The 63193-nt window shown below is 34.4% G+C and overlaps 3 protein-coding genes across 6 annotated transcripts; 1 reads left to right on the forward strand and 2 right to left on the reverse strand.

Moving 5' to 3' along the window:
* Positions 1 to 2515: 2515 nt before the first annotated feature.
* On the reverse strand, positions 2516 to 52995 carry LOC143064270 (uncharacterized). 4 transcript variants are annotated; one of them, XM_076236996.1, is made up of 4 exons: positions 52110 to 52995; positions 12058 to 12211; positions 5776 to 6271; positions 2516 to 3376 (listed from the first exon to the last, which is right to left on the reverse strand). In XM_076236996.1, the coding sequence occupies exons 3-4, from the start codon at positions 6259 to 6261 to the stop codon at positions 2777 to 2779; spliced, it is 1086 nt and encodes a 361-aa protein (XP_076093111.1). In that variant the 5' UTR covers positions 6262 to 6271; positions 12058 to 12211; positions 52110 to 52995; the 3' UTR covers positions 2516 to 2776. The 4 variants fall into 4 exon arrangements, with proteins under 4 accessions (XP_076093111.1, XP_076093112.1, XP_076093114.1 ...); XM_076236997.1 differs by lacking the exon at positions 52110 to 52995 and having other exon boundaries at positions 12058 to 12244; XM_076236999.1 differs by lacking the exons at positions 12058 to 12211; positions 52110 to 52995 and adding an exon at positions 11586 to 11664.
* Positions 17617 to 22717, reverse strand: LOC143064269 (uncharacterized). Its single transcript, XM_076236995.1, has 2 exons — positions 22608 to 22717; positions 17617 to 19111 (listed from the first exon to the last, which is right to left on the reverse strand). Exons 1-2 carry the CDS (start codon positions 22683 to 22685, stop codon positions 17690 to 17692), a joined length of 1500 nt encoding a protein of 499 aa, XP_076093110.1. The 5' UTR covers positions 22686 to 22717; the 3' UTR covers positions 17617 to 17689.
* Positions 52996 to 55903: 2908 nt separating the features above from the next.
* LOC143064271 (uncharacterized) lies at positions 55904 to 58431 on the forward strand. Its single transcript, XM_076237000.1, has 2 exons — positions 55904 to 55966; positions 56861 to 58431. The coding sequence occupies exon 2, from the start codon at positions 56863 to 56865 to the stop codon at positions 58249 to 58251; it is 1389 nt and encodes a 462-aa protein (XP_076093115.1). The 5' UTR covers positions 55904 to 55966; positions 56861 to 56862; the 3' UTR covers positions 58252 to 58431.
* The last annotated feature ends 4762 nt before the right edge of the window (positions 58432 to 63193 follow it).

Consider the following 63193-nt stretch of genomic DNA (forward strand, 5'->3'; position numbering starts at 1 on the left):
GTTCTATAGTTCAGTGCGGGCTCTTCCGCGCTAAACCTAAACTGAAATACAAACAAACCCAAAAACAACAGATACCAAACCAGAAACACATGAATTAACTACAATATAAAGCCTCGGTCACACCTTACCGGATAGCACGAACGGACGCCTAACGGATGAAAATATTGAAGTTGTCCGTTGACAAAATTGTTATCCGTTGGGAGTCCGTTGATGTACTGAACGAATAAAACGGACGTGTAACGGATGCATAACGGACACACACCGGATATGCAACGTACGAGAAACAGAAACGTACCGGACAGAACGGATGTTGAACGTACATCCTACGGACGAGTACCGCATAAAACGGACACCTAACGGAAGCGTACCGGATAAAACGGATGAACAAGATTTACGGAAAAATCAAAGGCGACAATAATAAAACATGTAAATCGCATAAATATTCAAAATGTTTCTGTGTAACTGGTTTTGGTTTGTTCTTCAAAATTCCGCCAAAGGGCAGTGTCTGGCCTGAATAAGAACTGCTTGATTGTGAAGACGTGCCTATACTCTAAGATCGATTATGAATAATAAGAATTCATGAACCTTAAGAAATCTGACATACCAATAATTGGTATTTTTGACGCGAAATTTTCAATTGGCATTTAACCGGTTCAGATCCGTTCATCATCCGTTTTATCCGTTATACGTCCGGTAGAAATCCGTTTCTCATCCGTTCAACATCCGTTTTATCCGTTAAACGTCCGGTAGAAGTCCGTTGGTGAATTTATCTCCCAGACCTCCAACGGATGTATAACGGACACGTAACGGATACAAAACGGAAATGAAACGGACGAGTACCGTACAAAACGGACGCCTAACGGACGTTCAACGGACATTTTATCCGTTGGACGTCCGTTCAAAGTTTTGAACATGCTCAAAAATTTTCCACCGGACAGAACGGACGTCGACGGATGTACCGTACGCTTAACGGACATGCAACGGATATGGACGGACGTCTAACGGATAAGAACGGACGTCTAACGGACATGAACGGATTGAAAAAAAGTTATCAGTTAGGCGTCCGTTCGAGATATCCGGTAAGGTGTGACCGAGGCTTAAGCAAGCTTCCCAATACATCATTGGAATCAACCTTACATTGGGACATCAAATAAAGAAAACAACAAAGACTACCATCCTGTAACATGGAAATTCGAGGGCGTATGCTGTGACGACTGCGACATATGGTATCGCAGATCATGCATTGAATTGTGCACAACAGTGTCTGACTATGAACTCATAGAAATAGCAAATGTTTAATGGCTATGCTGTAAAAGAGGGACGAAAGATACAAGAGGGACAGACATGTGTCAGCCTTCACAATCCATAACTACAAGCTAAACACCTCGAACTACAAGTACAAAATGTATTTTTTTCCATACAAGGTGGAAGCAATAAAGCTTTAAAATTGAGAACAAAAACGGGGAATGTTTTATTAAATCTGTATTTTTTTTTAATTGAGTGACAATGGTATGTGTTGAAACGCTGTGTGCGATATAGTCGACTGAATTAATATTACTCTGCATGCGTATATAAAAAATGTTTGTTTCAGAAACCGGTATTGCAAACAACAAGAATTCCTATACCTTCGAATATTTAAGGTTCATGCAGGTTACCGTAGATTTTCTAAAGTTCGTTCGAACTGAAATTCTCTGTACAGCTTTGTTTTTCTGGTAAGTTTATTACCGAATATGGTAAGTATACAAAAAGAAGATGTGGTATGATTACCAATGAGACACCAGTCAACAAGAGACCAAAATGAAACAGACATTAACAACTATAGGTCACCGTACGGCCTTCAACAATGAGCAAAGCCCATACCGCATAGTCGGCTATAAAAGGCCCCGATAAGACAATGTAAAACAATTCAAACGAGAAAACTAACGGCCTTATTTATATAAAAAAAAAATGAAAGATGTCCGGATTTTGTTCGAATGAACGAGATTTGAAGCCTTTCAAGTCGCTATCCAATCAGTATTAGGCATTTAAGACTTGTTTGGAGATGTAAATAGTTTTAATATTTAAACTTCCTAATATAAGTAAACAAATATAGATGGATCAATTACTTATTTTATCATTTAATAGATATATCAGAAAGATACGTTAACCCCCGTTCACAATGCATCGGTATTAAAATATGGTATTTGTCAATGTGTGATTGTCACTTAGACAAGTATCCGCCACAGCACATGCAACAAAGATATTAACATATAGAGGTCATCGTATTGTATGGCCATCCGACACAATGTTCAAAATGCCTAACGTATTTCAAGAAATAAGAGGCCCTCAGACAACAAAATTTGAAACTATTCAAGAGAAAAACATCTGAAGCTGAAAGCATCAAATTTTAAAACTGATGATTGAAAGCAACCGGCACCAACCACTGCATGGTCTACATGTTTCTACATGGCTTATGACGGGCACATGAAGAATACGACGAGATTCCGTTATTAACAGAAAAACTAAGAAAAATTAATTTAAAATTAGTACATTTAATTGAAAGACATTGGCTGAATAGATCAATATAAAAATTCTTCTTCGCTGAAATTCATACAAAACAATTTCATAATATTTACTCTTCAGTGGAAAACCACTGTGGAATAAAAGAGACTTGCAGTATATCAAGCATACATCAAATATATCAAAATATCATAAAAAATATGTTATTACAAATCTCCCAACTAAAAAATAAATTAACATTCATGTATTGATTAAAAAGATAACAGATCATTTGAAATCACTGGAACTCATTACAAAACTTCAGATAAGTTTTCAGACTGACGGGAATGTCTAAAGAATCTATGCTAGCGTTTGGTGTCTGAGTGTGTATACTGTCACGAGTCTTTAACCTGCATAGATGCTGTAATGTAAAAACACTTTTTGATGAGCTCATCAAGTTTGTGTAAACATCGTACACTTTATCCCTTCCTCGTTTATTTTTTGACGTACGCACTTTGCTTTGCGCCGTAACCTTAAATCCAAGCTTGACTAGATATTTGGCAAGTTTTTGTCTACTTTGCGAGTGAAAATCGTGATTGTCAGTTGCAAATTTGAGCAATTTATGTAAAGGTGTTTCTCCTTGGTGATTTAAAATGTTGAATTTAGCACCACATCTGATTAAAGCCTCTACTGTTTCTGTACAACACATCGAACATGCAACATGAAGAGGTGTATCCCCGTGGATTGGATCCTGAGTATTTACGTCACAGCCGACCTCAACTAGCTTCTCTATGATGGCAGCAGAATGAGCGGCAGCTACATGTATCGGCTGTCTACCATTGTTTCCGTAGAGTTTTGGGTCTGCTCCATGTACAAGCAACAATCCCACGACGTCTTCCTGTAAAAGAAGATTATAAGTTCAGTTCAAGTCATTCAACATGGAAAATAAAAAAGAATACAACAGATATTACAATTATGATGAAAAAAAGTGGGAAGCCAACAAATGCTCCTAATTTTCCATTGTTTGCCAACACAAATGTTTTAATGGAATACATATACTTTATTTTAATAAAAGAAAAACAAATAACTCGTTGAAAGAGTAAGTGTATTTATAATTTTCAAAATTTATAAAACAAATTTGAAGATTCTACTGAAAGCAAACTGATCCAAAGTTTTTTTTTTTGTTTTAGTGTGATGTCAGGTTGCATTCCCTTTCATTGGTGTATATGTCGTGTACAAGTTGCGATTTTGTACAGGTTATAACATGTACAAAAATGTTGTACATGTTATAACTTGTATAATGCAAAAATACAAGTTATAACATGTACAAAAGTACCTCATACATGTTATAACCTGTACAAAATATTGCTTAAAAATGATTTTAACTTGTACAAAATTTAAGATAAATTTAGATTTAAATTCACCAATGCATAAAGAACAACAATAAATAAGTCATAACGTGTCTCTTTCTGTAGAGGACAATGATCACAAATTTTCAGAAATATATGTTTCATGCTTATGCAGTGGCGGATCCAGAACTTTTCCTAAGGGGGGGGGGGGGCGCTGACTGACCAAAGGGGGGCCGCTCCAGTCATGCTTCAATGATTCCCTATATAATCAACCAAGTTTTTCCCACGAAAGGGTTGTGACACTATTTACTAAAAGCTTGCATTTCCTCAATGACAATTACGTTAGATACTAGTGACTAAATTCTTCCAAAAAAATTAAGAATAATGCCTAATAATTTTATGTAATACTCCTCCCTCTCGTTTTATAGCATGCATAGACTAAAATAATGTCCCATATGCTTACTCTGTAAAAACAAGAGAGAGCTGAAATAGTTTTTATTGGACCACGCTTCATTATCAATATCTTTGGATCTACTCTTCAACATTTTTGGCCTTCAGCATGACTTATGTAAATTTATAACTCAATTTCTTTTTTATAAACTATAAGATCATTGCATGAGGAGAATGTCATTTTGATGTTTTAAATATATATCCTCTACTTTGAACGCATGTATTTGTGGCCTTTGGATGTTGTCTGCTCCATGTGGGGGGGGGCGGGGGGGGGGGTCTTTTAGACGCATACCTTATTTCAATTCCCAACTTTATTTGTAGACACATCTATCCTGGGTATCCTCTAATGTCTTTTAGTGTCAACTAGAATGATAGTATTTTACTATTGCCTCCAAAGTGGACACTCACAATTATAATTCATCAAATAAAGATATGTCCATAGATAGTCATAAGAGGATCATAAGACATGTCCTAAGATATATCGTATGATAGGTCTTAGGAAGGCTTCGTAATACCGACCCCTGGACATTACTGTATCAAAAAAGAACAAAACACACTAACATGAAGTAATAATAAAAAAGTTATGAAAATAGTATTGAGGTTAATAACATCTGTTGCAATAATAGAAACATATCCTTATATTTCGATTTTGTACAAGTTAAAATCATTTTTAAGCAATATTTTGTACAGGTTATAACATGTACGAGGTACTTTTGTACATGTTATAACTTGTATTTTTGCATTATACAAGTTATAACATGTACAATATTTTTGTACATGTTATAACCTGTACAAAATCGCAACTTGTACACGACATATATATATATATCATGTCTTCTTTTATATCATATAAAGTAACAGCAATCAATCACAAATGGAAATTTCGATAAAAATTGTGTTGAAAACTACAATTGACTTTGATGACTTACTTGTTATAACAAATGTCAAGACTGTCATTTTCAATTCATTATTTCTCAATTAATAAACACAATTTTAACTGAAAATCATGAAGTTTGCAGAATTCCACAATTTCAAAATAAGAACTCTGGTTTAGGCCTGAGAGGAGAAAAGTTTTTTTTTTTTAAATCGAATACCATTAGCAGGAATTTTATCAAACTTAACATGAAGATGACTTTGCCAATAATGTAATGCGATAAAACCGTTTATTCAATCTCCTTTACTATGACTATTTTTCTCATTATTTTTAAAATGATCAAAATATAAAACAAAACTAACTTTTCATCATAGAAATAGAAAATTCATACAAATAACTTGCATTCTATCAGACTTTGCACATCATTTTCAGTAAAAAAAAATCTATCCAAACCATAAAGCTCCAATCTGACAGCTAAAATATTACTCAAAATCAGCTCAGTGAATTAAGTAGTAATTTTCTACAGAAAATTGTCATCCTTTTTCCAATGATTATCGATAGAAATAAATTTCATAAATTAGCTAAACAAATAATTGTCAAAAAACAACATAAAAGGATAAATACCTTGTTATCCATTGATGAGAAGATAGCGGGCATCAAAGCTGCATCGATGTTTGCTCCATTTTTAATGAGTACTTTTGCAACTTCTGTTCGACCAGCATGCATTGCGACATGCAGTAGTGGTTTTCCTTCGTAGAACACGTTCACATTGGCTCCTCTGTTTAGTAAAAGTTCTACCGTCGGCTTATTTCCTTTAGCTACAGCATGGCAAAGCATTTTTGAAAGGTAATTCTTTCCCATTTTGTTATCCTGGTTTGATAGAAAATGATCATCTACATATGGTAATAAAAGCTTCAGAAGGTCACATGACCCATTTGACACTGCTCTGATGAGTAAATCAGAGCATATCTCTGACATATCTGAGAGCTTGGAGCTTGAGAAATGGGTCATTAGTAAAGCTTTTAGTATGTCGTTGTGTCCCATATTCACACACCATTGTAAAGATTGAATTATACACTCCTTGGAAGCGTTTGGATTGACCAATTCCATTTTTCGTTACCTGCAACAAAACAGTAGCATGAGTATATAAAGATCACGTTGCATAGATGTCACTGATAGTATTGCTAATTAGTAAGCGCTGTCAGGATCCGATAACTAATTAGTATGCGCTTTCAAGACAAGATAACTACTTAGCGCTGTCAGGAAAATAATTGCGTTAATTTTATCACATCTTTATTGTGATTTGATTCTAATTACTGGTGTCATCATTTTTATCTTATTAATCCAGTATAAAAATGTCAATTTTCAAGTTTAACTGTTCATACGTACGTGTGCATGTTCGCGTTGATTCACCAAGATAAACAATATGGTAAGAAATTATAGACACATCCAGTATTGTAAATTTGCTTTAAAATCTTAGCTCTTGTCGCACCTTTTTAAATATTTGCAAATTGGTAACGGTTTTCTTTTCTTATTTGAACCAGTCATTTTTAAACTGGTTAGGATTGACGTAAATACTATACCATGTTAAATGGATGGGAAGTAATTAATCATACGTTATGACACAACATTCTCTGGATCTTATTTATTTATCAATTATATCAACTAGATCATTTAAATGAAATTTGGAAATAAATTATATCATTTAAAATTGATCAAAGTGAAATCATTCAATTCAAAATACCCATGTGATTCACTAGAGTCACTATAATTCTTTTAAAGAGAACGGAAATGATATCCGATATTATTAGTACATATATTCAATTGAAATCAGACCAGTAGAAAAAAAACCTGTTTTTACAATTTTTCCTTTAGAAAAGTTTATATGCATGAATTATCATTAAAAAGGAAGGTAAAATACAAATTTAAACATGAAAGCGACCAATTTAAAATAAGAAACTGTTCAGAGTAGATTTTAAAAGTCGGTCGACTGAAATAGGTCCAAATAGGCCAAGCTTAACTAACCTTAACTTAAGCATATGAGAAGGTTCATTTCTGAGAGCAGATGCTCGTAGATGCATTATTTACATTTACAAATTAAATCGTTTGGCTGTTTTGGGAGTTTTAAGTTTAAACATTGACTTTATATTGTTTTTATGACACCTGCCTTTTAAACATTTTCTATACATCCTTTTGAAAAATAAATGTACGTTGGTGTCGTTTGTGGCCCTTTCAGATAAAATATTTAAGAATCTGTCGTTTAAATAATTTTTGGAGGTAATACTCATTACTATAACTAGCAGGTATACTATTGACGAGATCTTCTCTGTAACTAGTGGCGGAATCATGGATGGGCACAGACAGTCAGAATACAATATAACAATGCTTTATTCTCTAAATACCAATACGCCTCCATTTTTATAGGGAAACAAAAATATGTTTCACCTCGCTCCGATTGTCTATATATCTTATATTTTCGGGAATTACTCTCCTCTTACAAAAGAAACGTAACCTATCCCTGTTTTAAGTGACATATCTTTAGCTTTCAAAAAGTTAAGTAAGGAATTTGGGTATATTAATAACTTAAATGTCCAACTGAAACCAAAACAATTAAGATTTAAATACAATCTGCATACCAATTAAAGCGGTATTCTTATGTCCAAAAAACAACAAAGTATGCATGTAGATTCGATAAAAAAAAAGTCTAAACACTTACTTTTCAAAATAACAGGCACCCAGAATTCTTTGTTTCCAGTTGTGACTGAGTTATGAAGAATTGTATCACTAGCACAAAGGAATGGAGATAAGCCGATTACGGAGACGATCTGGCCAATTAATCTTGGCCATAATTCTGACACATGATATCGATATTATATCACCTTTGGACAAAAATTGACTAAGACTAAAAATTACGATAAATGATAAGAAACAAAAATATACGAAATGATATCAAAGTGGTAATTAATCAATCTCAACTAATAATAACACAGATCCCTGAGAACGAAAATCTAGGGAAAATCATAAAAACAGGATCCAAACTTTTTAGCTCACCTGGCCCAAAGGGCCAAGTGAGCTATTCTCATCACTTGGCGTCCGTCGTCCGTCGTCGTTCACTTTTACAAAAATCTTCTCCTCTGAAACTACTGGGCCAAATTTAACCAAACTTGGCCACAATTATCATTGGGGTATCTAGTTTAAAAATTGTGTCCGGTGACCCGACAAAACAACTAAGATGGCCGCCATGGCTAAACATAAAACATAGGGGTAAAATGTATATTTTGGCTAATAACTCAGAAAAAGCATTTAGAGCAAGTCTGACAGGGGTTTTTAAATTGTTCATTAAGTCAAGATCTATCTGTCCTGAAATTTTCCGATGAATCGGACAATGGGTTGTTGGGTTGCTGCCCCTGAATTGGTAGTTTTAAGGAAATTTTGTCCGTTTTGGGTTATTATCTTGAAAATTATTATAGATAGAGATAAACTGTAAACAGCAATAATGTTCAGCAAAGATAGATCTACAAATAAGTCAACATGATCAAAATGGTCAGTTGACCCCTGAAGGAGTTATTGTCCTTAATAGTCATTTTTTACCAATTTTTCGTAAATTTTTGTAATCTTTTACAAAAATCTTCTCCTCTGAAACTACTAGACCAAATTTAACCAAACTTAGCCACAATCATTATTAGGGTATCTAGTTTTAAAAATGTGTGCGGTGACCCGGCCAACCAACCAAGATGGCGGCTATGGCTAAAAATAGAACATAGGGGTACTAAAATGTAGATTTTGGCATATAACTCTGAAACCAAAGCATTTAAAGCAAATCTTACAAGTGGTTAACTTGTTTATCTAGTAAATATCTATCTGCCCTCAAATTTTAAGATGAATTGGACAACTGGTTGTTGGGTTGCTGCCCCCAATTGGTAATTTTTAGAGAAATTTAGCCGTTTTTGGTTATTACCTTGAATACTATTATAGATAGAGATAAACTAAATAGCAATAATGTTCAGCAAATTAAGATCTACAAATAAGTCAACATGATCAAAATGGTTGACCCCTTAAGGAGTTATTGCCCTTTATAGTAAATTTGGGTAAGTTTTTACAAAATGTTTTCCTCTGTAACTAAAGGGCCAAGTTCATTACAGATAGAGAAAATTGTAAGTAGCAAGAATGATCAGTAAAGTATGATCTACAAACACATCATCATCACCAAAACATAATTTTTTCATGAACCCATCTGTTTCCTTTGTTTAATATGCACATAGACCAAGGTGAGCGACACAGGCTCTTAAGAGCCTCTAGTTTATTAGATGAGAATCAAGGGTTGGTACAGTATTAACTTATTGTCTTCAAAAGTAGTCGACAGAAAAATTTACCATTTGTTGATTAAAAAAAAAAAAAGAAAATGTTATTTTTATCAAAATCACCGATTCTTATAAATATATAGCCGTTGTGTTATTTGGTTATTAGAAAACATATTTTTCATAATGATGATACTAGGACTTTATGTGACCTTTTCCAAGTCAAGTTGACATGATGTATTGTATCCATCAATAAAACCTGACATATTTTGGGAGTTAAATCTGTTTTCAATCAATTCAATCATACTTTTACAAAGCCATAGACATGTCTTTATAAATCTATGATTCAATATTCAGTTCATTTTATACAACTTCAACGAAGAAGAAAATTGAAAACATCTTCATATTTGATTACATATGAGAAATATATATAAGAAAGATTTTTGGGTGGGCGTATGTAATTTTGTTGGAAGAACAACTTTGAACTTTTGTGTGAATAATACGTCTTTAAATTAAAAAATAAAAAATATTACTGTAAAATAAAAACATGTCTAGTATATTTGTAATTCGTTTTTATCGTCGTTTCCCGACCGTAGGTTCAAATTCCAAGAGTCAAAATTTCTTACGCAATGACTAGTTGTGTCGCAATCCGGAAAATGTCTCTTCATCCAACAGGACTTTATTAAATAATTGAACAATACTAGGAACACTGGTTTCCTGAATGCATATTAAACGTCTTTTGTATTTACTATCGCATAGGCATTTTTAAAATATTCATCATCTTATCATTTCCAACACGAAAGAAATTGTCCGTCAAAATGGTCTGTACGGTTAGTTACATATGCGCCCTCCCTACATACTATATTAGTTGTAGCCATAAAATGAGATACAGCACTATGATCAAAAACCGTGACTCAATTAATGGATCAATGGTGAGCAAAGCAGTCTACAGTTGGAATTTGTTTGTTTGGTCAATAGTATATAACATAATATACTTCAACTAGCGATCAATAGCTAGAAACTGTTCATGCTACGAACTATTCAAGTTACCAACTATTCTCACTATCAATTATTGAACTATATGTACCAACTATCCAATTGAATATACCAACTATTCAAGCTACCAACTAGTCTAGCTACATGGACCAACTATTCAAGGTATATGTACAAACTATCCGAGCTACCAACTATTCAAGCTACATGTACCCATTATCTAAGCTTTTAACTACTCAAGCTACATGCACCTACCAACTTTCCAAGCTTACAACTATCAGTCATACTACACACTATTCAAGCTACATGCATCTACCAAATTTCCAAGCTTCCAACTATCAGTCAAGCTACAAAATATTCAAGCTATCAACTATTCAACCTATATGTACCTATAATGATCAAGTTACATGCATCTACCAACTTTACAACTTTCCAACTATCATTCAAGCTACAAACTATTCAAGCTATCAAATATTCAAGCTACATGCACGTTCCAAGTTTTTAAGCTACATATACAAACTATCCGGCAAGATACAAACTATTCAAATAAACAACCATGCAATATCCGAACTTCAGCAACTAGTAACTATCAGAATACCGTGTATAAGAATCATATTGCAATTTAAAGTTTATAAATTTGTAGCTTACGTTGATGTTTAAGTTTTTTGCGAACAATACAAGACGGACTCCGAATCTCCCCATTTTCGTATTGAACTAAAATCCGATAGTATATAATATTTTGAAAGAAAACAGTTAACGTATGGTTGTCAATCTTAACTATTTGCAACAACAAAGTTAGATTGTATAGGTATAAAAGACAATACTCTAAATACCAATGCAAAACGCAATACTCTTAATATCAATGCAAGCGATATATATGCTGCCAAACTAAAGGAAGGAAAGTAAAAATTACAGGAACAATGGTATATGAGAAATGACAAATATTCAGGCTAACAGAGCAGACAATTTTGCTGATATACATTACTGCATCCATTGTTGCAAATGTGTCATATTAAAAGTAAGTAATATTGTTTCACCAAAAAGATATACAAGTGCCACTAAGGTATTTTTTTATTAAAACAATTGTGTTTCCCTATATTCTTTTTTATTTCAACAGACCTGAAATATTGCATTGACACTTACCTTTTCAATTCCCGCGTCTGTCCCGATCTAAATTACTCAGTTTTATGTACACATATCTCGACATGTACTCGGGGTAGATGTCAGAAAACGGTGGGAAATGAAGGAGTTTGCGGTTTTTATTCATTATCGACTGACACATCTCAATAGCGCCTACACCGAATAGCTTTCTAACTTAAGGCATGATCAGTGCAGAATAAACATTTAGTTAAGTCTTTAAAATAGTATTGCATGACCTTTGTTCTAAACATAAGGTGAAAGGTGGAAAGATAAACTTATAACTATTATGGTTCCTTTAATTTATTTAAAAGATACCAGTTTATTTTGATTCCAGATAAGTAATTCATTGAAATAAAATGTTATTTAATGATATTTCACCTTCAAGTATGTGTGTCTAGAATGGTAAATTGTCGTCCTACACAAAGAGCTTTTTTATTTATCTAAATTTACCTATATATATCTACAATGTGCTTACCTGTGTCTAGAATTTGCAATCACCATTTTTTCAATAATCTCCCGACTTATCAACTCTAGATTAGGAAGTGAAACCATTTACAAATTCTTTACATATGCTGTGAAACGCCGCCAAAATGGTTTCGTTTAGTCATTTCTTGCTGAAGGACAGACCTCTAAAGAGAAATTCAATACTGATTACAGTTTTACACAGAGCAATTTAACACTTCTAAAGCCGATTTACACGCATTACTATATAAATAACCATTCTTTTAAATAATTTAGCAATTTGTACCTGTCGTATATCGTTTGAAGCTTGAGAAAAATATTATAATGTTTATATTTTGTATTTTAAGTATAACCAATTAAGCTAATCAATACATCTCAAAACATCAAATTAACAACATAGGAACAAAGCATATTGCTCATAATAGATATAAATAATGTAAAAGAAATATCCTAAACCAAATGTGTATTTTATTTGTTAATCAATACAGTGATAAATCAATACAGTGATATATATAGACTGATAAAACATAAATAAAACAATGCAATCATTGTGCAACATAACGCTTATAAATTTTAATCACACATTTCACCGAAATATAAGAAATACAATTTAGGCATGGTCCACATTTTGTCGAAAGGTCCGAAGGGCCAATGTGAGTTTGTCCACCACTTGTTTCTCGTCTGTAGTTAAGCGTCCGTCATAATATTCTTCCCGTCTGTACCAACTGGATTAATTAGAACTAAACTTAGACTGCGTGATGTGTATGGGCTATTCTCCGGTGACCTAGTCGATAATTTAAACATAAGAAGATGTGGCATGGTTGCCACGGAGACACTGAGACAACTATCTACAACAGACCAAAGGACGTGAATGTAAGCAACTTAAATTTAGGGCACCCTAAGAACATAGTAATACCTTCTCCAGCTACGAGAAAAACTCATACCATATAAATTATATAGTAAGCTATGAAAGGCACAGACATGATTAATGGGAAACAATTCGAAAGTGAAAACCAACCACCTGCCTGATCTATGCTTAAACAACAAATCAAAACAAATAAGTCGGCTATCAACCTGATTATATCATAATTAATAAAAAAAAATGTTATGTTACAACAGACTTAAAAAAAACAATACATCAGACTTAATTCAAAAGTGCATGTTTGACTACAAGTATTCCATCGTTATTTTATGCCAGGTTAAAACAGCATGCCATTATGGTGACTACATCATTCTGGAATAGTAAACCAGTATGAACTACGACAGAGATAAATACATGTACATGTAGATCTGCTTCCAATGCTCATCTGATCTGATTACAACAACAGTACTTCAGACGACTGACAACAACAAAAAAATTACACCAATATTTCTAAAACCGAGAACAGAATATCACACCTGTATGATTATAACAAACCATGAGACAGTACTACAAAAATACACAAAATATTACTTCCATAACGATATTTTAGACAATATAATATTACAACAGAGCACTATTCCTGCATATCAAAACAGTTGAAATGTATGACTTCTACATTGGGCATACTAAAGAGTCAATCTGACTACTACATTCAACATGCAAAACAGCCAACATGACTACTACACAAAGCATACGAAACAACCGACCTGACTACTGCATTAAACACAAAACAACCGACCTGACTACTACATTGAACATACAAAACAACCGACTTGACTACTGCACTGAACATACAAAACAACCGACCTGACTAGAGCACTGAACATACAAAACAACAGACCTGACTAGAGCACTGAACATACAAAACAACCGGCCTGACTACTGCACTGAACATACAAAACAACAGACCTGACTACTGCACTGAATATACAAAACAACAGACCTGACTAGTGCACTGAACATACAAAACAACCGACCTGACTACTGCACTGAACATACAAAACAATCGGCCTGACTACTGCACTGAACATACAAAACAACAGACCTGACTACTGCACTGAACATACAAAATAACAGACCTGACTACTATACTGAACATACAAAACAACAGACCTGACTACTATACTGAACATACAAAACAACAGACCTGACTACTGCACTGAACATACAAATCAACAGACTTGACTAATGCACTAAACATACAAAACAACCGACCTGACTACTGCACTGAACATACAAAACAACTGACCTGACTACTACACTGAACATACATAACAACCGACCTGACTACTGCACTGAACATACAAAACAACAGACCTGACTACTATACTGAACATACAAAACAACAGACCTGACTACTATACTAAACATACAAAACAACAGACCTGACTACTGCACTGAACATACAAAACAACAGACCTAACTACTGCACTGAATATACAAAACAACCGACCTGACTACTGCACTGAACATACAAAACAACTGACCTGACTACTACACTGAACATACAAAACAACCCACCTGATTACTGCACTGAACATACAAAACAACAGACCTGACTACTGCACTGAACATACAAAACAACAGACCTGACTACTGCACTGAACATACAAAACAACAGACCTGACTACTGCACTGAACATACAAAACAACAGACCTGACTACTGCACTGAACATACAAAACAACAGACCTGACTACTGCACTGAACATACAAAACAACAGACCTGACTACTACACTGAACATACAAAACAACAGACTTGACTACTACACTGAACATACAAAACAACAGACCTGACTACTATACTGAACATACAAAACAACAGACCTGACTACTACACTGAACATACAAAACAACATACCTGACTACTACACTGAACATACAAAACAACAGACCTGACTACTACACTGAACATACAAAACAACAGACCTGACTAGAGCACTGAACATACAAAACAACCGGCCTGACTACTGCACTGAACATACAAAACAACAAACCTGACTACTACACTGAACATACAAAGCAATAGGCCTGACTACTACACTGAACATACAAATCAACAGACTTGACTACTGCACTGAACATACAAATCAACCGACCTGACTACTGCACTGAACATACAAAACAACCGACCTGACTACTGCACTGAACATACAAAACAACCAACCTGACTAATGCAATGAACATACAAAACAACAGACCTGACTACTACACTGAACATACAAAACAACAGACCTGACTACTGCACTGAACATACAAAAGAACCGACCTGACTTCTGGACTGAACATACAAAACAACTGACCTGACTACTGCACTGAACATACAAAGCAATCGGCCTGACTACTGCACTGAACATACAAACAACCGACCTGACTACTGCACTGAACATACAAAAAAACCGGCCTGACTACTACACTGAACATACAAAACAACAGTCCTGACTACTGCACTGAACATACAAAACAACAGACCTGACTACTGCACTGAATATACAAAACAACTGACCTGACTACTGCACTGTCTGAACTTACAAAACAACAGACCTGACTGCTTCACTGAACATGCAAAACAACAGACCCGACTTCTGCACTGAACATACAAAACAACAGACCTGACTACTACACTGAACATACAAACCAACTGAACTGACTACTGCACTGAACTTACAAAACAACAGACCAGACTGCTTCACTGAACATACATAAATGGTGACGACCTAAATACAATATTGAACATACAAAACAACCGACCTGACTACTACACTGTACATGCAAAACAACCGACCGGACTGCTACATTGAACATACGAAACTACCGACCTGACTGCTACATTGGACATACAAAACAACCGACCTGATTTCTACACTGAATATACAAAACAACCGACCTGACTGCTACATTAAACATACGAAACAGCCGACCTGGCTACTTGACTCAGCATATAAAACACGGTCCACCTGACTTCTACACTGTCCATACAAAACAGTCGACCTGACTACTACACTGAACATATAACGTATAATAGCCAACCTGACCACTACACTAAACAAACATAATTGACGACTTGACTACACTGAACATCCATATACTAGTAACAGCCGACCTGATAACTACATTGAACATATATATAAGTCGAGGTGACTAATACACTGGACATACACGAAATTAAGCCGACACGACTACTACAGTGCGCGAAAAAAAACCGACATGACTACTACAGTGTATACTAGTACACAAAACATCCGACCTAACTACTGCACTGAACACAGATAACGGCCGACCTGACTACCACACTGAACATATCGTACGGAACAGCCGACCTAACTACTGCACTGAACACAGATAACGGCCGACCTGACTACCACACTGAACATATCGCACGGAACAGCCGACCTAACTACTGCACTGAACACAGATAACGGCCGACCTGACTACCACACTGAACATATCGCACGGAACAGCCGACCTAACTACTGCACGGAATATAAACAACAGCCAACCTGACAAATTCACTGAATATTTACAACAGCCGATCTAACTACTGAACTGAACACATACAACAGCTGATCTAACTACTGCACTGAACACACACAACAGCCGACCTAACTACTGCACTGAATATAAACAACAGCCGACCTGACAAATTCATTGAACATTTACAACAGCCGACCTAGCAGGTGCACTGAACATACACAACAGCCAACCTAACTACTGCACTGAATATAAACAACTGCCGAACTGACTACTGCAATGAACACACACAACAGCCTAACTGACTACCACACTAAACACACACAACAGCTGACATAACTACTGCACTGTTAGTCTAAACAACAGCCAACCTGACTACTTCACTGAACATATACAACAAACGACCGAACAACTGAACTGAACACATACAACAGCTAATCTAACTTCTGCACTGAACATACACAACAGCCGACCTAACTACTGCACTGAATATAAACAACAGCCAACCTGACTATTTCACTGAACATATACAACAGCCGATCTAACAACTGAAATGAACACAGACAACAGTTAACCTAACTACTACACTGAATATAAACAACAGCCGAACTTACTACTGCACTGAACAAACACAACAGCCGAACTAACTGCTGCACTGAATATAAACAACAGCCGACCTGACAAATTCATTGAACATTTACAACAGCCGACCTTACAACTGCACTGAACATACACAACAGCCAACATAACTACTGCACTGAATATAAACAACAGCCAACCTGACTACTTCACTGAACATATACAACAGCCGATCTAACAACTGAACTGAATACAGACAACAGTTAACCTAACTACTACACCGAATATAAACAGCAGCCGAACTTACGATTGCACTGAACATACACAACAGCCGACCTGACAAATTCACTGAACATTTACAACACCCGACCTAACAACTGCACTGCATATAAACAACAGCCGAACTAACTACTGCAATGAACACACACAACAGCCTAACTGACTACCACACTAAACACACACAACAGCTGACATAACTACTTCACTATTAGTCTGAACATAAAAAACAACAAATGCAAATGAACACTACTCCAAAAAAATAACTATACAGTCGAAAGTCCAGATGACAGAATAAATGGCATATATAGATTGATGCTGATATAACACAGTGTATTTATTGGATGTATATCGTTTTAATAACATAAACCTCACAAGGAATAACAAAGCGGGGTATTTAGTTCGAATCGAGATTAAGTCCGGGGAAGAACGGTAATCGAAGATCTTCACCACCTAGAAAAGGAAAGCGCATGTGGTCAAATTTGTTCTTAAAACAACTTGGTTTCAACACGGTGATAGTTCCTTGGTTATGATGTCCCACCCAGATATTGTTTTCAGTATCTACGCATACAGCACTGCTATCCGCTAAACTGTCACCATCTTCACCACGCACAATACCTATAAATTTACCATACGGATTGAGTATGTGTAAACATTCTTTGTGAGGATCGGCAACAAGGAAATATCCGTCGGCAGTTGAACACACGGACAAAGGAAGGAAATTTTCTGAAAACAATGTAAAAGGTAACTTCCACCCTTTAAAAAAACCTCGCACTTTTCCATCGTAATCTATTATAATTACTTTGTTTAGGTGAGTGTCACACACAGCTATTGTTTTGGTTCTATCATTAGATGCAATTTCTGTTGGAAAGTTAAAGATAGGTTCCATTATATCTTGTTTAATTTCTTTCACTAACGCGCCTTGTCTATTGTAGATATTTAGGACACCAGGACTAGTTTTGGATAATTCGCAATCATTATTTTTACACTTGGCGGTACAAAGATGGGTTGGCCCACTCACTGCAATATTTCCATTCTGCAGTTCAGTCATACCAATTGGATGAAAAGTTGGTGTTTTCACAAAATAGTATTTTTTTGAGTCAGGTGGATTGTCACCATAGCAAATGACTGCTTTTAGTGAAAAATGTGAAATAAACAGTAATCCATCCATCGTCTCAAGCACTGTCGCTACATCTCCATGCAAAAGAATTCTATTGACTATCTTTCCATGCTTATCGTACTTCACAAGAAATTCATTTTCGTTTAATTTTACATAAGCACCTCCAGTTCTCGATACGGCAATAGAACGAACGGATTTCCGTATATCATCAATGGGAAGAAACTCTCCGACAAACATAGAAATTAGTTGACATGAAATTTCTGTCTTCATATTTTGATGCATGAGAGACCAATGTAAATGAGGAGGAAGAGTGGCGAGACTATCTTTCTCACTGTCGTCGTCACCTGGATTGTCGGACTTTTTATCATGTAAATGAAGACGGTCACATTTTTTGCAGATAATTGTGCTACATAAATAACAATTCTTATAAACGGGTAATTCTTGACATTCCTCGCATAGTTTTGGAGTTTTCTCGACTGGAACAAAGTAATTTGTTGGGAAATCTGTAAATCCTTTGTCTGGTACATAACAAGGCTCCCTGCATAGCGGACATATTAAGTTTGACTTGTCTTTTAGGCCTCCTAGAAACTCGTGAAGACAGGAAATGCAGAACGAATGTTTACATGGCAACATTTTTGGAAATTTAAAAGTATCCCAGCAGACAGAACAAACATTTTCGTCACCCATTTTTGCCTTAACCTGTAAAAAATTAAACAAGATTTTACTAAAAAAAATATTTTTTATCAAATCTATCTTAAAATATTAAGTGTCATTAATTTATGGACATTTCTAAGACTGTAAATTTACATACAGCTTGGTATGTATCAACCTGAATGTTCGGCGCAGTGACTGTTTATTTTCAACGGAAAAAAGAAGAGATCACGAGAAGAAAAGACATGTGGTTAATGCTCATGAGACAAATTGGGAAATTTTATTATAAAAGGAATAGCTAGCACCTTTTATGTCGTTCTTTAATTTTGATTAGCATTTTTTCTAAGTTCGTGTCAGCATGCAAACATCTATCTTAAACCTTTTCAACTGTTTTGGATTCGAGCTTCACTGATGAGTCTTTTGTAGACGAAAAGCGCGTCTGGCGTATATACAAAATTTAGTCCTGGTATCTATGATGAGTTTATTATTAGCAGTTACTTAAAAGATTTCCACGACGAAATAAAAGTTACATCGGTTAATGTTACATTTGTTATTGATCAAAGCTAATATACTTATGTAACCTTAATTATGATGTTTTAACAAAGTTCTACCATTCAGGGAATAAACATTTAAGAATTTGCTGTTATAAACCACAATATTGCCTTAAATGAGACAATGCATAATTAATTGCTATATAACCATATGAAACAATAGCAATGACCATTCATCTTTAGTTTTTGGTAAGCTTATTCTTTCCCCCTAAAATAAGTTGTTTGATTTGTCTAAGAAGGAGGTGAAAGTATATAAATAGAAAAGTAGGGTTCCAATAAAAATTAGGGAAAAAGCAATTCTAAAAAAAAAAAAAATAGTATGAAATTTCTCTGGTGTAGCTAATCCCTTTTTTATTCGAATAAAAAGCAAATAAAAAGGGATACTTTTTTTCAATAGAAATAATCATCTCTCCATAGGATTTTTTTTAGCAATGTAATTCGAGAATCGTATGATATGTGAATACAGTCAAAGTATTTAATGAGACTGTTAGTTCTTTAAATATCAAAATATTAACATGTTAATGAACGAGCATTCTGAGAGTATTGCACGGTAAAATATAGTCCCTGCCGGTTAAGAATTCATTGTACTGGAACAAAATGCTAACTTGATCTATAACTTGTCATGGTGTAAACTATATAACAAGAATCAAGTCAATATATTTAAGCATGACGAAAAAAGTGGGGAAAAAGGATTATTTGAGTGAATTTTTCTAAGTCCAAGGACCATAACTCTGCACAAAACCATCAGACCGGAAAATAATTCGTAATTTATCTGTAATTTGTCATGATAAAACTAAATACCAAATTTCAAATCAATATCTCCAAGCATGAAGAAAAAAGTTTGGACAACTGATCAGACAGACAGACAGAAACATTCTCCTAACTGGCAGTATATGGGTCATTTTCAAAAAATGTCGAATTTTGAAATTGAAAAAAATTATTAAAAGTTACTTATTCATACAACCCTCTACATAAGAAAATCAAAACAAACAGTACTTAAAGAACAACATATTAAAAGATGCAATGTTAATAATGTCATACATGATTTTAGAATATATTGTAACATTTTTTGATAGGTGGTACAATATTTTGTCTCTCCTGTTACCATTTTCAAAAGAAATTTTGGGTTATTAAGAAAAGTTTAGATAAAATTTTAAGCTTGTTTTACGTAGCCAATTAGATGGTTTTCAAGAGAATAAACTTCTATATATATATTCAATCTGTAAAATAATAGATTATTTGCCAATTTTCCAGGTTGTACTGAAAAATGCCTCTAAAAATTGGTTTTAAATTACCACCAGTAATGCAAGTCTAAGATAGCAATTCATATTGTTCGGCATTTTTTCTCTCTTTCAAATAAACCCAACATCAAGTAAATCCCTCATAAGTTAGTTTACTTTTCTCTTTATTTCATTGGTAACAGGAACGTACGTTTATGATATATCACTATAATTATAAAAGTCTATCCTGTTACCTTTTTGTCTATCCTGTTACCGATATCAGTATTGCATCTGCAAATGCTTAATTGGAAAGATTAAGACGTTATAACCTTCAGATGAGTTCAAACAACGAAATATTTCATTCGTTTTGCATCTATATGTTAAGATAAAAAATTTAACGACGTTTCTGTTTACAATTGTCTATCCTGTTACTGTAACCATAGCAACCATAGTAATAGGATAGACATAACAGGATAGACAAATTTCTTCATTCCTGAATGCTGTTGTGAAATAACTACTCCTTTTTCCAACTGTTGCACTGTTTACAAGTATACTGTTGGTGTAATTAATCAAAATTGTTGGTAACAGCATAAACATGAAAAAAGTACCCTCTTTTTTCAATAAATGTCTTGAAATTTCTTTTCTCTACACTGTCGTTCAAAAATTTTTGCGTTTTAAATGTAAAGGTAACTTTGCACTTTTGAAATCAACACTGTTAAGTAGCGGTAACAGGATGGACATGAACTTCCCGTACGCTGATTGAATTGAGTTTGTAGATAATATGTTACATATAATGATAAAGAAGCTACGACTTTTCGTTAGAGTAATTATTAACGTTCTTAAAATGCCCTTTTGCAGATAACAAGGCGATCAGAAAATCGGAAAAAAATCATTTGAAATGTGTTTTTCTGACACTGTACGCACACAAATACCTCCAAAATGGGACTTAAATACATTTTAATCTTATCAAAATAGATGGAAATCGTGTTTATTATTAATGTTCTGAATCATAAATCCGACAAGCTTTCATTTAAACCATTGCAACTGAAATTTCCATTAGAAATAAACAAAAAATACATGAGTGTACTGAAAATTCGACATTTTTTGAAAATGACCCATATATAGGGGCACATGTTTGGCTGTGTGCAGGATGTATAAAATTGAAGTCGCATCCACATCAAACGGTCGGAATAGGTATGATCTCTGAACCTTAAAGAACTCTTACTATATAACTCTTTTATGGGTCCGTAGATGGCATGGTAGATGGACTGCTTCTATTTAAAATAACCGCATTTTCTAGGGACTGTCGAAAATCTCGAACTTCATATATCGGTCGACTTCTCCCACTAGGCAAAACCTTCATTCAGTTTGATTTTACATACTTATTGCTAACTTGTTCTCGTCCATATATATGAAATATTAGCCACTAGAAATATACAAAAAAGTCATCCACTTTTATGGGACGAAAACTGAACATACATGCATACAGCAGAACACGCACAGGCACTTGTTTCTATCCATGGGAACATCATACATTAACGAGCTTGTAAATATACGTTGATAATGGATCTTCCCAAGGATAGATTGAGAACCAACTGCCTGTGATGGGACGCCCAAATTGAAAGTAAAAGATGTATCACTGGGTTTTACTATATGGGTCACGGTGGTATTAAAAGAGCATGCATAAAGCACAATTCTACTGATTGAAAATTTCAATTGACACAAAAAGATTTGCTAATACAGAGGTAAAAAAGAAATGAAACCAATTCATACCTTATTTTGCGATGAAATCCTGATAGCAGGAAGTAAAATAATTCTAAATATAGAATTGTGACATACATTAAATATCATTTAAACTCTAATATAAATAGCATTGATATCATTGTTTTAAACAGATGCTTTTACGTTATCATGATGTAAATTCGTAGTTTTGATATTTGTAAGTTATATTCGATAGAAACTAGTTTACAATATGAATCAAATAAGAATGACGGGTTATCTAACTTGGAAATTCCCACTGATATATAGTTTCAGTTTCGAACTGAAGCATACTGTCGGTTACAAGAGCGCAATTATTCGTAATGCATTTTCCATAGGGTACCACTAGTGTTCCGTATTTTTTTTCTCGAAGACTACACAAACTAGGGAAAAACGGGTGGCAGTTCCTGTTAGTACAAATGCCAGTGTTGCAGTACAACCAAAAAAAAATATAGGGTCATGCGGCTCAAATTGACTTAAAATGCAGTTGAAAAAAATCGTCTACTTTTTTCGCTTAATGAAAAAGGCATATTTTTAATGGCTCCGACGTGCAGAAATTGAAGATATTTTCTATACTTCGTAAAATGTGAATATGATTTTCGGCAATTTTTAAACCTAATTGGATAAGCTTTCGATTAAATATAATTCCAATCCTGTATCAACCAATCAGAAGCCGTATAGGATTCTATTCTGAGTACCATCTTGGGGTAAAAAACCTGCCGGTAAAATGTAAACAAATAATTGCGCTCTTGTAACCTATACGGTAGGGAAAAAAATTTCCGAAAATTAAGCGCTCGCGCCAAAAGTCGCGCTGGCGTCTATCTAGATGATATCACATCTTGAAAACATTATCTGATCACTCTCTGAATTTGGAGAATTAGTTTTTGCCCGCCGATCAGGCCTAAAATTGGAACTGATTTTTTCACCAAATACGGTACTGGTCAAAGAGACATGAAGATAATGGTAATTTATTGGCCTAATTTTTCGAAGGTCATCCAGCACTGATCATATTGTCGACAAACCCGTTTTGATATGGAAAAGCTACATCGAATTTTGAAGAATGGCTATATATGAAACCATTTCTTGAAAAAACACGTTTTTGAAACAGACTATAGTTTTTCCAAATGTTGAAAATATGATACTGTTTCTACTTTGGCAAGAGAAACTATTCTTGGACTACGATATTCAATGCCAAGATCAATTTTTCTACTTTGCAATTTAACTAAATCGTTGGTATTTGCTTAGGGACCCTTTTGGCCAATTTTCACGAAATTAGCTTTTTGCTAGAACAGCAACTGAGACACGGCCGTTAAGGTTAAAAACCAGAATTTACCTTCAAATTCAAGATAATTACATGCTTTTTCCGATAGAAACAGTAGATATCACAAAAACGTTGCATTCTCTTCATACTTTGTCGACATTCGAGCCCACCCTAGATTCAGATATAGAAATAAATACAAATAAGAAACAGACTATAGCATGAATTCCCGTTGATGAAAAGTCCATTTGACCCCGTTTCTCACAATTTCACATTTTTTCCGAGCAAAATCACAATTTTTGATATTTTTCAAAGCCTTAATAAAAAAAAGTGTCATTTCTCTATAGGTTACAAGAGCGCAATTATTCGTAATGCATTTTCCATAGGGTACCACTAGTGTTCCGTATTTTTTTTCTCGAAGACTACACAAACTAGGGAAAAACGGGTGGCAGTTCCTGTTAGTACAAATGCCAGTGTTGCAGTACAACCAAAAAAAAATATAGGGTCATGCGGCTCAAATTGACTTAAAATGCAGTTGAAAAAAATCGTCTACTTTTTTCGCTTAATGAAAAAGGCATATTTTTAATGGCTCCGACGTGCAGAAATTGAAGATATTTTCTATACTTCGTAAAATGTGAATATGATTTTCGGCAATTTTTAAACCTAATTGGATAAGCTTTCGATTAAATATAATTCCAATCCTGTATCAACCAATCAGAAGCCGTATAGGATTCTATTCTGAGTACCATCTTGGGGTAAAAAACCTGCCGGTAAAATGTAAACAAATAATTGCGCTCTTGTAACCTGTCCATACTCAGGGCCGTAACTACCTATGAGGCAATCGGAACTACTCGGCCTGTCTGGTTGCACGAAGAAATAACTGCACAGCGAGAATGGCCGAGTAGTTACGATTGCCTATGAGGCAGGGGAGGAGGCAACACCAATTTTTTTTTTTTTAAGTAATAAAATAAAATATTGACAATATGTACACGAAGAACTTGAATCTATATTATAAACAACACAAGTTTACAGTTTTAACAGTGTTATCATGATACGTGATATGTCTGTCATTTTTCGGATTTTGATCGAAAGTAAACCGTTTCAGTTTTTGTTTTATTTATTTTTTCGTGTAGCCGTCCGTCTGTTATTCAGTATTGAGGGGTCAGTATTCGTATGAGAACACATATGAAACTTTGTTTTCGATAATTTTGAATAAAAACTTAACTATTCACATTTATTTGGGGTTCAATTATTTAAGCAGAGGAAGTTCCTATTGTATTGTGAATCTTTTAAGATATCGGAAATTCGTTAGGTACTAGTACCTGCTGAATCAGCTGTTGGATCGTTTTTTTAAGTCTCCCTATCGTACAAGAACATTATGGTCAATGCCTTAGTAGGTAAACACTGCCATTCATTGTAGCAGGGACTTTCTATACTAAGTATATACTAGACTAGTATAGAAAGTCCCTGGTTGTAGTTATATATATACATGTTTGTTCAGCTATCAACAATATTGAAATTCAAGATCCTCGATAAAAAAAATATATCTTGCGTTCTATAATCTTGCTTTGTTTTTTTCTTTTTTTTTTCTTATCTTACCAGTTTCTTAAAAAATATCTTTAAATACAGAAAATACAGATAATAATTGTTTGCATGAAAATTACTCCAAGGATCCAGCAAAACTGATATTTCTTAAAGTAAAAAATCGAAGGAAAACGGGTAATTTTAGTAATATTATTTGAGAAAAAAATCCGCAGTCACAATGTATTTAATGTTAACAATTATAGGTCAAAGTACAGCCTTCAAGACGGAGCCTTGGCTCACCCCGAACAGCAATCTCGGCTTGTTTTTGCATACAAGTTGCTTCCAGGTTCAAGCAATACTGATGTTTCTTAAAGTAAGGAAATCGAAGGGAAACGGGTAATTTTTAGCCAATGACTAAGAGAAAAAAAATCGGTGGGGGGCTGCGCCCACAACCCCCTATCTTGGGGGCCTCAATCGGCGGCCCCCAAACCCCTGCCTCCCCTAAATTCGAACCCTAGTTACGGCCCTGATACTCCATGTTATCCAATATTGCTGTCTTAGGGGACGACCATTTGATATTCTGGGGGGGGGGGGGGGGGGCAGGAGGATTTGTTTTTGATCGGTTATTTATTTTTGCAAACTAAGAGGACAGATTATTCATTTTCTGCACTATTGAAGCAAGATTTTTCATTTTCATTAAAGAAAGAGACTGATTATTCATTTTCACAACTATATTTTTGATATTCGAAAACAAACAATTTTTTAAATGTTTTGTTTATAAATAATACATATAGTATAGTCAAGTCATTATGTACCATTTAATTAGATTAATCATCCCCCTCTGCAGAAATGAATCTTTTAAATTCCCAATTGCAATATACACATAGTGTTAAGTTTAGTTATAACATGTATTGGCAAACCTACTACGGAGCGAGGCAAAATTTTTTTTGAAGGGTTTTGGAGCCACTGAAGGCCCAAGAAGCTATAGAACAAATGATGCAAAATCATGCTTTCTGGGTGTTCGGAAGACCCTTTCATAATCTGAAAATGAAGTTTTGTTTTAATAATTTTTTGACAATATTTTGGTCTCAAAGCAAAATGTATAAATTCAGTGTAAGACTGAAGTTTCTAGGGAAAACATCAAAAGACCAATCAATGTGCATGATAAAGCAAAAATGGAATTCACATAGTTAAGCCTGTGGCTGCTGTTTTTTTTTTAAACTCATGATCAAGTTCATAACAAAATTACTAGATTACAAAAGGAATGCAACACTAACAGAATACAGAAGGGCAATCAATGAACAAAAGACAAATAAATAAGAAACATTGATCCCGAAAAATCAGGGCTATAAGTCTGAGGGAAAACAGAACTTTCTTCTTGCAAGGCCGTGAACACAATTTGATATGGAGACAAGCATTTGGTTTTGAAATTTCCTACATGGAGTTACGGCCCTGTTAAAATAAAGGTGAGGTAAGGTTTCCTGAGACAATATTCTTCAAGTTAAATGAAGCCAATTTTCAGACATTTCAAGTATATTTAAATAATATTTATACTTTTGTTATTAAAAAATTTGGGAAGTGTTTCCCGATTTTTTTGGGGAAAAAAGATGAATATATGAAGAATCTGGTGCCATCTCATACTTTCGATTAGACCTGCTGAGTTATTTATTTTCTATACATTGCAAGTCAGGTAATTTATTTTCAAACTACCACAGAACAAACCATTTATTTTTGTGATTATCAAGGCTGAGTTATCAATTTTCAAAATCCTCCTTCCCCCCCCCCCCCCAGAATATCAATTGGTCGTCCCCTTAATACACTTGTATCTGAATTTAAAATATAAATTTTGATCAGGGACAATCAAATGCATTCAAGACTCTTTTATGTTTTAGGTCTTTAGTTATAGCGCGTTTGAACAAGGAATTGTATACAGGGGCGGATCCAGGAATTTGGAAAAAGGGGGGGGGGGGGCGAAGCTTTTAATGTTCGCCGAGCGGAGCTTTTTTAGGCTAAAAACTATAAAATAAGTGTAAAATGCACTTTTTAAACGGTTCCTGGGTTGGGGCATGTATACTCTATAGTTGCTGTAAAGTGTAAGTGTTATAGACATTTTTTCATAAAATGATAGTATGGATCCAAAGCTATGTACTGATATATTTGATGTGGGACTTGTCAGTAACAAATAGACATGGAAAATTCTCGTTTGTTGTATGTTAAGTTAGCATAACCTCACAGATTTCTTGTTGAAAACAAGAAATACGTCGGGCTATTCTATGAAATTTACAATATGACCAACACGAGTTAAAAAAGTCAAACAAGCAATTTTTATCCAAATGTTTGGTTGATATGTTTCACCCAACAAAATTAAGGGAGGTGAGGGGTTCCAAATCAACCAAAGGCTACGAATGAGTCTGAAATGACAACGAATTTATGAATGACGGTCGACAAATGGAGACATAAAGGCCACACTCAGCAGACAGGTTGCAGTCTGGTCTTGAAAAAAGTATTCAATATATCAGTTCAGCGAAACAGACATTCCGGTCAGACATGCAAACCCCGGCCTCAAACAAATACGCCCGTTTTGTATTCATCATGTTCATTTAATACTAAATAATTCTGTTGGAAATTTTCGTTTCTTATAGCAAAAAAGATTATTGTTTTCAATCCAGATACGGCCAGAATTTTTATTTAATGCAAAAATCAGAGTCAGATTTTTTTCTCTCAAATACCCTAGACTGCCTCCTCAAATCAAATGGTTCGTACCTTAGACTTTAAATCTATCCTAGAGCTTAAACTGACTGGGGATCATTATTCAGCTATCACGCTATTTTAAAATAGGCTGGGGCGTTTGGGGTTAAACATGTTTTCGTAGGTAAATAATATTGCTGTGGATTTTTTTCATGAGAGTGTAAAAGAGTATTACTTTCTGTTTGGTTGAATTGTGAAATAGATGTCACTACGTTCTTGTTCAATCCTGTATCATGGTTGTCATCCTCAGCCTCCTAAGCAATGTGTTACTGTAATTTGAATTTCAAAATAACTATTATATAAAGTGACGTTTTATTTTATGCACTGATCAACCCCACCGTGTAGCGAATCACATGACTTTGACATAATCAGTAAATACCAGCGAAAAATATCTTTATAAGTAAAGAATTGTCGCATGAAAATTAAATACACGGGAAATGGCAAAGTTCACAAAGTCTAGTCTGATTAATCATTTTACAAAAAAAAAAGTCCAAGCAAAGGGAGGGGGGGGGGTCGTACGCCCTCTACGCCCCCTCTGGATCCGCCACTGGACTACATTTTTAATTATTAAACTTGGTTGTTGACATATCAAATTGTTATATAACTAAGTCTATTAATTCTAACCAATTCTTTCCATTTTCTGAGTCCGGAGAATAATCATTACTTGGGAGCCATGGCATGATGAATCTGCACCAATATTTCAACCAAAACCTAAAAATCATGTGACGAAACTTTTCTGGTAACTTTATCATCTATTCACAGCTAATGACATGGTCTGAAATTCTGCAAATTATCTATTCACAGCTAATGACATGGTCTGAAATTCTGCAAATTATCTATTCACAGCTAATGACATGGTCTGAAATTCTGCAAATTATCTATTCACAGCTAATGACATGGTCTGAAATTCTGCGAATCATCTATACACAGCTAATGACATGGTCTGTAATTCTGCGAATCATCTATACACAGGGGCGGATCCAGACATTTTAAAAAGGGGGGGGTTCCAACTATATGTCCCCATTCAAATGCATTGATCGGCCCAAAAAAAGGGGGGTTCCAACCCCCGGAACCCCCCTTCTGGATCCGCCACTGATACACTCACAGCTAACGACATGGTCTGAAATTCTGCGAATCAGCTATTCACAGCTAACGACATGGTCTGAAATTTTGCGAATCATCTATTCACAGCTAATGACATGGTCTGAAATTCTGCGACATCAACACAGGCTCTTGTCTCAGAATTGTTTTTCCTATATACAGGTATATAGAAAAAAATATTCTTAGACAAGTGCATGTGGACATCAACTGCATGTTAAGACGGTATATAATACGTCAAATATTAAACATGCTTATTTGTTTAAGGACGTACATCTCTGAGGAGACAAACATTTCTAAAATTAAACTTTTTTCTTAACCTGTTTTTGGGGGGTTTATATGACTGTAAAATAATAATTGCGGAAGAACAACATCCTATGGTGGTGCACTTCTTTTTTTAATGGACGTCAAGTTGGTTACTTATTCCCTATTCCCTATTCGTTACCTATTCCCTATTCCCTATTCGTTACCTATTCCCTATTCCCTATTCGTTACCTATTCGTTACCTATTCCCTATTCCCTATTCGTTACCTATTCGTTACCTATTCCCTATTCCCAATTCGTTACCTATTCGTTACTTATTCCCTATTCCCTATTCGTTACCTATTCCCTATTCCCTATTCGTTACCTATTCGTTACTTATTCCCTATTCCCTATCGTTACCTATTCGTTACTTATTCCCTATTCCTTATTCGTTACTTATTCGATTTTTAATATCCTTCCCCCTTTTTAATTGTTTATGCTCTTATATCTGGTAATAGTTCTAAATTTGTTGAGGTAAAATGATCTTTTTATGACCTTTTTATATTTGTTTGTGCTCAACCGATCCTTTTACTTTATGTTCGATACTCATTTGTTCCTTATTTGATTTTTATACGTTCTACCTTTTAACTGCTTTATGTCCGTATGTTTGAAGATGGATCTTGGTTCGAAGGGATGAAATCACCGTGTTAGCGCTTGCATATAAAAAAAGATATGGTATGATTGCCAATGAGACAACACCCCACAATAGACCAAAATGACACAGAAACTATCAACTATATGTCAATGTACGGCCTTCAACAATGAGCATAGCCCAAACCGTGTAGTCACCTATAAACGGCCCAGACATGACAATTTCAAACAATTCATACAACAAAACTAACGGCCGTATTTCATATACAAAAAAAAAATAAATAAACGGAAAACAAATATGTAACACAAAAAAAAACGATAACTACTTAATTTCAGGCTCTTGTCTAGGGACAGGCACATACTAACATAATGTGGTGGGGTTAAACATGTTAGCAAGGTGTACATCGTTTCGGAGCATGCTATTACTTTGTTTAATTCGTTCCATCACTCGCTTATAATTCGCTTATAATACGTGTATCATACGTTGCACCTTTTAAAACATGATTTTCAATTGTTTTGTTGTCTCTGGTGGTAGATTTGGGTTCTTAGAGGTGATACAACTCTATAAGCGCATGTGTATCCGTTCCAGCGCTCGGATAATACCCTGTTAAATATTCGTTACTTATTCGCTTTTAATACGTTTGTTGTACGTTGCACCTTTTAGAAAAGGATTTTGAATTGTGTTCATATCTCTGGTGGTAATAATGTGTTCTTATAGATGAAATACCCCTATTAGCGCGCATGTACCCGTTCCAGCGCTCGGATAATACCCTGTTACTTATTCGTTCCTTATTCGCTTTTAATGCGCGGGATAAGTATACGTTGCACCTTGAAATAAATCGTTTTTTAATTGTGTTCATGTCTCTGGTGGTAACAATGTGTTCTAGGAGATGAAATGACCCTATTAGCGCGCATGTACCCGTTCCAGCGCTCGGTTAATACCCTGTTACCTATTTGTTACCTATTCACTTATAATACGTTTGTTGTACGTTGCACCTTTTAGAAAAGGATTTTCACTTGTGTTCATGTCTCTGATGGTAACAATGTGTAATTAGAGATGAAATGACCCTATTAGCGTGCATGTACCCGTTCCAGCGCTCGGTTAATACCCTGTTACCTATTCGTTACTTATTCGCTTTTAATACGTTTGTTGTACGTTGCACCTTTAAGAAACGGATTTTCAATTGTGTTCATATCTCTGGTGGTAATAATGTGTTCTTATAGATGAAATACCCCTATTAGCGCGTATGTACCCGTGCCAGCGCTCGGATAATACCCGGTTACTTATTCGTTCCTTATTCGCTTTTAATGCGCAGGGTATACGTTGCACCTTGAAATAAATCGTTTTTTAATTGTGTTCGTGTCTCTGGTGGTAACAATGTGTTCTTAGAGATGAAATGACCCTATTAGCGCGCATGTACCCGTTCCAGCCCTCGGTTAATACCCTGTTACCTATTCGTTACCTATTCGTTACCTATTCACTTATAATACGGTTGTTGTTCGTTGCACCTTTTAGAAAAGGATTTTCAATTGTGTCCATGTCTCTGGTTGTAACAATGTGTTCTTAGAGATGAAATGACCCTATTAGCGTGCATGTACCCGTTCCAGCGCTCGGTTAATACCCTGTTACCTATTCGTTACTTATTCGCTTTTAATACGTTTGTTGTACGTTGCACCTTTAAGAAACGGATTTTCAATTGTGTTCATATCTCTGGTGGTAATAATGTGTTCTTATAGATGAAATACCCCTATTAGCGCGTATGTACCCGTGCCAGCGCTCGGATAATACCCGGTTACTTATTCGTTCCTTATTCGCTTTTAATGCGCAGGGTATACGTTGCACCTTGAAATAAATCGTTTTTTAATTGTGTTCGTGTCTCTGGTGGTAACAATGTGTTCTTAGAGATGAAATGACCCTATTAGCGCGCATGTACCCGTTCCAGCCCTCGGTTAATACCCTGTTACCTATTCGTTACCTATTCGTTACCTATTCACTTATAATACGGTTGTTGTTCGTTGCACCTTTTAGAAAAGGATTTTCAATTGTGTCCATGTCTCTGGTTGTAACAATGTGTTCTTAGAGATGAAATGACCCTATTAGCGCGCATGTACCCGTTCCAGCGCTCGGTTAATACCCTGTTACCTATTCGTTACCTATTCACTTATAATACGTTTGTTGTACGTTGCACCTTTTAGAAAAGGATTTTCAATTGTGTCCATTTCTCTGGTGGTAACAATGTGTTCTTAGAGATGAAATGACCCTATTAACGCGTATGTACCCGTTCCAGCGCTCGGCTAATACCTTGTTACTTATTCGTTACTTCTTATTTCAAGGTGTAACGCATAGCACGCGTATTTAAAGCGAATAAGGAACGAATAAGTAACAGGGTATCAGTCGAGCGCTGAAACGGGTACATATGTTCGATTAAGGTTATTTCACCTCTAAGAACCGACAGTTACCACTAGAGACACAAAAATATTTCTTTTTAAAGTGCAACGCATAACACACGTTTTAAAAAAAATAAGGAACGAATAAGTAACAGGGTATCAGTGTAGCGGTGAAATGGGTACATATGCGCTAATAGGGTTTTTTCAACTCAGAGAACACATAATTACCACCAGAGACATGAAAGCAATCGATAATCGTTTTATTTCAAGGTGCAACGTATACCACGCGTATTAAAAGCGATTAAGGAACGAATAAGTAACAGGGTATCAGTCGAGTGCTGAAACGGGTACATATGTTCTATTAGGGTTATTTCACCTCTAAAAACCGACAGTTACCACCAGAGACACAAACATATTTCTTTTTATAAAGTGCAACGCATAACACACGTTTTATTTTTTAATTTAAACATATTTATTTATAGTGGATTGGGAAACAAGTTTTGCAACTTATATTTATCCCTTTCCACCCTTGCAGGTGCGAGTGCTGCCTTGTAGCGGCATCAGCCTACTCTTTTTCGAAATCTACAAGAGTGTCTTTAACGTGCAAGAGATATGGCTCTCTCTTAACACGGGTCAGCCATTTATCGTCCCCTTCCGACGGACTATCATCTTCTCAAGACCATACTCGCAAATGGTGACAAGGGAGAGCCGAAAATTGAGTTCCTGAAATTTTCATCCCGAACGGGAATCGAACCAGGAACCATTGTGTTAGTAGTCCGATGCACTAACTACTACAACACGTTTATAAGCGAATAAGAAACGAATAAGTAACAGGGTATCAGTGTTGCGCTGAAACGGGTTCATATGCGCTAATAGGGTTTTTTTCACTTCAGAGAACACACAATTACCGCCAGAGACATGAAAGCAATAGATAATCGATTTATTCCAAGGTGCAACGTATACCACGCGTATTAAAAGCGAATAAGGAACGAATAAGTAACAGGGTATCAGTCGAGCGATGAAACGGGTACATATGTTCTATTAGGGTTATTTCACCTCTAAGAAACGACAGTTACCACCAGAGACACAAAAATATTTCTTTTTTAAAGTGCAACGCATAACACACGTTTTAAAAGCGAATAAGGAACGAATAAGTAACAGGGTATCAGTGTAGCGGTGAAATGGGTACATATGTGCTAATAAGTTTTTTTTCAACTCAGAGAACACATAATTACCACCAGAGACATGAAAGCAATCGATAATCGTTTTATTTCAAGGTGCAACGTTTACCACGCGTATTAAAAGCGATTAAGGAACGAATAAGTTACAGGGTATAAACCGAACGCTGGAACGGGTACATACACGCTAATAGGGTTATTTCATCTCTGAGAACACATAGTTACCGCCAGAGACAAGAACACAATTGAAAATCATTTTCTAAAATGTTTATTTTTATACAAGCGCTAAAAGGTGATTTCACCTCTTCGCACCAAAAACCAGATCTTCAAACATACGAATATAAAACATTTAAAAGGTAGAACGTATAAAAATCAAATAATAAACAAATAAGTATCTAACATAAAGTAATAGGATCGGTTGAGCACAAACACATATAAATAGGTCATAAAAAGATCATTTTACCTCACCAAATTTAGATCTATAACAAGAGATAAGAATATAAACAAGAGAGTACACGCTGAAATGTCTCGCCTGCTTTACTAATCATTGATATTATGTTGATAGTCTTAACATGTTTAACCCCGCCACATTATTTATGTATGTGCCTGTCCCAAGTCAGGAGCCTGTATATTCAGTGGTTGTCGTTTGTTTATGTGTTACATATTTGTTTTTCGTTCATTTTTTTACATAAATAAGGCCGTTAGTTTTCTCGTTTGAATTGTTTTACATTGTCTTATCGGGGCCTTTTATAGCTGACTATGCGGTATGGTCTTTGCTCATTGTTGAAGGCCGTACGGTGACCTATAGTTGTTAATGTCTGTGTCATTTTGGTCTTTTGTGGATAGTTGTCTCATTGGCAATCATACCACATCTTCTTTTTATATTAAGTATAAAGCTTTATAACAACTGTCACATAACTTAACATTAACCAAGATAACAAAGACCAATGAACCATGAAAATGAGGTCAAGGTCAGATGAAACATGCCAGACAGACATGTACAGCTAACAATGCTTTCATACAACAAATATAGTTGACCTCTTACTTATAGTTTAAGAAAAATAGACTAAAACACAAAAACTTAACACTGAGCAATGAACCGTGAAAATGAGGTCGAAGTCAAATAAAACCTGCGCGACTGACATACAGATCATATAATATTTCCATACACCAAATATAGTTGACTTATAGCATATAGTATTAGATAAAAAGACCAAAACTCAAAAACTTAACTTTGACCACTCAACCATGAAAACGAGGTCAAGGTCAGATGACATCTGCACGCTAGACATGTACACCTTACAATCATTCCATACAACAAATATTGTAGATCTATTGTGTAAAGTATGAGAAAAAGAGACCAAAACACAAAAACTTAACTATAACCACTGAACCATGAAAATAAGGTCAAGGTCAGATGACACCTGCCAGTTGGACATGTACACCTTACAGTCCTTCCATACACCGAATATACTTGCCCTATTGCTTATAGTATCTGAGATATGGACTTGACCACCAAAACTTAACCTTGTTCACTGATCCATGAAATGAGGTCGAGGTTAAGTGAAAACTGTCTGACGGGCATGAGGACCTTACAAGGTACGCACATACCAAATGTAACTATCCTATTACTTAAAATAAGAGAGAATTCAACATTACAAAAAAATCTTAACTTTTTTCAAGTGGTCACTGAACCATGAAAATGAGGTCAAGGACATTTGACATGTGACTGACAGAAACTTCGTAACATGAGGCATCTATATACAAAGTATGAAGCATCCAGTTCTCCCACCTTCTAAAAAATGAAGTTTTTAAAAAGTTAGCTAACAGCGCCGCCGCCGTAGCCGCCGCCGCCGCCGCCACCGCCGGATCACTATCCCTATGTCGAGCTTTCTGCAACAAAAGTTGCAGGCTCGACAAAAATTAAAAAGGGTGAGGATATCAAAAATTGAATAAGTAACGAACAAGTAACGAATAGGGAATAAATAACGAATAGGTAACGCATAGGGAATAGGGAATAAGTAACGAATAGGTTACAAATAGGGAATAGGGAATAAGTTACAAATAGGCAACGCATAGGGAATAGGGAATAAGTAACGAATAAGTAACAAATAGGTAACAGGGTATTAACCGAGCGCTGGAACGGGTACATGCGCGCTAATATGGTCATTTAATCTCTAAGAACATATTGTTACCACCAGAGACATGGACACAATTGAAAATCCTTTTCTAAAAGGTGCAACGTACAACAAACGTATTATAAGTGAAAAGGTAACGAATAGGTAACGAATAGGTAACAGGGTATTAACCGAGCGCTGGAACGGATACATGCGCTCTAATAGGGTCATTTCGTCTCTAAGAACACATTGTTACCACCAGAGACATGAACACAATTAAAAAACGATTTATTTCAAGGTGCAACGTATACTTACCTCGCGCATTAAAAGCGAATAAGGAACGAATAAGTAACAGGGTATTAACCGAGCGCTGGAACGGGTACATGCACGCTAATAGAGTCATTTCATCTCTAAGAAGACATTGTTACCACCAGAGACATGGACACAATTGAAAATCCTTTTCTAAAAGGTGCAACGTACAACAAACATATTATAAGTGAATAGGTAACGAATAGGTAACGAATAGCTAACGAATAGGTAACGAATAGCTAACGAATAGGTAACAGGGTATTAACCGACGCTGGAACGGGTACATGCGCGCTAATAGGGTCATTTCATCTCAAAGAACACATTGTTACCACCAGAGACATGAACACAATTAAAAAACGATTTATTTCAAGGTGCAACGAATACCCTGTGCATTAAAAGCGAATAAGTAACCGGGTATTATCCGAGCGTCAGAACGGGTACATACGCGCTAATAGGGGTATAATAATAATAATAATAATAATAATAATAAATTCTTTATTTAAAGAGGGTAACTCAATTAGAAATAGTCTAATTTTCATTGAGGCCCTCAAACAAAATACATGCATACAGTTAACATTCATACATTCATACATTAATTTACAATATATATTACTAGTATATACACAATTCAATCATTGAAATATACAAAGGGTAATAAATGACAATATTTGATATAGTTTTGTTAAAGGAAAACAAATTAGTTGACTTGCATATAATTTTCAAGAAAATGATTATAACTATGTTTCTTGAATAATTCCACATTAGGACATTTTTTTATTTCGAGTGGTAAATTATTCCATACTTTGGTTGCAGAATAATGAAAAGATTTTTTATAAAAATTTGTATTTGGTCTTGGAACAAAAAGATCATTATTAGAGACAGATCGTAAGTTGTGGCGTTGCACATCATCAATATTTAGTATTGCTAAGTAATCAGGTGTTAGCCCATTTACAATTTTATACATTAGAATTGATTGTTGGTATTTTATTCTTTTGGTAAAAGATAGCCATTTTAAAGAAGAAAACATGAAATTAGATGGAATAGAAATATCGCATTCCAGTATAATTCTTGCTACTCTTTTTTGAAGTTTTATGATTCTATCTGAATCTTTTTGTAATAAATTTCCCCAAACTGAACTACAATAGTCTATATATGGTAGAATATATGCATTATAAAATAGTTGCCTTGTGTGTATTGGCAAATATACTTTAATTTTATATAAAAGTGATACTTTAGATGAGATAATTTTACATATACGATCAACATGATCTTCCCAGCTTAAATTTTCATCAATGTCTATTCCAAGTAATTTGAAAGAATGGACATTCTCAATACATGTTTCGTTGACGGTAATACATAATTCTGATAGTTGTTTAAGTTTTTGTTTTGAACCCAATTTCATACACTTAGTTTTTTGTGCATTGATTTTCATACTGTTATTGTTACACCAAGATTGTATAGCATTTAAATCATTTTGCAATATGCTGTTTATTTTTTCAATGTTTTTATCATGAAAATGCAATGTTGAATCATCAGCATATAAATCCATATTGGATTGTTTAACATGAAGTGGTAAATCATTTATATATATTAAAAATAACAGCGGACCTAAAATAGAACCTTGAGGCACTCCATACTTTACAAACGATTTATCAGATTTAATGTTTGCGTATTGGACTTCTTGTTGTCTGTCAGACAAATACGATTTTATCCAATCTATCATATGTTTTCCGATATGATAAAATTTTAACTTTTCTAGAAGTATGGCATGGTTTATAAGGTCAAAAGCCTTACTGAAATCTAAAAACACTGTACCAACTATTTCTCCATTATCTAAATATTTTAACCATTCGTCAATTAGTTTAGTTAGCGCTGTTTGGCAGGAATGACCTTGTCTGAAACCTGACTGGGCGATATGTAACAATTTTTTATTGTTAAGGAATTCATATAACTGTGTACATACATGTCTTTCGAAAATTTTAGATATGGTATTCAAAATAGAAATTGGACGATAGTTTGAGGGAATATCTCTTGGTCCTCCTTTATGTATAGCAGTTACTCTTGCAAGTTTTAATTTTTGCGGAAAACGATTTGAAGTTATACTTTTGTTTATTAAAAAAGTTAGTGATGGGGATATTATTTCTGCACTTAGCTTTAAAAATTTGGGACCTATTCCATCTAAACCTGCGGATTTATTAATATTAAGATGTTTTAGTTGAGAACACACCTCTCCAATGGAAATGAGTTTTAAATGAAAATTTTCAGTTTTCTTTAATTTTTCACTAGTAAAATTTTGTAGCATAGAAAAATCCATATCTGAAGTATTATTTCCAATAAGTTTTTCAGCTACGGATGAAAAATGAACATTAAGAGTATTTACAATATCTTGGTTGTTATAAACCGTTTGATTTTCATACTGCATTTTAGGTGGAAAAATATTATCCTCTTTTGGATTTAACTCTTTAATATGATTCCAAAGTTCTTTACTATTTTTGGAACTAGTTATGGCGTTTTGGTAATATTCCTTTTTTGCATTAAATATTAACGACGTTGTTTTATTACGCCACTTTTTAAAGTTTATCCAATCTTTTTTTGAATGATACATATTCCTATATTGAATGGAGTTTTTAATTTCTTCATTAAACCATTCGGCTTGTTTAAATGTTTTTACTCTTTTAGTTTTCATTGGTGCATGCTTGTTTATAACTTGATTAAAAAGTTCATACCATTTGTCGACAGCAATATCAATATCATCTTCCATTTCAACAATATGAAAAGGGGTTTGATGTAAGTCTGTACAAAAGGCATCTTCATTAAATTTTTTGAAACACCTATACTTTATTTCGATATGATTTTCTTTTTTTATCTTTATATTGATTTTTCTATTTAAGCATACAGGATAGTGGTCACTTAAAGCATATGAAGGTACATGACAATGGACAATATTTTCAGGATTAGTAGTGTAAATATGATCAATTAGTTTCAGATTTGTCACAAATACGTGTTGCAGTGCAAATTTGTTGTTGAAGATTAAAATTGTTTATGAAATTGATCCATTTTTTATTCTCAATTTTAATCAAGTCAATATTAAAGTCCCCCATTAAAATTATCTCTTTGTTTTCTGAAAGAGCTGCATTAAATTCTTCCTCAAAAAGATCTATCCAGGACTGAGGGGAATTTGGTGGTCTATAAATAGTACAAATGAAGAAAGGTTTAGATTTTGGAAATTCTACCTCTAACCATAAAGTTTCTAATGTATTAATGGATAAATCAGAACGATTTTTAACTGCAATAGAATCTTTGACATAAACCAATAGGCCACCACCATCCTTACACTGGCGATCTTTTCTGAAAATTTTGTATCCCGGCACTTTACATTGTTCATTGTTAATGTCAGGTTTTAAGAATGTTTCAACTAATCCAAATAAATCTAAATATTTGTTATTTATAGTAATTATATTTTTTAACTCGTCAAATTTAGATAAAATATGTCTAACATTAAGGCATACAGCATTGAAACCTTTACATTTTAGATTAAGACAGTTTTTTTGATAATGTTTGTTTCTATTACAATTAGGTTTTGAGCTGAGGCTATTAGCATATTTACCATTTTCTGATTTTTGACAATTTTCTGTAGAACTTTGGTTTTTAAAATTCTCAGCTACAGACATACATTTTTGAGTACATATACATTTTGATGTATTACAATTTGGACATAAATTAAGAAGTATATCGAAATTGTTATGAAGTAGTAATGATTTACTATGATTTGATACTTTGTCTACAAATTGAAATACATCAGATTTATCCTAAAGTGTGTGACAGTCTTTACAATGATGACCATAAAAGCCACAATTAAAGCAGATACCATTGAATGTATTTGCAATGGTTTGTCTTTTACCATGCTGTTCATTACTTTCATTATTGGACTGAGAAATAGTTGTTTGGTTGAAAATGTTTACAACTTTGTTTATGTTTCTAAGTAAAAGAATTGTACCCTGATTAGTGAGGTGTATTCCATCACGGTGGTAGTAAGAAGAAACGAGATCGCCGCCTCTGGAGACAAATGCATCTGTTTGTTTGATGATTTTTAACTTATGTTCAGTAGAAACCCTGTGTAATATTGCATTATAAATTTCTGTATCAACATTCCGTCTTGGACAAATCTCAGATACAGCAATGTTTATGCCTGGGTTTATCGATTTGACAGTTTTTATCATATCATCATATTTTTCTTTGAAAGCTTCTGGATGTATCCTTGACGAGGCATCATTTCCACCAACAACTAAAATAATACTTTTGTAATGTTGTATATTAGATTTTTTAATCTTTTCTGTTAATGTTGGTACTGTTGCGCCTCTATTTGTTCGTATGTGAACATCTTTTCCAACTTTGTTTGCATCGATGCCTTTAATTATGGAACTTCCTATTATCAATGTTTTTTCTTTCCGTTCGTCTGGAAATATTTGAGAGTTTCTTATTGTTGTATGTGATTGATCTATATATGTCTTTGATGTATTGGCTGTGTTGCAGTTAACACTACGATAATCTATATTTTCATTTGATTTTTCCACTTCAAAGTTTTTGGCGTTGTACTGTGTACGGCTTGGTAAATCTTTTACTCTATCGGCGAGGCTTTGTATTTTGTTATGAACGTGACTAAAATTTTTGTCCTGGTCAACTTTAACCAACTTGACACTTTCATCTATAAGAACACATTATTACCACCAGGGATATGAACACTATTGAAAATCCTTTTCTAAAAGGTGCAACGTACAACAAACGTATTATAAGTGAATAGGTAACGAATAGGTAACAGGGTATTAACCGAGCGCTGGAACGGGTACATGCGCGCTAATAGGGTCATTTCGTCTCTAAGAACACATTGTTACCACCAGAGACATGGACACAATTGAAAATCCTTTTCTAAAAGGTGCAACGAACAACAACCGTGTTATAAGTGAATAGGTAATGAATAGGTAACGAATAGGTAACAGGGTATTAACCGAGCGCTGGAACGGGTACATGCGCGCTAATAGGGTCATTTCATCTCTAAGAACACATTGTTACCACCAGAGACACGAACACAATTAAAAAACGATTCATTTCAAGGTGCAACGTATACCCTGGGCATTAAAAGCGAATAAGGAACGAATAAGTAACCGGGTATTATCCGAGCGCTGGCACGGGTACATACGCGCTAATAGGGGTATTTCATCTATAAGAACACATTATTACCACCAGAGACATGAACACAATTGAAAATCCGTTTCTTTAAGGTGCAACGTACAACAAACGTATTAAAAGCGAATAAGTAACGAATAGGTAACAAATAGGTAACAGGGTATTAACCGAGCGCTGGAACGGGTACATGCACGCTAATAGGGTCATTTCATCTCTAATTACACATTGTTACCACCAGAGACATGAACACAAGTGAAAATCCTTTTCTAAAAGGTGCAACGTACAACAAACGTATTATAAGTGAATAGGTAACGAATAGGTAACGAATAGGTAACAGGGTATTAACCGAGCGCTGGAACGGGTACATTCGCGCTAATAGGGTCATTTCATCTCTAAAAACACATTGTTACCACCAGAGACATGAACACAATTAAAAAACGATTTATTTCAAGGTGCAACGTATACTTACCCCGCGCATTAAAAGCGAATAAGGAACGAATAAGTAACAGGGTATTATCCGAGCGCTGGAACGGGTACATACGCGCTAATAGGGGTATTTCACCTATAAGAACACATTATTACCACCAGAGATATGAACACAATTGCAAATCCTTTTCTAAAAGGTGCAACGTACAACAAACGTATTAAAAGCGAATAAGTAACGAATATTTAACAGGGTATTATCCGAGCGCTGGAACGGGTACATATGCGCTTATAGAGTTATATCACCTCTAAGCACCAGAGACAACAAAACAATTGAAAATCATGTTTTAAAAGGTGCAACGTATGATACACGTATTATAAGCGAATTATAAGCGAGTGATGGAACGAATTAAACAAAGTAATAGCATGCTCCGAAACGATGTACACCCTGCTAACATGTTTAACCCCACCACATTATGTTAGTATGTGCCTGTCCCTAGACAAGAGCCTGAAATTAAGTAGTTATCATTTGTTTTTGTGTTACATATTTGTTTTCCGTTTATTTTTTTGTATATGAAATACGGCCGTTAGTTTTGTTGTTTGAATTGTTTGAAATTGTCATGTCTGGGCCGTTTATAGGTGACTACACGGTTTGGGCTATGCTCATTGTTGAAGGCCGTACATTGACATATAGTTGATAGTTTCTGTGTCATTTTGGTCTATTGTGGGGTGTTGTCTCATTGGCAATCATACCATATCTTTTTTTATATGCAAGCGCTAACACGGTGATTTCATCCCTTCGAACCAAGATCCATCTTCAAACATACGGACATAAAGCAGTTAAAAGGTAGAACGTATAAAAATCAAATAAGGAACAAATGAGTATCGAACATAAAGTAAAAGGATCGATTGAGCACAAACACATATAAATAGGTCATAAAAAGATCATTTTACCTCAACAAATTTAGAACTATTACCAGATATAAGAGTATAAACAATTAAAAAGGGGGAAGGATATTAAAAATCGAATAAGTAACGAATAAGTAATAGGGAATAAGTAACGAATAGGTAACGATAGGGAATAGGGAATAAGTAACGAATAGGGAATAGGTAACGAATAGGGAATAGGGAATAGGTAACGAATAGGTAACGAATTGGGAATAGGTAACGAATAGGGAATAGGGAATAGGTAACGAATAGGTAACGAATAGGGAATAGGGAATAGGTAACGAATAGGGAATAGGGAATAAGTAACCAACTTGACGTCCATCTTTTATTACTACGGCCCTTAGAAGGTACCCAATTTTGATGATTTTTCCATTTTTCATCAATTTTTACCTATTTTGGTGCTATTATCTTGAAAAAAAAAATCACAGTTCCACAATTAAACTTATTTTCATACTGTCTATTAAGATGAAGTAGACCAATCTGGATAAATTAAACTGAAAAATTATAGGTAGGTGTTAATATACGAAAGTTATGTCATATTTTTATGCTTTTTTTTTGTGTCAAATTTACCATGATGACAATTTTGTAAATTTGTGATATTTGTTAGTTTTAAGAACAAAATGCATTTTATTTCATTTTTTTGGTTATAAATGATTGAAAAAATACACATCTAAGAAATTTGAAAAGAAAAAAATGATATGGGATGTACATGATTCTGTTAAAATCTTTTCTTGTAGCCCTCATCCTTTTTCTCAAAATTTTGGCTTAAAAGACTTGATTGGTCGTAAAATTTGAAAAAAAACATGATTACTCAAATACTACTCATTGTAAATACACAATTTTTTCACAGAGTTAAGTTTGATTATAACATTTTTAAAATTAATTGACATTTTCCACTTGTATCACATGTTTTGGAAATAATTACAGAACGAGATTTCAACGAGACTGAAGCGTCAGAAGATTACATCCTTAAAGTAAAGCATGTTAGAATCAAAGTACTGAAGTACTGAACATCGGAAGACCACAAGTTCTTGTGAATGGTCAAAAGCACTTGTCACAGAAAAAAATCACATCTATATACCTGAAACTGAGGTTAATGTACAGAGATAAAAAAAAAATCTGAGACAAGTTCGTGCGTGGATGATGAATAAATGGCAGGAAATTCGACCTCACCGTAATAACTATTATATTGTAGTGATAAAAATCAGTATACACTGGTTTGTTGTTATATATTATATTAATATAACAGTTACATGTAAAAACAACTATATATAACTTTCATCCATTTGTATATAATTCTATTCTACTAGTGCATGGTGGAAATTCTTCTGTAAAAATTTGATTAAAAGGTTGGATATGAGTAGGCATTCATATTTTCCCGCAAAAACAATTACAGAGTTACCGGTCACGGTCATCTCGATGTAAAAATAAGGAAATATAACTCCGATGATGAATCTGATATCTTTGCTTAAGGCCAAATCGAATCATCTTATGAAATATTGTCTTAGCATCTAGATAAACTCAATAAGATCTTCAAATCTCATGTATCTAGGAATTTTGTAAAGTTTTAAATGCAATATATGGATTTAACGTGAACAAAACAGAGCAGTGTGCCCTTTTTTACATTCGTGAATTAATAGTGAAAGGTCGCTACTCTTATCCAGTATCCTTAAGAATTGATTTCCACAATGCAAAAAGGATTGTCTTACGAGCATACTTTCAATCTACTCTAACAACACTGTAGCATAAATCCCTAAAACATGCAGTAGTGTGGCATGTCATACAAGATTAAACATAACAAAAAACATAACAAACAAGAATGTGTCCAAAGTACACGGATGCCCCACTTGCATTATTATTTTACATGTTCAATAGACCGTGAAATTGGGTAAACAATCTAATTGGCATTAAATTAGAAAGATCACACCATAGGGAACATGTGTACTAAGTTTCAAGTTGATTGGACTAAAACTTCATCAAAAACTACCTTGACCAAAAACTTTAACCTGAAACTCACACTTTAATTTTCTATGTTCAGTGGTCCGTGAAATTGGGGTCAAAAATTTAACTTGGCTGTAAAATTAAAAAGATCATATCATAAGGAACATGTGTACTAAGTTTCAAGTTGATTGGACTTCAGCTTCATCAAAAACTACCTTGACCAAAACCTTTAACCTGAAACTCACACTTTCATTTTCTATGTTCAGTGGACCGTGAAATTGGGGTCAAAACTCTAATTTGGCATTTAAATTAGAAAGATCATATCATAGGGCACATGTATACTAAGTTTCAAGTTGATTGGACTTCAACTTCATCAAAAACTACCTTGACCAAAAACTTTAACCTGAAGCCAAAAACTTTAACCTGAAATTTGCACTATCATTTTCTATGTTCAGTGAACCGTAAAATTGGGGTCAAAACTCTAATTTGGCATTTAAATTAGAAAGATCATATCATAGGGCACATGTATACTAAGTTTCAAGTTGATTGGACTTCAACTTCATCAAAAACTACCTTGACCAAAAACTTTAACCTGAAGCCAAAAACTTTAACCTGAAATTTGCACTATCATTTTCTATGTTCAGTGAACCGTAAAATTGGGGTCAAAACTCTAATTTGGCATTTAAATTAGAAAGATCATATCATAGGGCACATGTATACTAAGTTTCAAGTTGATTGGACTTCAACTTCATCAAAAACTACCTCGACCAAAAACTTTAACCTGAAGCGGGACAGACGGACGAACGGACGAACGGACGAACGAACGGACGGACGAACGGACGCACAGACCAGAAAACATAATGCCCCTCTACTATCGTAGGTGGGGCATAAAAACAACAATGCAGCATATCTACTTAAACAATTGTGCATTAAAAACCTTTCTTGAACAACAGACGTTATTAAAAGGCAGTGCAACTCATTTCCAAGCAATAATGTTGCAGCGTATAAACGCTAGTAAAACAGAACAAAACACCTCATAAAACGATCAGTACACAATGTAACTCACAAAAAACAACAATTGAACACATCTTATAAGAATAGAATAGCAGCACACCTTACTTATGGAGAGTTGTCTCATTGGCAATCATACCACGTCTTTTTTTTTAACATTTACTTAACAACAGTGTAACGTGTTCTATCAAATCGATAGTGCAGCGCATAACTTGCTAAAACAACAAAGCAGTAACATTTGTATAACAAGTTTGTGCAACAAGTTTATTCCGATAACTTTTGTGAATACAATGGTATACAGGAAACAATAGCAGCAAAGTTATTCTCTGTCACAACAATGATGAAATATGAGGTTTACATAGAAATGTTTAAGAGGTGCGATGATCCAGATTTATGACTTGGTGTGAAAAACAACAGTGCATCACGCCATACAACATTACAGTGCAGCACACCTAATAACAACAGTACAGCACACTATACAACGACAACAGTACATCACATCTTACAACAACAACAGTGCAGCACACATTACAACAAAAACCATTCAGCACATCTTACAACAACAATGCAGCAAACCTTACACTAACAACAGTGTAGCACATCTTACAACCACAACAGTGCATCACACATTACAGCAACAACAATACATCACACCTTATAATAACAGTACATTACACCTTACAACAAAAAATATGCACTCCTAACAACAACAAAAGTGCAGCACACCTTAGAACAACAACAATACCGCACACCTTCCAACAACAGTGTAGCACAACATCGTTGCATACCGTATACCAATTACAGTGTTGTAACCTTACAACAACAACAACAACAGTACAATTTACAACATCATTACACCACATCTTCACTGTGTATCATCGCCACCGGAAATTGGGTACTAACGAAGCGGAGAGAAATAGAAAAAAAACTTAAAAAAGTAAACAAGTTAAGAATTCATTCAATTTAAAGCATTTCCACTCATTGGATGAGGGTGCCGCTTAAGAAATGATTTTCTGATATATAATTCTTTAAATTATTAGGCAGATAAGTACAAAAGTAATACAAGATTGTGTGTAATACTCCAAAACTTGCCACTTAGTACCGGAAAATTTCGAGGTCGATCGTCCTCTGTCGCCCCATTCTCAAGATATTGAACTGTTTTTCATTATTTTTCCAGACACGTTTCTAGATTATTATAGTGTGGCATCATATTTACTGAAATTTGTTGTCAAAAACATGTTTTTTAAAGAATATGGACAAAAACATTGTTTGTTTGTTGTACGGCGAATTGCAGGACGTTGTACGGCGAATTGCAAAATAACAACTTTTGTCTGTACGGCGTCTTGCAATATATTATAATTTTAAGAGGAAATTAATCACTGTTTAAATAATATCAAGTGACGATATTTTGTTGATATCAAAGCTTTACAGGCTTACAAATATACAAAATGTCTTATACTTATCAAATATTATTAAATATATGCCGTTAATTCAGTTCAGAAGGCCTCGTTGCGTACCGCTTTTCGATTTTGTACAAAAAGGTTTTTTTCAACCATATTATCCTAAATACATTTATATATCGTTATACTACTAACGACTGTTGTCTTATTTGTTGTTAGGTTGAATTGTGTAAGTTCAATAAAATAAACCGTCCATTCATCTTTTGTTGGTGCTAGCTTTTTTTTTTTAGATAAAAACAGTGGAGATGTGGTATGATAGCAAATAAGATAACTATCCATCAGGATAAAATAAAGCGTATGCAAGCAATTATGCTATCGTACGGCCTTCAACAACGAAAACTCGTACCTTATAGTCGGCTATAAAAAGCACCGACAGAAAAATATGGAAGGACTCAACAAGAAAACTAACGGCCTAACTTATATACAGTGTAACAAAACAATTTATGAAAACAACAAATAAGATAGATGATGAAGCAACGACAACCACCGAACCACAGGATCGAGAATTCGGACAGACAAAATTAAGAAAATACTTTGTTTTCATCGAAAGTAAGGAAAAACAAATCGTGAATTGCATTTCGAATTAATTTTCTTGTCAGTTTCGTTTTGAAAATATATAATTTATATACATCTTAAATGCTGTCAAGCAAATGGTATTTCTGTCAAATGCATTAACCATTTTATCTAATGCATAATTAGATGGGGGAAAGGGGGTCCGTTAACAAGTTAACAACAACTCGATTTTGGCAAAAACAGTTAACAACAAATTTTAAATATTGATAAGAGTTAACAGAAACTTTAATTACCATTTTTTCCAAACGAACCCAAAAGCAATGAAAAGGGGGAAGTGCATAATTATCTTCAATGTATTCAAAAGTTTGAAAACCACTGTTCAAAGTCGCAGAAATGCCAAGCTCCATAAGGAATCTTTTATAAAGCTGACTAATTTTCAAAAGACACACGCAAGTACCATATTTTTTATTGACACATGGACAGACAATTGAACGGATGGAAAAGCAGACGGAGTGATTGACTCCAAGAAAAAGGACTATGTCATGAATAATCGAAAATGCTTCAAACAGCAAAAGGGAGGCTTCTTCTGGTTATGTATATTGTTGAGTAAATGTTTTATGTCAATCAGTCGTATAGTAAACTTGGGTTATCGTCATGACGTAGGAAAGTGTAACAAACAGTTAGAATGAGTGAATACTATAGGGCGTGAACATTATTTTTTTTTTTTATGGCGGGAGCTCTTTTAAATTATGGTTACATCTCAGTAAGGGTATTCATACGACTCATTGCTTACATGATTTTATTAAAAGGAATTACGAAGGTTTACTCATTTTTATTTTAAATCATCAAAACCAGTGTATAAATCAGAAAGTAACATGTAAGGTGTCACAAGTTGAAGCGCTCTTTCATCTCCAAGTCCCAATTAAGAACTCTGAGCTGATATAAAAAAAGCCTTGGTCAATCTTTACATTTCTGAAGTCTTAGACTAGCAAATTCTACCAGACCACACTGTTCAGTAATTTTACGAATTGCAAAATAAAAAGGTACTTTGCGGAAGCAACGTAAAAAAGGGAATGGACAGCAAATGTTCATGTGATTCTTATAAATTACAGTTAAGATCAGTTAACAGAGAAAATAATGTCAAAAACAGTGAACACTTTAAGTATTAAGTAACAGATAACTGGAATCTCAATTTCATATAAACAGTTAACAACATTGCAAATTTTAACAAAACAGATTACAGACAGTGTTAACAGATTAACAGTTAAGGGTTTTTAAATTTATCAGTCAAATAACAGTTTTAAACAAATTAAAGCCTTGAAAAAGACAAAAACAGTTTAACATAAATGGGTAACCCCCCACCCACCCCTTAGATATTTGAACTTAATACTTTATTTTCTTTGAAAGGACGGTAAATAACTATTCTAAAATTAGCAAGTTGCCATACAGTTGAAAACAAGTTGCCATACAGTAAATTTGTCAACACGAGCAAGTTGCCGTACACTAGACTTTATTTTTCATGGTCTACATTCTTTAAAATACATCTTTTTGACAACAAATTTCAGTAAATATGATGCCACACTATAATAATCTAAAAACGTGTCTGGAAAAATAATGAAAAACAGTTCAATATCTTGAGAATTGGGCGACAGAGGACGATCGACCTCGAAATTTTCCGGTACTAAGTGGCAAGTTTTGGAGTATTACACAAAATCTTGTATCAATTTTGTACTTGTCTGCCTAATAATTTAAAGAATTGTATATCAGAAAATCATTTCTTAAGCGGCACCCTCATCCAATGAGTGGAAATGCTTTAAATTGAATGAATTCTTAACTTGTTTACTTTTTTTCTATTTCTCTCCGCTTCGTTAGTACCCAATTTCCGGTGGCGATGATACACAGTGATCTTACAACAAAACACTGCAGCATACCTTACAACAACAACAACATTGCGGCACACCTTACAATAATTACAGTGCAGCACACATTAAGACAACAACAATGAATATAAAAAAGAAGATGTGGTATGATTGCCAATGAGACAACTATCCACAAAAGACCAAAATGACACAGACATTAACAACTATAGGTCACCATACACCTTAAAACTACAACAGTGTAGCACACCTTCAAACAACAACAATGCAGCACACCTTACAACAGCATTAGGTCAACACACCTTACAACAACAAAAGTGCAACACACCTTACAACAACAATACAGCACAAATTGCAACAACAGTGCAGCACAACTCCTTTCAACAGCAACAGAACATCACACCATACGACAACAAAAGTGCAGCACAACTCCTTTAACAGCAACAGAAAATCACTACAACAACAGTGCTGCACACCTTACAAACAAAAACAGTAAATCACACCTTGCAACAAGAACAGTACAGCACACATTACAGCAACAACAGTTCATCACACATAACAACAACAGTGCAGCAACTTTACAACAACAACAACAACAGTGCAGCACACCTTATAATAACAACAGTACATCACACATCTTACAACAACAACAGTACAATATATCTTACAACAACAACAACAGTACAGCTCACCTTACAACAAATACAGTAGAATACACCTTACAACAACAACAGTACAGCACACATTACAGCAACAAAAGTGCATCACACATTACAAGACCAGTGCAGCACACCTTACAACAGCAACAGTGAAGCACATTTTACAACAACAACAGTGCAACACACCTTATAACAACAACAGTACAGCACACCTTACAACAATAGTGCAAAAAATCTTAAAACTACAACAACAGTAAATCAAACATTACAGCAAACAACAGTGCAGCACACCTTTCAAAAACAACAGTAGTGCAGCAAACCTTACATTAACAACAGTGCATCACATCATACAACAACAACAGTAAATCACACATTACGACAACATTGCAGCACACCTTACACCAAAAACAGTAAATCACATCTTACAACAACAGTGCAGCACACCTTACAAACAAAAACAGTAAATCACATCTAACAACAACAACAGTGCAGCACATTTTACAACAAAAACAGTGCAGCACATTTAACAACAACAGTGCAGCAAATCTTATAACAACAACACTGCAGCACACCTTACAACAACAACAGTGCAGCACATTTAACAACAGCAGTGCAGCACATCTCACAACAACAACAACAGTGCAGCAACCTTACAACAACAACGCCAGTGCAGCACACATTACAATAACAACAACAGTGCAGCAACCTTACTAAAACAACAATGCAGCACATTTAACAACAGCAGTGCAGCACATCTTACAACAACAACAGTGCAGCAACCTTACAACATCAACTCCAGTGCAGCACACCTTATAACAACAACAGTGCAGCACACCTTACAACAACAGTACAGAACACCTTACAATAACAGTGTATCACACCTTATAGCAACAACAGAACAAAACACATCAACAACAATAGAGTAGCACAACTTACAGCACTTGCATTACAGCAGATCGTACAATAACAAACGAGCAGACACGAGAGAGAAACACGTATGGTGCAGAACATCTAACAACAATTACAGACAGCACACCTGACGATAAAAAGTTCAAAAGCTTATTGAGGAAGCTCGCAATTTTGAAAAACCCTACTAGGAGTTTTTAAAGGATATGTGCATTAAACACTGTAAAATACATTTGAATATTGTTTTATCGGTTCTGACAAATGCTTTCTTTAAATGAAACAAACAGAACTACGTATGGATTGCTATATGATCCTATTGAGTTACAAAAAAATGTTGGTCCTACATCCTATTGAAATCATATTTATTTTTGTCGTAGTAAAAATGTCATATTTTTCTGACCGTTTATGACGTCGTAACATTAAATCAGTTGAAAGTGTACTGGTTGATTTTAAGTCTTGGAACGTGATTTATTTGATTGTTTTAATTGGCTTTTTTTTTTAAATTGTTCTCCTGCAACCAAAATGACTGACGGACTATTCGACAAAAATAGATATCCCGTTTGCTTACAGTTAGGTTTATAAAACGACAGTGTAGCATTTCTGTCTCGAGTAACAGAACAAAACAGCACACTGACCACAGAAACAGTGTATAACATGACTTTAACAACATATGCTTTAGATCTTGACATCAAAAGATGATGTTTATTGTTAATAGTCATTTGCTCATCTCAAAGTATATTATCTGCTGATTGCATTGTTGGATATAGATATAAGAATATGTGGTATGAGTGCCAATGTATATGTAGAACCTGTAGAAATCAAGTTTCCGCGGGGGAAAGGTTATAGTGGTTAACTGGTGGTCGGGAAAAGTTGGGACAGGGTGTTTGGACTTACAAATATATATATACTTTATTCAACTACATCAACGATACGTTATCACATAGTTCGTATTGAACATGCATGGAATATTTGCCACTGGACGTTTAGCAACAAACAATGAATCAATCTTTATCGCATAGAACAAAAACATGAATGAAATATATGTCTTTATAAATATTTAAAAGTACATGTACAAACTCACTTATTTGGAATAATTACTGTTGAGTTAGGACATCACCATCTAGTTCCCGTCAAGATTAAGTTCTGGAAACAATGGTAATCGGAGTTCTTCATCATGAAGGAAGGGAAAGTGTCTTTGGTCGAAAACATTCTTCAGACAACTAGGCTTAAGAACAGTAATGTTCCTTGAGAGTGGTGACCAACCCAAATATTTTGTTCTGTATCGACACATAAAGCACTGCTCTCCAATAAAGAGTCACCTTCCTCAACACGCATAATGCCAATAAATTTTCCAAGCGGACCAATAACATGCAAACATTCTTTATAGATATCAGCTACAATAAAATTTCCGTCTGCCGATGTGCATACAGAGAGAGGAAGGAATGGTTCTCCGTCCGTAAATAGAGAGAATGGCATTTTTTTCCAGCCTTTATATAATCCTCTCACTTTTCCGTCGTAATCTAGAACTATAACTTTATTAAGTTTAGTGTCACACACAGCAATGGTTTCAGCTTTAGAACTTGAAGCCATTTGAGTCGGACACTTAAAAATATACTCCATTGCGTCTTTATATATTTCTTGCAGTAGTTTACCTTGTGTTGAATAAATGTGTAAAACACCAGGACTATTTTTTGACAACTCGCAGTCACCATCTTTACACTTTGCATTGCACAGATGTGTTGGTCCACTGACCGCAATGTTTCCATTTTGAAAGTTCCGCTAAACCAATCGGATGAAAAGTTTGCGTTCTGGTAAAGACTTGGAAGTTCGGTGGACTGTAACAACCAACAACCTTAGCTCCTATATGTGCGAGCAAAATACGTCCATTCTTTATTTCCAGTACGGTTAATGCTTTAGCTGGCAACAGAATTCTGTCCATTACTTTATCATGTTTGTCGTACTTTAAGAGAAATTCAAATTCGTTATCATCCAGTATGACAAAAACGCCACCATTTCGTGAAAATGTCATAGATCGGACAGTTTTTCTTATTTCTTTTATAGGAAGAAACTCGCCGACAAACATAGAAATTTGTTTGCATAAAAACTCAGTCTTTATATTTTGATGCATAAGACGCCATTGTAAATGTGGAGGAAGACTGACGGTGTCTTCGTCGTCACTGTCGTCACCGCGTGTTCGTTCAGATACATGTTTAGTATGAGAATGCATTCGATTGCATTTTTCTAGGTCTCAACGTTGTTTTCAATTTAGATTTGTTTTTTGTTTTTTTGTTTGGGCTTGTAAAATTATATTTGCCTTCGGGTTTATATAATTCCGTTCATCCTATTTCGACTCTTCAAAATCCAAGCGTCTATCCTACAATGAGGTAAATTATATGGCCTTCCAAATACAGTTTTGATTCCTAACATCACTGAAGAGACATTAATTATTGAAATCCGGATGTAGTGCACACAATTTTTTGGACCTTTTTGTTTGCAGTATACCATCTTTTCCGTAAGTTTAGTATTTTCTGTTTGGTATTAAATTTATAATTAAAATCAATTTTATAACATCTGGTGATCTGTTTATCTGTCAGCAGGGTTTAAATAACATTTGTTGTTCGACTTGTTAGTCAAATGCATTTGGTTAAAATATACTTTTTTACTTTATGGATCTTTTGGGAAATGTTGTTTGTGCTGTATTTGTACCCCTCTACTACGAAATTTGTTTTGCATGCACACGTATAACAAATGCTGTTTTTATCTAACGCAATCATACTAGGTTGGAACGTTGTTTCTCAATTTAGACTTGTTTGCATATATATATATATATATAGATTGCCTAACAATGTAATTTTAACACACTATTTAGTATGTAAATATAAGAATGTTTAAAATATTTACAAAATGATGAAAATAAACGCAATATTTCGCTAGACCAACTAGCTTTATCAAGCGTGCATCTATCCAGGTGAAATCGGATGTAGATGATAAGAAACTTTTGCAGCTCAACGTCTATGTTACACTGAACTGCCTTCAAAATAAGAAAATTTTAAAAAGAAAATTTTGCAGCTCAATGTATATGACCTCTTGCATTTAGCTGCTTTGAAAATAAGAAAATTTTGCAGCTCAATGTACATGTTGCACTTAGATTTAGCTACCTTAAAAATACATAATTGGTAGTTGAAGTTAGCAACGTCCATTGGCCAATATTACGGGATAAAAAGGACGATGCTTTATTTTAATTTATTCTTTATCTTTCCTGTATCTTTTTTCGTCTTTTTCGTTAAGACCATCAGGTTCTAAAGTGTGGAGTTGGTGGATCCAAAAGTTTTCTCTTCTCCTTCTCGCCGTGGTGTCCCATTCGGTGTTGACTTCTATACTTTTTATCCCGTAATATTGGCCAATGGACGTTGCTAACTTCAACTACCAATTATGTATTTTTAAGGTAGCTAAATCTAAGTGCAACATGTACATTGAGCTGCAAAATTTTCTTATTTTCAAAGCAGCTAAATGCAAGAGGTCATATACATTGAGCTGCAAAATTTTCTTTTTAAAATTTTCTTATTTTGAAGGCAGTTCAGTGTAACATAGACGTTGAGCTGCAAAAGTTTCTTATCATCTACATCCGATTTCACCTGGATAGATGCACGCTTGATAAAGCTAGTTGGTCTAGCGAAATATTACGTTTATTTTCATCATTTTGTAAATATTTTAAACATTCTTATATTTACATACTAAATAGTGTGTTAAAATTACATTGTTAGGCAATCTATAATTTTATTTGTGTAATTGAATTAATCTCTGTACTGATTAATCCACACTCCCATAGATTTGTATGTCATGTGCTGCTATTTATAGGCACTTATATATATATATATATATATATATATATATATATATATATATATATATATATATATATATATATATATATATATATATATATATATATATATATATATATATATATAATTTCATTTGCGCCAATAATACAGGTGCAAGAGAGGTTTAGCTAGCTATAAAACTAGGTTTAACCCACCATTTTCTACATCAGGACTATGACATTTTATAAAGGACTTTCAGTTTTGAATATTCCTGGAATTCGGCATTTTTGTTATTTTACTTTTTTCTATTGAAAGCACATACACTCGATAAAACATTCTTAAGTTGTCTTAATATCAATAAACTCCAATTTCAAATTCGTAGATTTTTTCTGTAAAAACTGCATGAAATCAAGTTCAAATGATGCGAATTAAATATAGGGTCACCGATTCGGTTTTCATGGTAAATTTCATTCAGTGGTTTTCTAGGTGAAAAAATACCTCAAACGCCGAACACGCGTTATGTAATTGCGTTGTAAGCCAAAGCTTTTACGTTTTTCACTATTGGCAGAAAAATAGGCAATCTTAAAATGGGAGATTTGCTGATTTTAAGAACGTATTTCCTTCCGTTTAATGTGCTTTCTATACAAAATGTTTCACCTATTTTGAAAGAATTCAATCAGTAATATTTTAGAGAATAAGAGTTATAGGCCCCGCTAAATGCATTATTTTTTTTTCAATTTTCAGTTATAGTTCAACGGTCCAAAGTTACATGCAAAATTTTACCCAAATCTGTGGGGAAACTGGGCTCTTGGTTTGGCTACGACGGTCGTAAAAAATAAAAATTAAACCATACATGTCAGAAGGAAGTAAGTTAAATGTCAAATATAGAAATATGACATCATAAATTCAAAAATGAACTTAATATATAATATGTTTTCCGATAATACCCATTCGTAAAGTTATTAGTATTTTAAATCATATTCGAAAAATAAATACCTATAAACATTTTTTTTGTGCGTAAAATAAGATATTAACGGTTAATCTTGTCAGTACTGGGGTTATCTAACTTGGAATTCCCAATCAACTTGTTTTGGTTTCGGTTTTAACTTATTTGGTGAGTTTCGTTGACAATTCGTACTATTGCAAGACTGTGACCCCTTTTTTACCTGTATATCTTGCTTACCATAGGGATGTTTACTTTGCAGTCATCTTAATTATTTGTTATTCGATAAATTGAATTTAATATATACATTTAACAACGGCTACATTTTGACTTTTTTTTTCACAAATGTTACCATAATGACTTTCGCCATGGGGTCTGCGTGTATGTGCTACTTGCTTACCATTATGACACAGGCTCTATTAAGTAATATGTTGACCCATTGACTTCAACAATAAGGCTCCGTTGATAGGACTGCGTGCTCAGTAATGGGATCTGCACTTCAGTTACATTGACTCCGGGTTCCACATGGAGCGCGTGTTATCCCATCTTTCACAGCTGAGGACAGTACATATAAACTGTTACCAACGTCAAGCACGAACATATTTTTCCCCCGGAGTATATTTATCAACACAATGCAGAGATTAAGCACACTATAATATAGAACCATTTTACTAGTAATTTGAGAAATTTAGAATTCTACGAAATATATAGCAATATAGCTACTCGATCAATTAATTGGGTTATCGCTAAAAAGAATTATCGCTATTTTGTGCATTTTTCCTTTGATCTTTTTTGGTGATAATTTTTTCATATCATACTCGCTTGAGATGGAAAATTATCGCTAGAAACTAAGGAGCCATGTGGCGTTGCTAACAAAATTGACATGAAATTGACAACGTCGTCATAGGAAAAATAGCGATAAACAGATTATCATTGGTAATCTCAACTCGATTGCATTTCTCGCTTTCGCCGTGACCGGCTCAAGCGAGACAAACAATCTCGTTGAGATAACCAAAGATAATCTATAACGACCGTCCTTTATACATTAATTTTCCTTTCTTTCAGGAATGATGGAAGATCACGACTCTTGTCCAGTATGCTTTGAGAATTTCATAATGCCAAAATTGTTGCCGTGCAAACATACCTTTTGCCTCCGTTGTTTAAAGGACTACTGCGATCAACAAAAGACTGTTTCAAATAAGTTAACTGCTACAGATAAAGATTCGAACAATGCAATGGATAAAAGTGCAATCATATGTCCTCTTTGTCGGAACGTGTGCACTATACCAAAAAAGGGATTTCAAGATTTATTTACAAATTATTTCGTACAAATTTCAAAACCGTCTAAGATTTGTGAAATTTGTGTACAAGAAAATATTTCAACATACTGTACAACTTGCTTTAAGTATAAGTGTAAGGTTTGTTTTCGTCAATATGATCATAGAAAAAAGACAAGTGGTAAAACCGAGGTAACAGAGGATGACCGACCTAATCCTCGTCTTCCCTTCCATCTAATGTTCATTGATGGAATCAGAACTGAATATATTTGTGAACTTACGAAGACCTTTCAATTAGATGTTCCACCCAACGAAAAAGGAAAGCGTTGGATATACTCTGTCGTCGCCTCAAAGAAAGGAGGGGCATATGTTCTCCCTCAAACCGTACCCTTTGTTTTAAAATTTGGATCAAATACAGACTTATTAGGAAAAATAAGAACACCTGACCCTTGTACTTGTATAATTGAACTTAAGAATGGAGACCTTCTTGGGATTTTCAGACGGAGTCGTCTTATTTTGCGCTATGTTTGTGGTGGTTGGTCGCATTTTGCTACAACGCTAGATTATTTTCCCTATGGACTAGCGGAGTTATCAGATAGTAAAATTGTTGTATGTGGTCCAAGTGCCTTTCCTTCAGGTGATATTAAGGAAGACGAAATATATGGCATTGTCCGAATGTATTCAGAGAGTGGTGATGCACTTGGGGAAATTGAGAAAAAAGACAAAGAAAACAGTTTTCTTTCACCTTCTTTGGCTGTGTCTAATAAACGAAGCAAAACATTCGCAATTAGCGACCAGAAAAGATTATGTGTAACTATATACCACGAAAATGGAGACGAATTAACAACTTATAATGGTGGGACATCAATGTTTAACTTACCAATGAACCTTTTTGGACTTCAACCACAGGGCATTTTTCAGCCAATCGAAATGTGTTGTAGTCAAGCCGGGAACTTCTTCATATCTTGTACAGACGGCACATTACACGTGTTGGATCAATATGGTAAAATCATGGGTGTCGCCTTAACCAACTGTCCCGACGGATTTGGAACACTGACCGATGTCGCCGTTGACATAGATGGAAATATTTGGTGTAGCAATTCTGAATTTGGAACAATTAAACTATTTCGACATGTAAGATATAAAAACCATTTAAAATCCGGTTTTATATTGCCCTGATATATAAGTGTACGTCATGTATATATGGAATTACTGTCTGGTAGATGTGTTGACCATGTAGTATTATATGCACACAAAGCACCTTTTAGCAGATAAGTGTGTCCTCTTCACACGACCTCCAACATATTGTATTGTTATAGTTATTTAAAACAGGACATTATTAAACTTATCGAACGGCCATCCATATTTCAGCCAAGACAATGACACACTTTACACAAAATATATTATAAAATACTAGTATCAAGACGAATAATAGGACTTGGACTTCAAGTTTTAAACATTTCAAAATGTGTCTTTTATTTATACCAAAAATGTTCAAAAATGTTCAGATGCAAGAAAAAAGTGCTTTCCTACTCTTTTTGGAGGCATATAAAGGTGGGGGGGGGGGGGGCAATAACTTTTTGTGTTAACCTGTTATGGTCCTTTTCAAGGTGTTGTTAACTGTTATCTGAGATCAATTTAAACTGTTAACTGTTTTCAACCCACTTTGTTAACTGTTATCGTCATTTTTGCATTTTTTGTTAACTGTTTTTGACAAAAATCGAGGTGTTGTTAACATGTTAACGGACCCCCTATTACTCCCCTCATATAAAAACACCAAGTTCGTTAACTTGTTTATGAATGAGAAACTATCGTTGGGCACTTACATTTACAAACAATATACTTTTGACCTTAAGGTATTACAAAACAAGAATTTTGTCCCCAGTACACGGATCCGCAATATCATTTTCTATGTTCAGTGGACCGTGAAATTGGGATAAAATCTCTAATTTGGCCTCAAACATAAAAAATATCATATCTCAAAAAAACATGTGTACTAAGTTTCAAGTTGAAAAAACTACCTCGAACAAAAACTTTAACCTGAAGCGAGACAGACGGACGCACAGACGAGAAAACATAATGCCCATAAATGGGGCATAAAAATACTTGCTACTAGTTCATACCTGTTTTCATATGGATTGCTTCTTTTGGTTACTTGAGTAGCTGGCAGTTAATGGCAGTCCCCATAGAAACGACAGTATGATGTATGTTGTTAAAACTTTTCATCGTTGCAGCAAATCAGCAATAATAGATTTTAACCGTTTTTAAAATTGTTTGCAAATGTCGCCAAATCTCTGTCATTTGCCGGACTGATAATCATTTACAAACTTAACAACAATAAATCACAGTGGCCTACATAAACAAGAAACGGCATGCAAAAAAGGTAAATGCCAAGCCTCTAGACTTAACGAATTAAGACTTATCACCGGGTTTGTTCTTTCATGTTAAGCTCGATAGTGCCACGTGTAGAGAGCAGGACCTGCCTACCATAACGGATAACCTGGAATAATTTTCAGTTTTTGATTGGGTTCGTGTTGCTCTGTCTTTAGTTTTGTATGTTGTGTATTAGCCAATATATTGTCAGTTTAGTTTTCGACTTATGGGTTTGAATGTGTCTTTGCTATCTTTAGTCTCCTTTTTAAAAACTATACTAATTTTATGGATGAATTGCCTGGTCAATATATTCTGGACATATAAGTGAGAAAAAAAAGGTCGCATGTGATGATGTTAAAAACATATTGAAATCTACCTTTTTTCAATCTCAAATGACCGTTTGAAGTATGGTTTTGTTAAAATAGATATTGGTAACAGTTTTACACAAATTTTATCGAAACACACATTACACTAATTTCTTTGTAAAAATATTTAAGTAGCATATACCTTTTGGATCAAAGCTGTTACTCACATCTATAAATAATAATTAGCAAGTAAATTAAAAAAAAAATAAAACGGATTTCCGACACAAATTATGACTTTAAGAAGGATGACATTTGGTAAAAAAATTTCATTGAATGGGCCAAAAAAGCCTTGTCATAACTTTTCCTTAGACGATCTCAACTTAATGGACAAACCGAGAAAATAGAAACAGATTCAACATATATATTTTAATCCAATGTTTGAACAGATATCATTATACTTCTATGCAATATTTGATATATTGTTTTGGTGTTTAACGCAACTTTCAGCATTATTGTGCTAATTCGTATCGGTCAGTTTATTGGCAAAGGAAGCTTGAGTACCAGGAGAGAACCACATTCCAAGTCATTTAGGATTCTAGTAGATTATTGTCAACACTACTACACCAGTGTTGACATGCTAGTGATAACGTTAACTTGTTCGACTTATTGGACCACTCGGCCACCGAATCGAAATGTCGGTTTGTGAGGTCAAGGTCACAATACCAAATTCAAATTTCAAGGGCAATAACTCCGTATAGGGTCTGCCCAATTTCCTGGATTATACAGATGGAGATAAAACTTGCAATCTTGATATTTATTGGTTTCAAATTACAATTCTTGCTATAGCTTCTAGTTTTCAAACAGAAGTAAAGATAAATATTTCTGGGGACTACACTACATGTGAACAAATTCACCCCTTTAGTATAAACAGCCTCCCATTTATTACAAGTTATTTTTGTTTTTGTTTAATTGAAATTGTTTCTGACAGATTAGCAAAATCCTGCAGTTCTATCCTATACAAATTTTTGTCACAATGACATGTATGACTGACATAGACCACATGTATCTGCTAGATGACAACCATAAAATTCTAAATAGACAATTACAGATGAAGCAAACAATCTTCAGTTGAGGTAGATTTTTTTAATGAAAAATATTACAATAATGGACATTGAGTAATGGCACTAGCTCACATTGCCCTTGGGGAGGCGAACATTGTAGCTTTTTAGTCAGTCAAACCCGATTTCCGAGAGCGAGTACACTTGCAAATGGCATATTATATATTGATGACAGTTTTAGCCCAACAACTTAAGATGAAACATGAGCATTTAGAAATGGCAAGGCCATTGACCTCTGCTGTCTTCAGAGTGATTATACTAAAAGAATGAAGTTCAATTACTTCTCAATGTCATATTAGAAATTTATGAAAAAGAAAAGGGAGCTTACATCATCAATCAATATAAACAATTCACCAAAGTTTCATGGGAATTGCTGAAAGCAATTTAGAGTTATTGTAAGAAAACTGGTAAATCTCAACTTGTTAAGCTCACCTGGCCCAAGTGAGCTTTTCTAATCACTTGGCGTCCATTCACTTTTACAAAAAAAAAATTCTGCAACTACTTAGCCAAATAATACCAAACTTAGCCTAAATCTTCTTTAGGGTATCTAGTTTTAAAGTTTCTGATGACCCCGCCAATCATCCAAGATGACCATCATGGCTAAATGAAAACATAGCTTATATCTCCGAAAATAAAGCAATTAGAGTAAATCTGACTGGGGATAAAATTGTTCCATCAGGTAAAGATCTATCGGTGCTGAATTTTTTAGACGCATCAGACGTCCCGTTGTTGGGTTAGGGTGCTGCCTCTGAATTTGTAATTTTAAGGAAATTTTGCAGTTTTTGGTTATTATCTCGTATATATAATAGATAAACTGTAAACAGTAAAATTATTCAGCAAAGTAAGCAATACGAAAATTATCATTTTACCCAATAAGGAGTTATTGTCCTACAAGGTCAATTTTTATTTTTGTAGTCTTTTGCAAAAATGTTCTCTGAAACTACTGGGTAAAAAAACCCAACCTTAGCCTTAATCATCCTCAAGGTATCTTGTTTTAAAAATGTACCGTCTGCTGCAGGCATCAAATTTATGGCTATGAATTAGAGACCTAGCTTCCAGTCTAATTTAAATTTTCAAAACTGTGGTGTCCAACAGATCTAATGTGGCGACACATTACTGTCAAGATATTGGAAATATTGTCATTTTGCTCAGTAGAATCAGAGATGACAAAATTCTATACCCTTCTAAATTCATTTCAGAAATTAATGCCAACAGAAAGTAGGTAAACAGCAGAACAGGTTAGTGCTCGCATTTAAACTCATCAATGACCCAATATGAAGTTGTCCTGCTCAATAGTACCCAACAAAATTTGGATTGAAACAAAAGGGACAGGCCAGGTGAATGCATTAAGTTGGGTTGTAATTTAAGACTGCTCAATTAAAAATTAAGACTTTCTTTCTAAAGGTGATTTAGAGAACTCAGATCAATCACTCTTAGACACTCCTGTCTAAGAGTTGGTTTTATATGTTGTGTTCGGTGTTTTTTTAAATAGAGCATTTGAATTGGTGCGTTTCGAGGTTAATTACTCACCAAACAAGAAATAGTTGCCTAGCAGGTATGAAAATTGTTTATACAGTACACTCATTATAAATCTAAGTGAACAAGTTATTCCATTCCATTCTATACAAGCCTAGAAAACTCCCATGCTCAATGGTATAAGAAAACTTCAAAGTGAAGTCATACTCAAATCAGGAGCATGTATTATGTAAAACGTAAGAACCAAGATGGATGAAATGACAAGGCCTTGGAAGATAACATCAGACTTTTGACATTGAGGGTACAATATAGTCACCTCCATTCCATGACTTGTTTATCTGGGAAAACTAAATTTTTCTCGGAAGATATCAGATTATCATTTTTGTTGTTACTCCAGCAACAAGTTAAATCTATACATGTAAGTGATGAATTCTTCTCTTGGATGAGATTATCATTATTGCTGTTAATCCAGCAATAAGTTAAATCTATTCAAACTTCAAACTACCTTTTGAAAGGAACAAAATCATGTGTATAAAAATATCTATATTTTTCTTAATTATGCAGTATTTGTATGGACATTTTGCATATAATAAATAAATATTTTGCAAGATATCAATCAGAAATGAGCATATAAAAAGGCATTTAAAATTGGTCTAAAAGTGGCATATGTCATATATAAAATTATGGCAGTGATGATTTTGTCATATTAAAAGCAACATACAGTTTTGTCAATGCAAATATCAAATTTCATAAGAATGTCAATTAATAAACGAGATTGCAAAATATGGCACAAAACAGTCTGAAAAAGGCATCATTCAACAATCATTCACAAAAATTTTCAATGAATTT

The sequence above is a fragment of the Mytilus galloprovincialis genome, chromosome 2, assembly GCF_965363235.1.
Source record: "Mytilus galloprovincialis chromosome 2, xbMytGall1.hap1.1, whole genome shotgun sequence".
NCBI classification, from domain to species: Eukaryota; Metazoa; Mollusca; class Bivalvia; order Mytilida; family Mytilidae; genus Mytilus; species Mytilus galloprovincialis.

Excerpts from the sequence above, each read along its gene's own strand:
- LOC143064271 (XM_076237000.1), top strand. The coding sequence starts at position 56,863 with ATGATGGAAGATCACGACTCTTGTCCAGTATGCTTTGAGAATTTCATA.
- LOC143064270 (XM_076236996.1), bottom strand. The coding sequence starts at position 6,261 with ATGGAATTGGTCAATCCAAACGCTTCCAAGGAGTGTATAATTCAATCT. Across the intron at positions 3,377-5,775 it reads TCTCATCAATGGATAACAAG|GAAGACGTCGTGGGATTGTT; the intron begins GTATTTATCCTT and ends CTTCTTTTACAG.
- LOC143064269 (XM_076236995.1), bottom strand. The coding sequence starts at position 22,685 with ATGATATTTAATGTATGTCACAATTCTATATTTAGAATTATTTTACTT. Across the intron at positions 19,112-22,607 it reads GGATTTCATCGCAAAATAAG|GTTAAGGCAAAAATGGGTGA; the intron begins GTATGAATTGGT and ends AATTTTTTACAG.